At 43.5% G+C, this 71394-nt stretch overlaps 2 protein-coding genes across 9 annotated transcripts in view; one reads left to right on the top strand and one right to left on the bottom strand.

The window, feature by feature from the left end:
* TAF7L (TATA-box binding protein associated factor 7 like) overlaps nt 1–19172 on the top strand; it is a 24794-nt gene extending 5622 nt beyond the window's left edge. For 2 of the 6 annotated variants that reach the window (XM_055269413.1, XM_055269416.1), the window contains exons 3-13: nt 648–726; nt 3723–3856; nt 4858–4984; nt 5532–5587; nt 8278–8319; nt 9186–9258; nt 9473–9586; nt 10708–10941; nt 11138–11250; nt 11963–12022; nt 18192–19172. In XM_055269413.1, the coding sequence (XP_055125388.1) occupies nt 648–726; nt 3723–3856; nt 4858–4984; nt 5532–5587; nt 8278–8319; nt 9186–9258; nt 9473–9586; nt 10708–10941; nt 11138–11250; nt 11963–12022; nt 18192–18236 (1077 nt within the window). In that variant the 3' untranslated portion in view covers nt 18237–19172. Of the gene's footprint in view, nt 1–647; nt 727–3722; nt 3857–4857; nt 4985–5531; nt 5588–8277; nt 8320–9185; nt 9259–9472; nt 9587–10704; nt 10942–11137; nt 11251–11962; nt 12023–18191 lie in introns of all 6 variants that reach the window. The other 4 variants (XM_055269412.2, XM_055269415.1, XM_055269414.2 and 1 more) reach the window with 2 other exon arrangements.
* A 4059-nt stretch (nt 19173–23231) lies between these two features.
* Nucleotides 23232–68927, bottom strand: DRP2 (dystrophin related protein 2). 3 transcript variants are annotated; one of them, XM_063635077.1, is made up of 24 exons: nt 68567–68927; nt 64023–64126; nt 56968–57149; nt 52686–52849; nt 50932–51088; nt 49606–49726; nt 45557–45825; nt 45022–45168; nt 44511–44589; nt 42397–42457; nt 42030–42091; nt 40316–40390; nt 39285–39486; nt 38977–39062; nt 36988–37145; nt 36485–36651; nt 34857–34968; nt 33213–33349; nt 32850–32915; nt 32525–32590; nt 31528–31671; nt 29203–29440; nt 27572–27692; nt 23232–27245 (listed from the first exon to the last, which is right to left on the bottom strand). In XM_063635077.1, exons 3-24 carry the CDS (start codon nt 57082–57084, stop codon nt 27121–27123), a joined length of 2874 nt encoding a protein of 957 aa, XP_063491147.1. In that variant the 5' UTR covers nt 57085–57149; nt 64023–64126; nt 68567–68927; the 3' UTR covers nt 23232–27120. The 3 variants fall into 3 exon arrangements, with proteins under 3 accessions (XP_063491147.1, XP_055125375.1, XP_055125374.1); XM_055269400.2 differs by lacking the exon at nt 64023–64126 and having other exon boundaries at nt 68567–68922; XM_055269399.2 differs by lacking the exons at nt 23232–27245; nt 64023–64126 and having other exon boundaries at nt 27259–27692; nt 68567–68922.
* Nucleotides 68928–71394: the final 2467 nt, after the last annotated feature.

The following is a 71394-nucleotide window of genomic DNA, read 5'->3' as shown; positions in this document are numbered from 1 at the left end:
ATTTTTTCCTCCTGTACATACCACCTATCATGCAGGTTGATTTCCTGGCAAAACAGCTGTGACAATGATGGACCCATTCACTTACCACCAATACTAACAGCCTGTTCCCTGGACAGCCAAGATAAGACTCCTCTGAAATCCTTTCTGTCACCTCAAAAGGGGCAGTGAGAAGGGCCAGCATTATTCACCACCATGCAAGACTTTTAAAGCTCATATCAACAAGTATTTGGCTCTCTTCCCCCACACTGATACCTGTATTCAAGCAATTACTTAGTCTAGGCAGCTATATTAAGGATGGGGTTCAGAAACCTATTTCCCTAATTAGGGTTACTTAATATACCAAGCAAACTGCAACTAGGTAAGCCTTTCTTTAGCAACTACAACAGAAGGGTAGCAGTGAGAGGCAGGATTGTAGAGCTAGGAGAAAGCATTAACTGTAGCTACTAAGAGACAATTATGAGTTTAGAGTCAGCTTCATCCTAACTTGACTTATACAGTGCACAGTATCTCATGGTACATGGTCTTGTTAGTAACATTTAGGAGGTGTAAAGTTTTATTTAAGGGAGGGCTTTCTTTGATATATCTATTCTGTTAGCTGCCAAGTAGATGTTTAGTTCTTCTGATTTTTCAATTTACCTCCTCTTTAGGAACACGCTTGTACTGTCAGGAACCTAGCACGTTCTCAAAGTGTCAAGATGAAGGATAAACTAAAAATTGACTTATTGTGTAAGTAGTTAATATCCATTCACTATACGTTGAACAATAATTTATTAAGGGATTACTATGTGCCAGACACTATACTTGGTATTAAGGATGTGAAAAATGATAGAATATGGTCTCTGACTTGATGGACTCATGCTTTAGAGAGGCTTAAGTCCTCTTCTTTTAAGAGGAAAGGAAGTAGGAATATTGCACCTCGAGTTGAGTGATTATCATAGTGTGTTTAAGGAAACTTGGGGGTCAACTGTGGGGTTTTTATACTGCTGGTAGTCTCCCATATATAAACTTTATGATTTCTGAACATCCAAAGGAATGACAAATGGATATGCCATTCTTTGTTTATAAAGGTGACATATATTTCTTCCTTTTCTTTTTTTTTTTTTTTTTTTGAGACAGAGTCTCGCTCTGTCGCCCAGGCTGGAGTGCAGTGGCGCGATCTTGGCTCACTGCAACCTCCACCTCCCGGGTTCAAGTGACTCTTCTGCCTCAGCCTCCTGAGTAGCTGGGATTACAGGCACATGCCACCATGCCTGGCTAATTTTTGTATTTTTAGTAGAGACGTGGTTTCACCATGTTGGTCAGGCTGGTCTTAAACTCCTGACCTCGTGATCCGCCTGCCTTGGCCTCCCAAAATGCTGGGATTACAGGCGTGAGCCACCGCGCCTGGCCAGTGACATATATTTCTTTCTTTTAAATAATATTTGTTATATTTGCAAATCGTACATCCAATAAAGGGGTTAATATCCAAATATATAAGGAACTCAAACAACTCAATAGCAAGAAAACAAATAACCTGATTTTAAAATAGGCAAAGGATCTGAACAGATACTTCTCAAAAGAAGACATACAAGTAGCCAAAAGGTTCATGAAAAAATGCTCAGCATCACTAATCATTAGGGGAATGCAAATTAAAACAACAGCAAGATATCACCTCATACCTGTTAGAATGGCTTTTATTAAAAAAAAGAACAATAACAACTGTTAATGAGGATGAGGAGAAAAGGGAACCTTTGTACCCTATTGGTGGGAATGTAAATTAATACAGCCTTTTTTTTTAAATTTTTTTTTGAGATGGAGTCTTGTTGTGTCACCCAGGCTGGAGTGCAGTGGCGCGATCTTGGCTCACTGCAACCTCCGCCTCCTGGGTTCAAGCAATTCTCCTGCCTCAGCCTTCCGAGTAGCTGGGACTACAGGCATGCGCCACCACACCTGGCTAATTTTTTTGTATTTTTGGTAGAGATGGGGTTTCACCATGTTGACCAGGCTGGTCTTGAACTCCTGACCTCGAGTGATCCACCCATCTCAGCCTCCCAAAGTGCTGGGATTACAGGCGTGAGCCACCGTGCCTGGCCTACAGCCATTATTTTTTTAAAATGGTATGGAGGTTCCTTAGAAAACTAAAAATAGAACAACAATGTGATCCAGCAACCCCACTTCTGTGAATATATTCACAGAAGGAATTGATATCAACATGTTGAAGGCATATCTCTCTGCACTCCCATATTCATTGTAGCATTATTCACAATAGCCAAGATATGGAATCAACCTAAGTGTAAATGTGATACGTATACACAATGCCATACTACTCAGCCTTTTAAAAAGAACAAAATTCTGTCATTTGGGACACCATGGATGAATCTAGAGGCCGTTTGCACCAAGAGTAAATAAATAAGTAATAATAAGTAAATAAATAAATAAGTAAATAAATAAATAAATGTTTCAACACAAGCTTATCTGCCTAAAAAGCACACAACCAAAAATAGATAAATAAATTTTGCTAGTTTTTTTTAATACAGAGAAGTATATAAGGAGAAAACAAAAAGGGGCTCATAATCTCACCAGTTAGTTAACACTTACTGACATTTTTTAAAAAAGATAATATAAGTTCATAGTTAGAAAATTCAAATAAAACAGGCCGGGTGTGGTGGCTCATGCCTGTAATCCCAGTGCTTTGGGAGGCTGAGGCGGGCGGATCACTTGAGGTCAGGAGTTCCAGACCAGCCTGGCCAACATGGTGAAACCCCGTCTCTACTACAAATGCAAAAATTAGCTGGGCGTGGTGGTGCACACCTGTAATCCCAGCTATTTGGGAGGCTGAGGCACGAGAATTGCTTGAGCCCAGGGGGCGGAGGTTGCAGTGAGCAGACATGGTGCCACTGCACTCCAGCCTGGGTGACAGAGTGAGACTCCTTCTCAAAGAAAAAAAAAAAATCAAATGAAAAAGAAAAGTTCAAAAGGAGAAATAAAACTCTTCTTCCTTATGGTGCCCCAACCTCAATACCACAGATAACTGATATTAACTGTCTCTTGTTACTTCCTTATTGACAAAACTTTTATGCATAATACTAGAATTGAAACAATCTCTCTCTGTATTTTTAGAGTTAATTCACACAAAATGATAAACATTGTTTTGTATCTTTCTTTTTTCACATAATACTAGAAGATTATACCTGAATCCTCTTGTGTCAAAAGACATTCATGTTTGGGACATCTGAGCAGCAATATTCAGAGTTTAGTATATGGCTGTTGTATGGAATTTTATCTTTATGAAGCTAATTAGAGATTTAACTTGAGATTTATTAGCACCATTCTAGGGTCAGTCAATCCTTCCCTCACGCAGCCCTTTGAAAACACACATGTACAATGACACTATTGAATGCTTCTAAAAAAAAAAAAAAAAGGAATTGGTTTTAATGAATGGAATTTGCTTTTCAGGATGAGAATGAAACATTTATTGCCTCACCCATATTTAGTTCACATCCATTAACAAGAAACTTAGCTACTTTTGCACAAGTGATGTAAACTAGGAAAAAAGAGCTCCATATACTTTCCTTTTTTTTCTTTAGGAAGCTATTAATTGTGTACACAATTCTAGCATTATGAGAGATAGTAGGTTTCTTGGAAAGACTAATCTGTCCCACATAAGTCTTCATTATTCAAACCTTAGGAAGTTTTAAGAGTTCACTGGGAAGATATCAACTTTAATCTTTACTTCTCTTCAGCTGATAGGCGCCATGGAGTTGTTGAAGTAGATGATGTCCCACTAGCTGCTAAGCTGGTTGACTTGCCTTGTGTTATTGAAAGCCTGAGAACGCTTGATAAAAAAACCTTTTATAAAACAGCAGACATTTCTCAGGTATGGACTAGTTTTCTTTACTGGCCTCACATCCTTCAAGGAATTCTTTTCTCTTCCTATTTTTCTTTCTTTCAGTACTCCTTTCCACTTGGTGAATGGCTGCTTGGCATTTCTCATTTCCAGATCGATTGCACAGGAATGAAATGTCATGCTCTGGTTTGGTGTTTGATCCTTAGCTTTCAGTATTTTATTTTAACCAAATAGCCTATAGAGAGTCCCATTTGCCACTTACAGTGACTTTTCATTAATTGAAACATATGAGCCGCTGGGATCTTCTGAACTTTGTATTAAAACAGTATGTTGTTAACTCTGGAGGTTTAAATTGGCTCTTATTCATCATCTCTGCTTTTGATTTCTTATTTCCTCTCTAAATGAAAATGCTGAGATAGGCCAGGCACAATGGCTCACGCCTATAATCCCTACACTTTGGGAGGCTGAGGCGGGAGGATCACCTGAGCCCAGGAGTTTGAGACCAACCTGGGCAACATAGTGAGGCCTCATCTCTACAAAAACAAGATTAGCCAGGTGTGGTGGCACACACCTGTAGTCCCAGCTATTCTAGAGATTGAGGTGGGAGGATCACTTGAGCCCAGGAGGTCAAGGCTGCAGTGAGCCATGATCACATAGCACTGCACTCCAGCCTGTATGACAGAGCAAGACTTTGTCTAAAAACGAAACAAAACGAAAAGCCTAAGCTAAGTTCCAAGATCTGTTTCCAATATATTCCCTCTGTAGTGGTAAACACTCTCGTGGAAAAAAAAAAAAAAAAAAAAACACCTTCAGAGTTCATATGTAGTGCTGCTGGTGGCTGGTGGAGGGGAGGAGAGGGAGAGAGAGAGACTGCAAAAATGAGAGAATATAAATGTACATTACAAAATACTTGGTTTTCTGGAAATGGCAAGTATCAGTCTCTTCTGTGCATTTCTAGTGGTAAGAATGATTATGATTGCTAACCCAAAATTTGTGGCCATAGTCAACTTCTTTGTCTTTGTTAAATGTAGATGCTTGTGTGCACTGCTGATGGTGATAGCCACCCTTCTCCAGAAGAACCAGCTGCCTCTACTGATCCTAATATAGTCAGGAAAAAAGAAAGGGGGAGAGAGAAAAAATATGTCTGGAAGCATGGCAGTAAGTCACCAGCTCCTTGCTCATTCCTGCTGACTAAAATTTATTTGCTGAATCCTAATTCCTTATGAAACAGGGACCTCTTACCATACTTAGGTGTTTGGTTCATTAGGTTCTCAGACACACTTAAGAGGAGTCATGTCAGCTGGGGGCGGTGGCTCACGCTTGTAATCCTAGCACTTTGGGAGGCTGAGGCGGGTGGATCACCTGAGGTCAGGAGTTCGGGACCAGCTTGGCCAACATGGTGAAACTCTGTCTCTACTAAAAATACAAAAATTAGCTGGGTGTGGTGGTGGGCACCTGTAATCCCAGCTACTCGGGAGGCTGAGGCAGGAGAATCACTTGAACCTAGGAGGAGGTAGTTGCAGTGAGCTGAGATCGCACCACTGCACTCCAGCCTGGGCAACAGAGTGACTCGATCTCAAAAAAAAAAAAAAAAAGGAAGCATGTCATGAGCCTTTGGTTTATAGCATGGTCTTTGTCTTTATCAAATTCAGCTATGTGACTACCATCAGTCATATAACGTTTCACTGTGTTGTATTTATTTTAGTTACTCCACCACTTAAGAATGCCAGAAAGAAAAGGTTCCGGAAAACACAAAAAAAGGTTAGTTACATGGTATTTGTGTGTCTGCCGGGCCGATTAGAAGAGGCTCATGGGCCAGAAGGAAAGAGAAAAAGTCAGTTGGGAGTTAAGTTGTTAATTCATTTATATGTTCAATAAACGTTTATTGAATGTGAACTAAATGCCAAGCACTGTATGCTAGCAGTTGAGAATATAGCAGTGAATAAAAAGACCTGATCCTTGAGGTTATAGGCTAATCATTTGGGGTCTGGAAGAATCATACATTTGAAACTTCTGTTAATGCTTTCAGTTTTCTATTGCAAGATCTAGTTTTAAAGTGAACCCATCCAGAACCTGAAAATTGGGAATTGTGGTTATATTCCTAATGTTATTTCAGGCTTGTAGAATCTTGGGCAAACTACAAGAGTGTTGTGGCTTGGCTTCTTTTGTTTAAAATTAAACATGTTATTTTGAAATAATTGTAAATTCATATACAGTTGTAAGAAATAAAAGAGAGATATCGTGTACCCTTTTGCCATTTTCCCCATTTTGCAAAACTATAGTACAATATCACAAACAGGTAATTGACATGATTAGAATTCTGCAATCTTATTCCAATTTCTCCAGTTTTACTTGTACTTGTGTATTTTTGTGCATGTGTTTAGTTCTATGCAGTTTTATCCCATGTGTAAGTTCATATATCTGCCTACACAGTCAAAATACAAAACAGTTTCATCACCACAAGGATCCCTCATTTTGCTTTTATATAACCATGCCCACTTCCCTTCCACCTCACACCCGAGTCTCTGACACTTGGTAATCACTAATCTGATCTCTATCTCTGTAATTTTGTCATTTCAAAAATTTAATATTAATGGAATTATATAGTATGTAACATCAGAGACTAGCTTATTTTTTCATTCAGCATAATTCACTTAAGATCCATGTAAGTTTTTGTAGCATCAATAGTTTATTTTTTATTGCTGAGTAGTATTCCATGGTATGAATGTACCACATTACATAACTGTTCTCCCTTTGAAGGACATCTGGGTTGTTCACAGGTTTTGACTATTATAAATAAAGCTGTGAACAGGTTTTTGTGTGAATATAAGTATTCATTTCTTTGGCATAAATGTCCAGGAGTATAATTGCTGGGTCATATGGTAGTCGCATGTTTAGTTTTATAAGAAATGACCTGTTTTCCAGAGTGACTGTACCATTTTATATTCCTGACAGTAATGTATGAATGATCCAGTTTCTCCACCTCCTCACCAGCATTAGGTGTTGTCACTATTTTTCATTTTAGCCATTCTCACAGGTGTGTAGTGATCTCATTGTAGTATTAATTTACATTTCCCTGATGGCTAATGGGGTTGAACATCTCATGTGCCATCTATTCCACTTCAGTGAAATGTCTGCTCATGCCTTTTGCCTATTTTCTAAATTGATTTTTTATTATTGAATTTTGAGAGTTCTTTTTATATTCTAAATACTACTAGTGTTTTATCAGATATGTAGTTTGCAAATATATTCTCCCAGTCTGTAGCTTGTCTTTCCATCCTCTTCGTAGGGTCTTTCAGAGAGCTAAAGTTTTTAGTTTTGATGAAGTACAATATATTGATTTTTTTGAAAACGATCTTGCTTTTTATAGTAAATCTAGTAAATCTAAGAACTCTTTGCCTAGCCCAGATCCTGAAGATTTTCTCCTGCTTTTTTTTTTAACATCTTTTTAAGGCTGATGCCCATTTTCGACTTAATTTTTGTAAAAGCTATGAGGTTTAGTTCAAGGTTTTTTTGTTTGTTTGTTTTTGTTTTTTTTTTTTTTTTTTTTTTTTGGCTTTTCTTGCCAAAGGATGTCTAATTGCTCTAGCATTATTTGTTGAAAAGGCTGTCCTTCCTCTGTTGTATTGCTTTTGCACCTTTGCCAAATATCAGTTGGGCTTGGTTTTATGGGTCTGTTTCTAGGTTCTCCATTCTCTTCCACTGATCCATCTGTCAATCCCTCTGCCAATATCACAGTGTCGCTATATAATTGGTCCTGAAATTAGAAGGCTGATTGCTCTGACTTTACTTTTCTTTGTCAATATTGTTTAGCCATTCTAGAGTCCATATCTTTATTTATTTATTTATTTGTTTATTTATTTTTTGAGATGGAGTCTCACTCTGTTGCCCAGGCTGGAGTGCAATGGCACGATCTCTGCTCACTGCAGCCCCCGCCTCCCGGGTTCAAGCGACTCTCGTGCCTCAGCCTCCCAAGTAGCCAGGATTACAGGCATGGGCCACCATGCCCGGCTAATTTTTGTATTTTTAGTAGAGACGGGTTTCACCATGTTGGCCAGGCTGGTCTCGAACTCCTGACCTCAGGTGATCCACCCGCCTTGGCCTCCCAAAGTGCTGACATTACAGGCATGAGCCACCACGCCTGGCCAAAAGCCTATATCTTTTAATATAAATTTTAGAATAAGCTTGTCTATAGCTACAGAAAACCTTGCTAGAATTTTGGCAGGAATTACATTAAACTTATAGATCAATTTGGGGAGAATTGACATTTTTACTATGTTGAGTCTTCCAATCCATGAACACAGTTGCCTTGGCTTTTATACTCTGTAAATCAACATTTATTGAGTGCCTACTAAATGTAAAACTAAGTTAAGAATAGTTGTAGAGCTCTTTAAGCTTTACTGAAATATAGGTATCATAATATAACTTGTTTATTGTGTTTTATTTCATAGGTCCCTGATGTCAAAGAAATGGAAAAAAGCAGCTTTACCGAGGTAGAGCAATCATAACTTCATTTTTACCCTTAATGTGTTTTATTTAATAGCTTGTTAGTTTCAAATGAATCAAATAAACCACAGAAGCTACTTTTGAGCCTTCCTTCTCACCTCTAACCCTCATCCTAAACACATACACTGGGTTTGATTCACTGAAAAATGAATTCATTGTTTGATGTTTGATAACTGCTAGAGGAAAAGATACAATTTGGCCAGTGACCCCGTGTATTCTAATCTGCTCTTTTTATTCTGATATTTATTTCAAAAGCCATTCCTTGGGAGCCAGAGTTCACTTTTAACAGCAGTTGTTTGCAATTGCTTATTCCCCATCAAAATCCTAATTTCTATTTGTGGCACGACAAATTGGTTGCTGTGGAGATAATTACGTAAAACTGGATTCAAGGGAGAACATGCAGCTAAGATCCAGTTTTTGTAGGAGCGTCTCTAATAATAAAGATGTGGGGAAGTGAAATCTGGGAATTTGGATCTTTAAACCAAATTATTTCCAAATAACTAATAAGGAATTATAGTTCTTTGCCAATATAAATCAGGACAAATAATTTATAACTGAGACCTAAGGGTTGCACCTCTGACAGAGGTCTTTACCGTAGAGCTGCAGATTGAAAAGATTAAATGTCTCAAGTAATTTGTTTAATTAGGAAAAAATAAGTTTACTGTACAAAATTCTAGACCCTGGCTAAAGATTCCTTCATAAGTAGCACTACTTAAAGTAGAAATTTGGTTGGATCAGAATTTAAAGAGGCCTGCCATTTGAATTCATTGGTACGTAGGAGGGCACTCCTGCAAAACAGAGGGTGTTAAATGACAGTATTGGTATCCCCCTCTAATCCCCAACTTTGCTTCAGTACACTGAATCTGCAGATGTGGAAAATGAAGTAAAGAGACTGCTGCATTCAGATGCTAAAGCCATAAGTACCTGTATCCTTTATACAAATATTTTCTGCATAGTCTGTTCTGCCCCATTATTTATTGTGTAATTCAATATAAGGCACTTCTCCAAACTAGGAATTCCGATACAAATGGCCTAAAGTTGGACTAAATTAAATAGCACTGTTAGCCAAAGAGCCCCTTCCCTTTCAGCTGTGCCTTTTTGTTTCCTTCTGTGTTTTCCTTGACTGTACACTCCTTTCAGGTTGGGAAGTCATTGCTGAAGATGGAACCAAGGAAATAGAAAGTCAAGGCTCCATCCCAGGATTTGTGATATCCTCGGGAATGAGCAGCCATAAGCAGGGTCATACCTCATCAGGTACTTTAGTAAAAGCAAAGCAGGAGTTTCAGATAGGGCAGGTATTGACTGGGTATCAGATCATTTTCTATAAATTCATAGGCCAATCCAAAAAAAAAAAAAAAACAGAAAAAAAGGATGGTTTCGTCCTTCTCTCTTTTTTTTTTTTTTTTTTTTTTGAAACGGAGTCTTGCTCTGTCACCCAGGCTGGAGTGCGGTGGCGCAATCTCGGCTCACTACAACCTTTGCCTCCTGAATTCAAGTGATTCTCCTGCCTCGGCCTCCCAAGTAGCTGAGATTACAGGTGTTCACCACCATGCCCAGCTAATTTTTGTATTTTTAGTAGCGTGAGGGTTTCACCATGTTGGCCAGGCTGGTCTTGAATTCCAGACCTCAAGTGATCTGCCTGCCTCCGCCTCCCAAAGTGCTGGAATTACAGGCATGAGCCACTGTGCCCGGCCTTCTTTTTTTTTTTTTTTTTTTTTTTTTGAGACAGAGTCTTGCTCTGTCACCCAGGCTGGAGTGTAGTGGTGCGATCTCGGCTCACTGCAACCTCTGCCTCCCAGGTTCAAGTAATTCTTGTGCCTCAGCCTCCTAGGTTCAAGTAATTCTTGTGCCTCAGCCTCCCAAGTAGCTGGGATTACAGGCATGTACCACCACACCCAGCTAATTTTTCTTTTTTTCTTTTATTTTTTTTTAAGTAGAGATGGGGTTTTGCCATGTTGGCCAGGCTGGTCTCCAACTCCTGGCTTCTAGTGTTCTGCCCGCATTGGCCTCCCAAAGTGCTGGGATTATAGGTGTGAGCCACAACACCCAGCCCTTTTTCCCTCTTATTGGCCTCTTGGCAGTTTAGGGGTTTTAGATTAGTGTTCTAATCTCCCATCCACCCCTGGTATTTTAACTTCCTATGACCCTTAGAGTCTCTAAATGTCTTGATCATTCGCTACATGAATGAATGTTATGGTGTTTTGCATTTGCTGTCCTTGTTTTATAAAGGGAATAATCTTCCTGCATGAAAAAATGATTTATAAAATTCACTGGTTTCCTGGGGAATGTGAAAGTAAGGAGTATCATTGTATCTGGAGTATGAGTCATTTGCAGAGTTTTAGATAGTTCACCTTCTTCTTGCTTAAAACTAGTAGAATATGATATGCTTCGGGAGATGTTCAGTGATTCTAGAAGTAACAATGATGATGATGAGGATGAGGATGAAGATGAGGATGAGGATGAAGATGAGGATGAGGATGAGGATGAGGATGAAGATGAAGACGAAGAGGAGGAGGAAGATTTTTCTGAAGAGTGTCTGGAAAGGCAGCTGCAGGCCAAGTTTATTGAATCTGGCCAGTATAGGGCAAATGAAGGTACCAGTTCAATAGGTAAGTCAGAGAAAAAACAAAGGGATGGGACCAGGGTGGGTGGCAGTGCTAACAGTTGACTCTAAGCATACATTAGACTCAAAGCTAAGCTCAAGAAGTTATCGCTTCGATGGGTAGTGGATTTTTATTTGATTTGGATCTTGGTCCATTCATTTAGGCTATATTTAATATATAAAGTTCTATGTTTCTCTGTTAGTCATGGAAATTCAGAAGCACATTGAGAAAAAGGAGAAAAAGCTCCATGAGATTCAGAATAAAGCACAAAGACAGAAGGATCTCATCATGAAAGTGGAAAACCTGACACTCAAGGTAAATTCTTGGCTGGCATAAAGAAATCCTGATATCTTACTTTCAGTATCTTGCCTTTGTGTTTCCACTTATGTCATCTCTATGCAGGGTTCTTGTTCATTCATGAACCTAAACAGGCTCTTAGAAACTCCTAATAAAAGATAACCCTGTTTTCTTTTACCTGAGTAATTTTGATCATCTAATATAAGCATTTTGGGGAAGTGACTAGGTGATTTGAGATAAAAATTGCCAATATTGAGCATTTGCTATGTAAAAGGCACATAAAGGGCTAAGAATTGTGTACACATATTATCACATTTTTATCCTCACATCCTTGAAACATAAAATACTGTCACCACTCCCATTTTATAGATAAAGAATGGAAACTCAAAGAGGTTAAGTAACTTGCCAGGGATCACAGTAAATGATTCGTGAGTAAGGGATCTTTTAGTAGAGATGAAACCTCATCTCTACTAAAAATACAAAAATTAGCCAGGCGTGGTGGCATGCTTCTGTAATCCCAGCTACCTAGGAGGCTGAGACATGAGAATCACTTGAGCCTGGGAGGCAGAGGTTGCATGAGGCAAGATTGCGCCACTGCACTCCAGCCTGGGTGACAGAGGAAGATTCCGCCTCAAAAACAAAAACAATTATTTGCCAAACTCCTTGCCTCCCTTGTTTTTTTTCTTCCTTTGAGACTCAGTGTTCATCATTTATACAATTTATTTTTCAGAATCATTTTCGCTCTGTGCTGGAGCAGCTTGAGTTACAGGAAAAACAAAAAAAAGAGAAGGTAAGAAGTATGTTTTCAAGTTAACCAGAAAACATTTGATACAGAGAATCCCCCACCTCACTTCCAATATCATTGCTGGCTGTTCCTCTCATAGGAATAGTGGTAGCCAAATCTTCTAAATGAAGGTAGCAGGGTGGAACAAGGTCTTTGTGAAAATTCACTCATTAAACAGATATTGAATGCCTATGAAGTGAAAAGCACTGGATGTACGGTGTTGAATAAGACAAATGCAATACAGTAAATCCTCATTGTCATTGATAGGTTCTTGGAAACTGTAACTTTAAGCAAAATGATGTATATATAATGAAACCAATTTTACTATAGGCTAATTGATATAAAGAAGAATTAAGTTCCTATAGCATATTTCTGGTCACAAAAACATCACCAAACTTCTAAATAAAAACCAAAACTCTTCTAATATTAAACATTGAAATAAATGTGAGCTATACATACATTTGAGAAAGACTAATAAAAACAAGTAAGACAATTATGTACCCAGTGATTCCAGTTCAGGGTCTCAGATGGCCAGAGCCTATCCCAGCAGCTCAGGGCGCAAGGTGGGAACCAGCCTTGGATAGGATGGCACCCCATTGCAGGGCATACTCACACCCATACTCACACCCACACCCACACCCACACCCACACTCACTCAGACTGGGACAATTCAGACAAACCAATTCACCTAATGTGTACAGGGAAGCGATTTTATTTTTCTCATCAACATAACGAGGCCAGGCGTGGTGGCTCATGCCTGTAACCCCAGCATTTTGGGAGGCCGAGGCAAGCGGATTGCTTGAGCTCAGGAGTTTGAGACCAATCTGAGCAACATGGTGAAACGCTGACTGTACAGAAAATTAGCCGGTTGTGGTGGCATAAGCCTGTAGTCTCAGCTACTCGGGACGCTAAGGTGGGAGGATTGCCCAGGAGGTTGAGGCTGCAGTGAGCCATGATCACGCCCCTGCACTCCAGCTTGGGCAACAAAGTGAGACCCTGTCTCAAAAAAAACAAAAAAAACAAAAAAACATTATAATGAAATGACGTTGAACTAACGATGTTATTTGGAGACCTTTTGCATGTCATTTTGCTTAAAGTTGCAGTTTCTAAGAACCTATTGATGACATTAACTGAGGACTTACTGTAACAAAACGACACTGAACAAAACGATGTTATTCAAGGACCTGCTGTACTTGTCCTCATGGAGCTGTCTAGCAGGGAAGATTGACAATAAACAAATTATACAAATATAAAGGTACAAATTGTGAAGAAGTGCTGTGAAGGAAAAAAGTCAGTGGTGCTGTTAGAATAAAGAGAGTCTTGAATTAATTGGGGGATCATGATAGACCTCTCCTAGGAGGTGCTATTGAAGCTGAGACCAGAAAGATTAAGTCCAGGCGAAGAGTGGAATGAAGAGCCTCTTAGGTGGAGCGTATGCAAGGTCTCATGCTCAGAAAGAACTTGGCCTCTTTGAGGACCTTTGGAGTATTTAAAGCCAGGAAGAGAATGGCTTAAGATAAGGTTGGAGAAGTAGGCAGAGACCATAGTGTATGGTTCCTTGAAGGCCATGATAAAGAGGATGGGTTTGGCCTTAAGTGTAATGGGAAGCCCTTGAAGAATTTTAGATAGGAAAATCACATCTAATTTAAACTCTTTTTTTTAAAACGGAGTCTTGCTCTGTCGCCCAGGCTGGAGTGCAGTGGCACAATCTAGGCTCACTGCAACATCCGCCTCTCGGGTTCAAGCGATTCTCCTGCCTCAGCCTCCCAAGTAACTGGGACTACAGGCACATGCCACCATGCCTGGCTAATTTTTTGCATTTTTAGTACAGACGGGGTTTCACCGTGTTAGCCAGGATGGTCTCGATCTCCTGACCTCGTGATCCACCTGCCTCAGCCTCCCAAAGTGCTGGGATTACAGGCGTAAGCCACCACATCCAGCCTAATTTAAACTTTTAAAAGATCACTCTCATTATTATCTGGAGAATGGGTTGGAAGAAGGTGAGTAGAAGCAAAGAGGCTGCTTGGGAGGCTTTGTGGTACTCTAATAACAGAGGATGGTAACTTGGACTAAGGTAGTAGCAATGGAGATTGAAAGAATATAGATTTTTAAACTGCAATAAAAATGTTTTTATAACTGTTTGAGATGTAATTCATAAACCATACAATTCACCCATTTAGGCTGGGTGCAGTGGTGCATGCCTGTAATCCTAGCGCTTTGGGAGGCCAAAGTGGGCAGATGGCTTCAGCCCAGGAGTTCGAGACCAGCCAGGGCAACATGGTGAAACCCCGTCTCTCCAAAAATTAGCCAGGCATGGTGGTGTATGCCTGTAGTCCCAGTTACTCGGGAGGCTGAGGTGGGAGGATTGCTTGAGCCTGGGAGGCAGAGGTTGCAGTGAGCAGAGATCCCACCACTGCACTCCAGCCTGGGTGACAGAGTGAGACTGCCTCAAACCCCGTCCTCCTCGCCCCCCACAAGTCACCCATTTAAACTATACAGTTCAGTGGCTTTTAGCATATTCAGAGTTGTACAACCATCACTGCAGTCAATTTTAGAATAGTTTCACCACTCCAAAAAGAAACCCTATATCCATTAGTAGTCACTCCCCATTTCTCCAGAACCTCTCCCCTGCCCAGCACTAGGCAACCACTCATCTCATTTCTACTAATCTACTGCCTATTCTAGTTATTTCATACAAGTGAAATCATATAATACATGGTCTTTTGAGTCGGGCTTCTCTCATTTAGCATATTTTCAGGGTTCATCTATGTTATGGCATGTATCAGTACTTTTTTCCATTTAAGACTGACTAATACTCCATTGGATCAATATACCACATTTTGTTTATTCATTCATCTGCTGATGGACATTTGGGTTGCTTTCACTTTGGGCTATTATGAATAATGCTGCAATGAATATTGATATATTAGAGAATATACTTTAAAGGTAGAATTGATAGGAGTTGGGTCAATTACTGGGTGTTGAAGGAGAAGGAATCATTAAGGATGTATGCCAGATTTCTAACTTGAACGACAACTGTATTTTTTCAAAGCCACAAGAAAGTGTACAAGGTGAAGAGAGAAGGCAGTATAGGCTAAATGAGGGTCAAGTAGCTGTATAGAAAATGTGTGCTGACTCTAACCTTATACTGTTGAGGGTTACAATTTTAAAGAGACTGGAGTTGGTATTATGAGGATGGGCTTAGCATGGTGCTCTTAAAGTACAGGCACTACTCCCCACCCCCATCCCCATAAGGCCAGCGGAATTTTTATGTTCTATATAATCCCTTCCTCTCAGCAAATCACTTACCTGCTTAGTACTGCTTTAAAACAATCAGATGAACAGTTAATGCCAGGATTGTTTTAGTACCCACCAAACATCTTTGTTTTCATCAGTGTAAGTACAGTTGTATGCTGCATAACAACATTTTGGCCAATGACAGACTGCATATATGATGGTAGTCCCATAAGATTATAATGGAGCTAAGAAATTTCTGTCACCTGGTGGCATTGTAGCCATCATAACATAGCAGCACAATTACTTAATTTTTTAATTATTTTAGTATAGCCTAAGTGTATAGTGTTTTTTTTTTATTATTATACTTTAGGTTTTAGGGTACATGTGCACAATATGCAGGTTTGTTACATATGTATCCATGTGCCATGTTGATTTCCTGCACCCATTAACTCGTCATTTAGCATTAGATATATCTCCTAATGCTGTCCCTCCCCCCTCCCCCAACCCGTGTATAGTGTTTATATAGTCTTCAGTAGTGCACAGTAATGTCCTAGGCCTTTCCATTCACTCACCACTCACTCACTGACTCACCCAGAGCAACTTCTAGTCCTGTAAGCTCCATTCATAGTAAGTGCCCTATACAAGTGTACCATTTTTAATTTTTTATATTGTATTTTTAGTTTACCTTTTCTATGTTTAGATACACAAATACTTAACATTGTGCTACAATTGCATACAGTATTCAGTACAGTAATACGCTGTACAGGTTTGTAACCTAGGAACGATAGACTATACTGTGTAGCCTAGGTGTGTAGTAAGCTATACTATCTAGATTGGTGTAAGTATGCTCTATCATGTTCACATCATGCCAAAATTGCCTAAGGATGCATTTCTTAGAACATATCCCCATTGTTAAGTAACACATGAATATATTTAGTATTGAGGAGCAGCATAGAAATGTAGCTGTAAACTTTATTTACTCAGAGTCCCTTATGTTAGTTCATTTATCCAAATTAGATTTAGTAGGTGTCTACTTTAAGCTGGGCTCTGCAGGGAGCTATGATATGCTTATGATGTAGTCTCCGTCTTCATTTGGGGAGAAATTGGCAAGAGGGGTAGGGACTTAAAGGAATGACAGATTGTCCATGGATATTAAGGAAGACTTCATGGAGAAGATGGTGTTTGACTGGGGCCTTAAAATATAGGTAGGGTTTTAATAAGGAGATAGGGAAAGGAGTGCATTCCATGAGAAAGCAGCATGCACACTGGCTCAGAGTTGGTGATGCCAGGGGAACAGTTTAGATTTTCAGTGTAGGTCATAATGAGCCTTCAAAGCTTTTTTACCTGGGGAGTAACTCAGGAAGATTTTTCTGCCGGAAGTATATAGGAGAAATTGGAGTGGGGACAGCCTGGAGCTTCAAAGGTGCAAGTGGTAGAAGCAAACAGAGCTTAACAATTGATTGGATTTATAGGGCAAAAAGGGGAACAAAGATGAGTCCAAAGCCTGGGCAACTGGGAAATGATGTGCCATTAACTGAAAATAGGATAACAAAAAGTGGATTTGGAGGGGTATGTGGAGAAGTGCTTTTGAAAATGGGAAATTGGAGAGAGGCCCATACACAGAAATTATCATTGAAGCTGTGGGGCTAGTTGAGTTAGCCTGGTTGATTGTTCAGCAAGAAGTCTGAACCTAAGGAAAAACCTATCTTTAGGGGGTGGTGGGAAGAGAAAGAGCCTGTAAAGGAGAAAGAACTGGATCAGTCAGTGGTTGTAATCATGGTCAATCAGGGGTCACTCAGCAACCGAGTGAGAGGAGCCTCTAAGTTCCTGCGGATAGCAATTATTGTGGTTTGCTAGGTGATGTGCAGCATAGGATTGTTTTATAATGTTCCTTTCATTTCACAGACTAAAAATTCATTCTGTTATGGAGTGTCCTCAAATGAATAATATTCAAAAACAACCTTTGTTGTAAAGATGGCATACATCTCTAAATGTTATTGGTCACTTTACCATTTCAAGTTAAAAAAATTAAATCCTATACCACAAAATGTTCAGGGCTTCTAACTTAGAAAGCATAAGTAGAACATCATCAGGCTCCTGATTGGTCAGGACTCTGGCTCAGTTTCTAAGTATCTCCTAATGTGGTAAGAAGCAGCCGGTAAGACTCAGTCTAAGACCCATTGTGTTCATTGGGACAAGAGAGTGTCCCAATTGTTTTATCATCTGACTCTTAGAATATGGCTACAGAGATCCCAACTCCTTTGCCCCTACAGTGAGCTGTGACCTCTGTATATTCACAGAAGCACAAATTCTTAACAGCAAACATATTGTTTTTTTTTAAAGCCTATTCAATTTTAAAACTTGATATGGTTTGTCTGTGTCCCCACCCAAATCTCATCTTTAATTCCCATGTGTTGTGGGAGGTACCTGGTGGGAGGTAATTGAATCATGGGGGCAGGTCTTTCCCATGCTGTTCTCATGATAGTGAATAAGTCTCACGAGATCTGATGGTTTTAAAAAGGGGAGTTTCCCTGCATAAGCTCTCCTCTCTTTGCCTGCTGCCATCCATGTAAGATATGACTTGCTCCTCCTTGCCTTCCACCATGATTGTGAGGCCTCCAGCCATGTGGAACTGTAAGTCCATTAAACCTCTTTTTCTTCCCAAACTCAGGTATATCTTTATCAGCAGCGTGAAAACTGACTAATACAAAGCTTCCCTTCATAAATTGGGCATAATAAAGGACATCATCATGGCCACAGCAGTATGCATGCATTCTTGACTGTGGCCAGTATTCTCTGGAACATTGCAAGACTAAGATAACCTTATAAATGCCAAATAATAATAGTTCTTTTTGGTTCATTTAAGTAAATTCTAGATCAAGTAATGGCACTTCAAATTTCGAATGAATTTTTCATGTCTTTCTACCTCTCCCTACAGCTCATTTTCCTACAGAAACAATTGCAGCGTTTTCTGAAGAAGTGAGGAGAGCCATTGGCCTGGCCCACAGACCTTGGATTCACCATCCAGACTGCAGACTGGATGAAACTGTGCATGTTTTTGTCCCTTCAGTTGCCTTATGTTGAATCAGTTATATTTATCTGTACCTTCTTTGCTACTTATAATATGCTCAAAGTTTGTAGTCATGTAGAAAAGGCCAGTATAAAAATTTAGTAGACTTAGAGACCCCACTCGACCATGAGACTTTCTCTTTGTCAATTTGGGAATTATTATTATTAATTTAGAAATGGGGTCTTGTTATGTTGCCCAGGCTGAATTCAGACTCCTGGGCTTAAGGGATCCTCCCGCCTCAGCCTCCTGAGTAGCTGGGACTATAGTTGTGCACCACCACACCAAACAAGAATTGATTATATTGCTTCTGTGCTGTGGTACCAGCAGATGATTCAGCCATGCTTCCAAAGGCAGTCTAGCCTAGAGGACATACAGCTGTTTGGTTTGCATATGTTTTAGCTTTTCTTTTGGTTTTTAGTATTTCCTAAAACATAGGGGGAAAAACGAGGTCATTTCTACTAAGCACTAGGACCTGCCATAGTGAGTTTAAGTGCCTACCTTGCAGCAGTTAATACTAGATTGTGTTCTGTCTCTGTTCAGGTAACAGGGCTGCATTCCTGCTCAAGGATGATTTCTTGCTGCTGCTTATGTTCTGTTGTTTTTAGGATGGAGCTCGTTGTTATTCACCAACTAAGGGAACAGTTAGAGCAGAGATGAAGAAATTATGAACTGTTATCCTTATTCTGAGCCTTCTCCTCCTAACCCCCATCAGTTAAGGTTAGGAAGAACAAGATGCCATAATGCCTATGAAGACTTCTTGAACAATCTTGTTTGGGTTTTTTTCTAGGTGTATTATTAGTGTTTTATAGTATATGTTCTTTAAGCAATAAATAAATTGTTCATTTTAAATGGATTGTTGTCAGTTTATTAAACCATCCCCCATGATGAGTGTACTCATATCCAAAAGGAAACAAGAAGAAAAGCAATAAGCTCTATATCTTAGTTCATTTGGGCTGCTGTAACAAAAATACCATAGACTGGGTAAATTATAAACAACAGAAATTTATTGCTTATAGTTCTGGAGGCTTGGAAGTCTAAGATCATGGTGCCAGCAGCTTTGGCATCTGGTGAGGGGTTTGTCTGCTTCCTAGATAGCGTCTTCAGGGTGCATCCTCACATGGCGGCAGGGCAAACTCCCTCAGGCCTCTTTTAAAAGGGCGCTAATTGCATTCATAAGGGTGGAGCCCTCATACCTAATCACCTCCCAAAAGCCCTACCTCTTAATACTAACACATTACTGATTATATCTTAACATATGAATTTTGGGGGACACATTCGGACCATAGCACTCTGATTAGAAAATGGCAGAAGATGCTATCAGCCTTGGGGCATCCTTCCAGAGTTCTTAGGGTAACTCCTAATGAACTAAGCAAATCAAATCCCAATGCTATATTGTTAAGGTGAGAAGATTTGCTCCAAATCCCAATGCTATATGGTTAATATGAGATGGAGCGGGTGGGGGTGGGGGGTGGTTAAAGAAGTGATACAAATGGCAGCTCCAATATTTGGGTTGAATTACCATGCTGTAGTGGAACTCACACAAGGATGGAACTTGCCTTGGGCAAGCCCCTATGGTTCTTTTTTTTTTTTTTTTTTTTTGAGATGCAGTCTCGCTCTGTCGCCCAGGCTGGAGTGCAGTGGTGCGATTTTGGCTCACTGCAACCTCTGCCTACCGAGTTCAAGAGATTCTCCTGCCTCAGCCTCCTGAGCAGCAAGGATTACAGGCACCTGCCACCATGCCTGGCTAATTTTTGTATTTTTAGTAGAGACAGGGTTTCACTATGTGGGCCAGTCTGGTCTCGAACTCCTGACCTCAGGTGATCCACCTGCCTTGGCCTCCCAAAGTGCTGGGATTACAGGCATGAGCCATCACGCCTGCCTGCCCCTACGCTTCTTCGAGCCTGTATTTTCTCATTGTAAATCATGGGTGATAATGCTTACCCCCAAGAGGCATCTGGGGGTTTTCTGGAAGTAGCCCGGCTAGCGCCAGGTCTGATCCCAATTGACAAAGTCAGTGCTGCTTTAGGAAATATACTCCTAAGTTCTCCGTGCCACTTTTAGTGCTCCTACTCCAAGTCAAAGTTAAGCCATGGGCAAAGGAGAGGTCATGTATGAGCAGGGCCTGTGAAGTTGGGATGGAGACAGCAGGAATGCTGGGGGAAATGCAAGGGAAAAAGTAGGACTAAGGGAGATAGGCATGTTAAAGGCAAACAAAATGGAGCCCAGATTAGGACAGAAGTTCGAGGATTGCTTGAAAACCAAGAAGATATTTTAAAAAGATTGTTTTTTTCAGAAACTCGTAACTTAAAAGATGAGAATGAGAAAGAACGAGGGAAAGAAGTTGAATGTCAGAGGCAGAAGGTGGGGGAAGAAGCAGAGTTTGAAAAGAAGATAGGCCTTTCCAGATAAAGGCAGGCAGGGGACTGATAGAAAGTACCCTGGGGTCATGCTGGAGAGACAGGCCAGTGAGTGTGGCACATGTGCCGCAGCGGGCATCCAGGAGTGGAAGAGGTAGAAGAGCCCTCATACAGCCTCTGTCTGACACTGCAGCCTGAGAACAGTCAGAGCTCTGCTGAGAGGCGGGGTGGTAGGGAAGACAACACAACAAGAAGGGGCAAGGGCAAGCTAGTGTGTTTGCAATGCCCCTCCATCTCCTCTGCTACCACTTCTCAATGTAACCCGGGGGGCTGCTTCACCACTGTCCTCCAGTCACCCAAGGCTATTGCCATTCTGACTTTCCACCCCACCCTAACATACGCATGCACACATTCACTCTGACACCTCAGAAAGTTTTCCTTTGCTATAGCTCAGTGATTTTGACTTCTGTATGCTACAGACTTGTGCTGTCCAATATGGTATACACTAGGCACATGTGGTTTTTGAGCACCACATGACTAGCCTGAGTGGAGATGCGCAGTAAGTGTAAAATAAACACTGGATTTCTATAAAGGAACTGCTCTGTGCCCGCATCCTGATGACCTTACACTATCCACGTAGGCCGCGCAGGCCAGGCTCAACTGCAGGTTGACTCAGGTCCTGGCATAACACCCTGTGATCCTCCCGGAACATGGGAAGACAGGCAGTCTTGTGAGAATTTGCTACAAGAGCGTTTCTCAGTCATCTCCTTATCTTGAGGGAGGTTGCCATGAGGCAGCTTGTCACCTGCCTCCCTCATTCAAGTATAGGGCTTTCTGCCTGCTTCCCACTCCAGAGGTTACAGTTGCAGGCCATAAAACTGCTTAGCTGCAGTGTGGCATTGGCTACACAGTACCAGGGGGTCCTACCATTCATGTTGCCTGTCATCTAGCCCCTTTTGTTGTCCTGTTATATTGTTCTGTGGGACGAGGGATGCAGGGAGCTGATACCATTGCTGATCTTGCTTTTCTGTCTCTATAAGGAATAAACTGTCTGGATCTATCTGGATCTCGTGTGTGTGTGTGTGTGTGTGTGTGTGTGTGTGTGTGTGTGTTTCCCCCAGCTGAATGTGTCATCTTACTTGACATTTCCAAAGACTTAGTTAAAAATATATTTTAAAATCTCATTAATAATTGTTTTATACTATTACATGTTGAAAGGGTAATACTGTGGATATATTAGGTTAATTATTAAAATTAATTCCATCTATTTTTATTTTTGTAATATGGCTGCTATAAAATTTAAAATTGCATATGTGGCTTGCATTATTTTATACTGGACAGTGGTGCTATAGTTTGGTGAGAGGCTGAGGCAGGAGAATCGCTTGAATCCAGGAGGCAGAGGTCGCAGTAAGCTGAGATTGCACAACTGCACTCTAGCCTGGGTGACACAGTGAGACTCCATCTCAAAAAAAACAAAAAGAAAAAGAGAAGAAAAGAGGGACTGACAGGGTTTTATTTATTGACAGGATATATATATACACACAGGATATATATATATAAATAGATGGATATATATATATACACATACACATACTATATATATTACGTATATATATATATATATACATATTATATATCCGTAACATATTACGGGTATATATATATATATCCATAATAGAAAAAGATATATATATATATATATAACGGATATATACATATATTACAGATACATATATATAACAGATATATATATTGCAGATATATATATAACAGATATATATATATTACAGATATATATATAACGGATATATATATTACAGATATATATATATAACGGATATATATATTACAGATATATATATATAAAACGGATATATATATATATATATATCCGTAGTGTAAAAAGGAAAGAAAAGAAAAAGAAAAAAGAAAAGAGGGACTGACAGGGTTTTACTTATTGATAGGATATATATATATATATATACACACAGGATATATATATATAGATGGATATATATACACATAAATATACTATATACATATTACGGATATATATATACACACACACACTATATATACGTATATACATATATATGTATATACATATATATACTTATATATAGTATGTGTGTGTGTGTGTGTGTGTATATCCGTAATCTCAGAATAAAAGGTAGACCTTTAAACTGAATAAATATAATTTTATGAAAACTCAATGCATTGTCCTGACTTTTCTTACAATGCTTCAGGCTGGTGAAAAACCCTCAGATTGAGGAGGATGAAATTTAGAAACCATTGCTACACACAGCTCATCTCATAAGGCGCTAACTAGCTAATTTGGGGAGGGTTGGGAGAAGGTCGAGAGGTGATTAATCCGGGTAACGGTGGCAGATGAGCTCAATGGGGAGGTCTTTTTGTGTCCCACAGGTGTTGGACTCATCTGGTGGCCTTATGTTTTACAGTACTTCTGTGTCTTCTTGGTCTACCCTCTCTTCCCACCCCCAAATAAGGGAAAGATATGAAATATCAGACTCAGAGAGTATAACCAAAGGAACCAAAGTAAACAAGTACAAATTTATTCTTTTCAAAGCAGAATTCAAGGGAAAGGGGGAAAGCACCACAGTGAGTGGCAATCAAAGTTAACCAATTTGTTCCCAACCCTGTCCCTTTGTCCCCTAGACTTCCATGCCACCCTTGTCACCTCCCCCAAATCCTTTCCCCAATTTTCATCCTGTGACCAGTTCTTCCAGCCAGCAATCAGCATACCAGACTTCGGTCAGGCCTCAATACTGCCATAGGGGACAGCAAGGGCATTCAGCAGGCTCCCTCTCAAATGTGGCAGCCGTGGGAGAAGATGGACTCTGCGAGCTGAGCCCTGGCCTTGGGCCTTTCCTTCTCCCACAGCCGTTGGTGTTAAAAGAGTAAGAAGTAGCTAAAGTGTTCCTTGTTCCTACGGGAGCCACCCAGCTGAAGAATTAAGTCTCCACAGCCCCAGGACAAGGCCTCCAGTTTTTTTCCAGAACTGTTCGAGTTAAGGCAGCTACTTTTTCTTGCTTATCTGTCATCTATGTGAAGGGAAATTGGATGGGATTTTTGGCCTTGAAATGGTGCCACAGGCCATGACTCTGCCATTGAGAATGTGAGTTCAAATGCTGGATATGGAGCCCAAATCTCAAGCACACACATCAGGAAGCACAGATATTCCTTAAAATGAATCTGGAGGAAAAACATCTCCTAGGATTGGCCTCTTCCTGGCCTCAGGGTTTCTCATTTCTGTGTCCTGCCAACCCATTTCCTGGAGCACCAGAAACTCAAACAGATTTCTCTGTAGGGAAATATTTCCCAACCTTAGACCTTGAAGAAAATGGGCACTTGAGAGTCTTGATTCTAGCCTTTCTAATCTGGAGGAAAGGGTACATGTCCTCCCTAGGGAAGCATAGCACAGCCTGATGTCCTCCAGCTAGTTAGCCTTCCATGACAATGCCCAATCAATGTGAATCCACTCTGCTGTCACTGGAAGCAGAGGTATCCTCGTAATGGCTTTTTGGCCTCTATCAAATTCTGTCAAGAAGAAATCACCTCTCAGTCCTAACTGTTCTCTGATACTATTTGACAACAACACCAGCAAATGCTCACATTCCTTATCATTGATGCTAATCCCACAGTCAGAAGGTTTTCTTTAGGCTATCAACCTAGCAACTCCCTTCACCATCCTTCCAGTGTAGGGCTATAAACTACACAGTGCCATGCACAATACCCTTAGGAGACTAATACTCAACAAGATGTCTAACAACATACAACACATTTTGGTAAATCCAACCCCAAGTTGGATTCATAGTACCCAAGGATCCATTTACCTTACTGTGGGAAAATTCCCCACACATACTGCAGTGACTGTCCCTGGACCCTTGAACAATATACTCACCTTAGGCATTAAGGTAAACACAGGACCACAAAGTGTCAGTGGCCACTTAGTGAGAATTCAACTCTTGACCTGCTGCTTCAGTCCACCTACAACGCAAATCCTACATAACAAGATCTACATCTTTTCTACCATGCCTGACCCACTGCAGTTGCCACAGGCCCTCAGCAGCCCAAGAGCTCTCAGGTGGGGTGGGGATAACAGAAAAGATTTTCCAGGACTTTCCTGGTAAAAAATTGCTCCATAACATGTACCCGCCTAAGGCTTAGGCAGGCATATGCCTCCAAGTCCTTGAGCCCTCCGTCCCACATTCCTGCCCACAATCTAGGCTCCTACAAATATGCTCCCACTCTGACTGATGCCCAGGTTCTATGATTGATGCCTGCCTACCACCTGCTCACCATCTATCGAGATACCCAGTTCTCCTGCCCAGAGACCTCATGAACACTAAGGCAGATGTTATGCTGTGAAGTCTGACACCCTGGACCTGTGGCTTAGTGGTGGAGGAGGCAACCCTAAGCTTCTGGACCCAAGCCACTGCCCTGCCTCCCCTGCGGCAGATCAAACTAGGTTCCCAGCAGTTCTACCCACTGGCCCACTGCTGGATTATAATACAACACCCCAACCATCACTCCCTCCTTATTGTGGTGGCAACTGTTGCTTTCTTTAGCCCTGAGTGAGACCATAAGAGCTGGAAGGGGCCAGAGAATGTTCTCTGCGTCTTAGCTGGCAAAGGCTAATAAAGGCCTGTTTGTCCTTTTCTGCATGGGGTGGGCAGAGCTTGGATTTGCTCTATTTTGGCACCTAAACCACTTAGGGGAGCCCAGGAAAATTCACCCAAGGCCCAGGTCTCAAGCGAACAAGATTTGGAATAAGTGAAGAGAACAGTGACTCTTCCTGTTAGATTCTCTGTGACCACGGGTTTCTGTTGCTTTGGTCTTGAGGACAGCCCACCCCAAACATCAATGGAGAGAGATATCCTAGGGGAGCAGCCAGGATACATTTATCTTTCCAACCAGAGGCTGGGGCTAACAAAGAGCAAGGCAGAACATTAATATTTCAAGAGGTATTAGAATTTAATGTGTGAGTGAGGCCAGGAGAGCACTGATGTACAGTAGATATGTAGAATAGATATGTATGTATATAAACTTAGGCAAATGAAGTCAACTACAGGGCTCTAGGTTATAAAGCTCCTCTTGGTAGAAAGCTGCCTAAGTGGGCTCTGAATCTATTCAACATTCCCAAGCCCACTCCCCCACCCCTACTATCTATTCTGAACAGTTTCTGGATAAAGAGATCATGGTATATGTTGCCTAGGAAGAGCTAGTTCAGTCTGAGGATTGGATTTACCTTCCAGAGTTAGAAAGAACAATTTTAGGCACAGGAAGGCGTTGTTGTTGTCTGGGTGGAAAGTGGCCAGCTTCCTGATTTGTGGCCTGTGGCTCCTATGGAGGGGCCACTACACACAGTGGCCAGTTGCAAATGCCTGATGATTAGCTGGGGACAATCAGCCACCTCACCTGATTCAGCCTGAGGGCTAGAAGGGTCACAGCCTGGAAGGGCGTTGGATGGCAGTCATACTACTCCAGACTTGAGGTGGGCTTCCTCTTCCTCACCCAAAGAAAGCAACACTCCCTTGCTCAGCAAGCTGCCACTGTGTCCTCAGGTCTGTGAGGACAGACTCAGAGGAGCAAAGGGTGGCTTCAGCCAGGTTTCCAGAGCAACTCGCAACTCAGTGGGTCTCTCAAAATGCTGAGGCCTTTAAGAAATAGGAAGATGTGGGGCAAAAAAAAAAAAAAAAAAAAAAAAAATCTAAACCTGTAAGTATAGATTTAATGCTTCCAAATATAACGTAGAAGAACCAGAATGAACTGTTCTTCCCTTAAGGAAGGTCTGTCAGGGACTGAGGCTAAAGAAAATGAAGATATTTGAGGAGAAACCAATACCTAGGTAGCATTAGGATGGCTAGCGATCTGTCCTGGAGCTGAAGTAATAGAACACACACTGCCCAGACTTTTTCAGGGGCACTTGGGGTGGGGAAGGTGTCTCAGGGATACCCTTTTGCCTCCCTGAGTTGTGCCAGAGAGTAGGGGTAAACCCTGTGGATTCATAATGCTGGAACCTTGGGGTAATTAGGCTTCTCTCTCTCCGTAATTCTACGGAGAAGGAAGAGGGGCCAACAGGTACTGCTTAGCTCTGCAAGGCAGCTTCTCTGCTCCCCGTCTGAATGGTCAAGTGATATTTGCCTGGGCTGCAACAGAAAGGTACTTAAAGGGCTGACCTCGAACTTGAAGATTAAAGGGAACATTTCTAGAGTCAGAGGAATCATGCCTCCCCTTCCCCCACACTGCCCGCACCCACCTCACATACCACCAGATCCCTGCTGCTGCCCAGATCCCAAATAATACTAGCTGAGGAATGTGGGGCCAGTGGAAACTGGAAAGGTTGGGTGAAGGCTGAGGAAAGGCTTTGACCGGAACCAGGAGAGGACTATGAACTATAGGATGGGGATCTGGCTCCATCAAGAGGCCAGCAGGGTGTTGGCAGTCACATCAGAACTTCGCACACTAGGGAAGGCATGACGGAGTTTCTCCATGATGTCCTCCAAGCACAGGCTGACATCCTGGCTCTTTGACCCCACATCATCTGGGTTAAAAAACAGACATTTGAGAAGAGAACTAGAGACTCCTTTATGAGGCCAAGGGACCAGATAGAATTCTGCCAGCTGAAGGGCAGACCTGCCCACAGCATTTGCATCTTCCCAGCACAATGCCTAATACATAGGTTGTGCTCAATGTACATTTATTTGTAGAATAAGCATATGAATTAATCAATCAGTAAACCAATCATCCCTGACCCTAAGCACAAACGAAGAGGAGAAACCAGTCCCAGCCCCGCAAAGCCTTGGGCAGGAAATCGAGGGCAGGACAAAGCCATGGAGAAAGGGGCTGGGAAGGGCCAGGGGAACTCACCTGCAGCCTCGGTGTCTGGAGTAGTCTGTCCCTTCTCCCGGGGGTGACTGCCTTCTGACTGCTGTGGAGAGGAAGCTAGGGACGAGCCTGCAGAGCCACTGCCATCCGATTCGGTGGGTGGCTAGCAAGAGGTAAGGCATGACTTAAGTGGCTTTGCCTTCCTGACAGACTTACTTTGCCTTACTTTGACAGACTCCTGAGCTTAGAAGGGACCTGAGAGACTTCATACCATCCCTCTACCCTTAGACTTTAAGAAGCTTTTGGTATTACCTAAAACAGTGGCTTCCACTTTTAGGAAACTTCTTAGAATATTGAATTACCCATTACCTTCTTCCTTTAGCAACATGTGCCAAAGACTCCCAGTTCTTATAAGAATGGCACTGTAGGCTGGGCACGGTGGCTCACGCCTCTAATCCCAGCACTTTGGGAGGCTGACGCGGATGGATCACCTGAGGTCAGGAGTTCAAGACCAGCCTAACCAACATGGAGAAACCCCGTCTCTACTAAAAATACAAAATTAGCTGGGCATGGTGGCCCATGCCTGTAATCCCAGCTACTTGGGAGGCTGAGGCAGGAGAATCGCTTGAACCCGGGAGGCGGAGGTTGCAGTGAGCCGAGATCAAGCCATTACACTCCAGCCTGAGCAACAAGAGCCAAACTCTGTCTCAAAAATTAATTAATTAATTAATTAATTAAAGAATGGCATTGTACCTAAAGCTCTCTTGCTGTCATTTCAGCTATAATTAAGCTATTTAGAACACAATTCTCTCTGGAAATGTAGAGTTTCACACCTGATCCTTGGTTCATGACATAGCATATGTTAGAAACCTCCAGGAATCCATAGAGGCCATTCCTTGGAGGATCTGGGGAAGAGGCAGAAGAGTGGTATTTTCCATTACATATGATGACAATAATAGGTAACATTTGTGAAGTGTGTACTAGATTCCTGGCATCATGCTAAATTCCATAAATGCATTATCTCCTTTTATGTTCACCACGATTCTATGAAGTTGGTACTGTTACCATCTCTGTTGTACAGATGAGGAAACTGGGGCTTAGAGAGGTTAACTAACTGTCCAAACACCCCACAGTCAATTGGCAGAGCCACATGCAAATCGAGAGCTGCCTGACTCCAGAGCTTTACCACAGCATACACATTGCCTCTCAGAGATGAAAGGTGCAAAAAGTAACAAGAAACACCTTTAGATAGCACAAATCTTTCTCTTGCCAAACTTGTCCAAACCCACTTCTTTCTAGCAAATACCATGATAGCAAAATCAATGTTTTAGATGATTTTTGAAGTTTGTTCTTTTAGTATGGGATTCCAATGGGTTGTGAAGAAATAAGCCCTCAGAAGTCTTCTCTCTGCCCCAGGCCCCACAGTGGCTGGAGGGTGACACAGCGGGTGGCATGGAAGGTAGGTGGAAGAGAGTTGGCTGAAGATGTGACCATACCAGTCTCTTCTTTCCCCCGCCCCCTACCAACTGCAGGCCCAGTTCTCTTCAGGAAGCTACCTGACAGCCACTGCCAAGGAGCTCTCTCTTGTGTCTTCTTTGCCACAGCCCTCAGCTCCCCAGCCCTTCCCCTGGGCTCAGAGGCCGCCCTGGCTCTTTTCCTGTCTCCAGCCTCACCTGCAGGAGAAGCTCTCTCAGACGCTGCAGCTGGGACTCTAGCTGCTTGTTGTGATCTTCAAGGATCTGCATGCGCGTCTCCAGGCGGCTCTTATGTTGTCGAAGGATACGGGCCTCGGCCAGAAGCTCCTCATTGCGGTTGTCTGGTGCTGCCTCAGTGGAGCCGTCAGCCAGACTGGGTGCTTCGGCTGCCTCCTCATGCTGCCACTTCAGGCGCCTCAGCTCTCCCTGGAGAATCCTGCCATGGAGAGAGACACCAAGACCTATGGCTCTAACAGGGCTCTGACTGTCCAGGTTGCAGATGTCCCCTCAGGCCTAGGTGTGAACAATCCCTGTGCTCTTCCACCCCACCTCACCCCCACCCCCACCCCCACCCCCATCCCCACCCCCAGCTGTGTCTTGCTTGAATGGCCACATCCGCTTTCTCTCCAGCACGTATGTCATTTACTCTGCCATCCTGAGACCTCAGAGCAGAGAAAGTTGACATTTTGCGTAAGAAATGTCTCAGTGCTTTGATGTGCTGCTTTAGGGATTAGTTCTGACCTTAAAATCAGGCAGAAACACAGTCTGCAAATAAAGGAGGCATTAGGGCCACTGACTCACCTACTCCATTTTTAGATGTTTAGATTCCAAGGGAAAACATAACATAAACAAGAGACCACCTGTCTTGCCTCTTCTCTCCACAACCCTCCTCTTTGGCCCACTTTGAACACCCATGCTGGGTCATCAAAAAAACAAATTCCAAACAGGTGGCCTACTTTTGGGGATATCACTTTTGGCTTTGTTTGTTTTTTCTTTATTTGCAACAGAACAGTCACTCTCAGCCCAGTGTTTCCCAGGGCCTGCGGACTGCTGCTCAAAGGCAGTTTCTCAAATGATTCATGGTAAAAATCCAGGGTTTTTTTGTTTTTTCACTCTGTTGGGGACCAGTATGTGGTCCCAATGCACATGACTAGTACATAGCTCACACCACGTGCAATTCATCACACAAGTTCAACAACACTCAAACTGGTCTCTACCCTATTCAATGAGATGAGCCTACTAATTCGGTGCTTGAATATCATAGCAATGTCAAATTACTGTAAAAGTTTCTAAAAGCTTACTCTCTGTTTTTTTTTTTTTTTTTTTTTTTTTTTTTTTTTTTTTTTTTTTTTTTTATCTTGCCTTGGACTGGTCACAAACTGGCCCTGGTCCGCTCTCCAAAATCTGAGTAGCACTGTTCTAAAGACTTGCTACTCCAAGTGTGGTCTGTGGAACAGCAGCATGGGCATCCACTGGGAGCTAGTGAGAAATGCAGAAACTGAGGCCCCACCCAGACCTGTGACTTAGAATTTGTATTTTACCAAGCTTCCCAAGTGACTATCTTACACACTACTGTTTGCAAAGCACTGCTCTAAGGGGTACTATGAATTCTACTTCATGCCTCATAAGTGGCTTGGACCCTCCTTAGGTCCCTGCTGCCACCTTTACTTTATGGAAAGTCATGCCTTCCCTGTATTCTTCTTCACCATCCCTATTCCAGACCTCAGACGCTCTATGTAGTGTCATCGTCTTCTGGAATACTTTTACTAGGGTGATACATATTTCTTTCCACTTCCAACATTGAAAGGTCTCTGAGGGCAGGAACATGTCATACCCTCTTCTGTTTTCTCTATGCATTCTCTCTGCTTGCATCTCATGTGTTCTTGGAAAAATTTGGGTTACATTGAAAGGATTCAGGCCGGGCACAGTGGCTCATGCCTGTAATCCCAGCACTTTGGGAAGCCGGGGTGAGCAGATCACTTGAGGTCAGGAGTTCAAGACCAGCCTGGCCAACATGGTGAAATCCCGTCTCTACTAAAAATACCAAAAAAAAAAAAAAAAAAAAAAAAATTAGCCAGGCATGGTGGTGCATGCCTGTAGTCCCAGCTACTCGGGAGGCTGAGGCATGAGAATCGTTTGAACTTAGGAGCCAGAGGTTGCAGTGAGCCGAGATCACGACACTGCACTCCAGCCTGGGCAACACAGTGAGACTCTGTCTCAAAAAAAAAAAAAATTTAAAGGATTCAAATAATTAATATAATAGCTAGCATTTATTGAACCCTTACTATAAGCCAGGCACTGAGCCAAACACATTATATGCCTGATCTCATTTGGTCTTCACAAGTGACCCTAGGAGGCAGGTTTGATGATCATCATCCCCATTTTACAGATAAGGAAATAGAGGATTACAGAATATAAGTAACTTCCTCAAGGTCAGACAGCTAGGATGTAGAAGTGCCTGGACTTAAATTCAATCCGTCTGCCTCAAGAACCCACACAGATTTCTGCTATCATCACACCCACCGGTTCTCATCTTCCAAATGGGCCAGGATCTTCTGTAGCTCCCCCTTGCTTTCTGTGGCCACACTGCATGGAGCCTGCTGTCCAAAGGCTGACTCCCGGTCTGTGATGGGGCTGGAGTGCCGCAGCAGGTACTGGTCCTCGTCTCTGCATGGGTGTGGGGAAAGCAGAGTAGGTGGCCAGTTGTTGCACAGAGAAAAGCTCTCAGCTCAGGCCCCAGGAAATGCATGCTGGAGGATTCACTTCTAAGTCACATCGAGAGGGAAAGGACATATACTGAGGCTTGAGAGGGATGAAAGTGTTCAAAGGAGGCAGAGGCTGTGGTTGGGGGTATTGAGAGAGTGTTTTCAGGATGCGCGTATCTGGGTTCTACTTACAGCCCACCGGGAAACAATGAGCAAATCATTTCCCTTTCTGTGCTGTTCCCCCACTCTACCCTCCTTTGTTTCCTCTTCCTCTAGGGGAATCTGAGTCCCAGTCAGGGCAGATTGATCCATGTAGCCAGCAGCTCCTAGGACCTCTGAGCAGGGTGAGGACCTCCCTAGAGACACAAGACCCCTTCTCTGGGCTGTCATACCAGGGAGTTCCCTTGGCTACACTTCAGCCAAGTCCCTGATGTCTCCCAGGGTTAGTGTAGCACTAGATAGGGCTTTGGCATCTTGAGCGCAAGATAATGGCGCCTTTCTGCAACTTCAGATGAGGGACGGCATATTCTTCGTTCCTCAAAGTTGTGTATAGAAGGATGGGATCTTGTAACAGTAAGGGACTTGGAAAGATGGCAGAGAGCTAGTACATCACTCATTTCCTAGGTTGATTGATAGAGGGAAGACTGCCTTTCTTACTGAACACCGTGCCCAGAAAGCAGCCTTCCTTCCTCAGGGAGCTAAGGATCCTAACCACCACACACCCCCATTCCCTGGAGGATATACCCTTCCCAAACAGTGGCACAAAGATCTCAAGGAGAACTATTTCTGGCAAATAAGCAGCTGTGGAAACTCACATGCTGTCATCTGGGGACAGGCTGTCATTAAAGAAGGAGCAATTTTGACTTTCCATCTCAGCAAGCCTAGGAATAAAGAGCAGAGGCAGGAGAGAAAACAGGATGTGGGGCCTGCTTCCATCTCAAGGACTCTAATCTCACAACAGGATCACTGGCTTTGAGAGCTGCCCCAACTACTCCTAAGTATTGGACCTTGCTGGCTGCTGCACACCCCACTATGCACATCCCCTGGCCCTGACGCCATTCTCCTTGTCCCAACTGAAGATCCTTTCCCCTCGGACTTCCTACAACAGCTCCCACCCACCTCCCGCAAACCTGGTGGTACCTGCTGGCAAAATGCTCAATTCGGGAGTGTGTGTCAGCGTGTGGCAACATCGGGGAAGAAGCCGGCCTAGAAGAAAGCAGCAAAGACTCGGAGGACCAAAGACTGGGCAGCCTGTTTCCTCCTCCCTCTCCTGCTCCCTACATTATGGACATGGGCAAGAGCTGATGGGAACAAAATACAAAGACTGGATTCCAGTCTACTTCTCAGGCCAGAGGGCAGGTCAGGCCCAAGCTGAACTGCCCTATTGCTAGTGGGATTTACCTTGGAACATTCTCCTAGCCCACCCGGGACTCGGCCCCTTCACAGCATATGATCGGGCTCAGTGAGGCTGCCCACAGCCCCTGCTCAGCCACCAGTACTCACGTCTCACTGTAGTCAGCCTCCAGCACTGATTGCACAGGCAGATAACCTCGCTGAGGGTGTTTGCTGAAATAATGCTTGGAGCGGAATTTATTCTTTAAGGTTGTGGCAAAGTCCCTCATGTTCTCACTGGATGTGGTCTGAGGAGGAGACAGGGCAGAGGAACTTACCCTAATGGCTTCCAGATACACTGGGCAGGTGTGGCTGCTCTGCTAGAGCAGACAGCCTGCTGGGTAATCCACTCTTGCTCATGCCCACCATACCCTGCTCCTAGAAGAAGGTCTGGGAGGATATATGCCAAACTCAACACTGGTTGCCTCTGGGAAGTTGAACTGGATGGGTGGGGGCCAGGGTGAGGAGAGAGAAGGACTTTCATTTTATACTTTAAAAAAATTAATTGTCTCAGTTCCTCTAAAAGCAAAAATAATAATAATAATTAATTTTGTAGAAACAGGGGTCTCACTGTGTTACCAAGGCCGGTCTTGAACTCCTGGGCTCAAGAAATCCTTCTACCTCGGCCTCTTAAAGTGTTGGGATTACAGGTGTGAGCCACGGCACCCAGCCTTTGTTTTATACTTTAAACGCTTTTATATGATTCGAATATTTTATAATGAGCATATGTTTGTTAATTTTAAAAATAGCTTTTCTATGAATTCTAATGATGTAGAGGATGAGCAGGTGGTAGAGGATTATCAGTCTACCAGATCCAGCCAGTTTTCCATGTATGACTTTTCTAATGTTTTCTTTAAAATGATAATAAACGAAAAGTAAAGGGCATGGTTCCTGTTCCCACCAGGCCACTCGTTTCTGTGCCAACAGGATTTGAAGAGATGAAAGCTTGGACAGATGGATTGTGGGGAAACAGGTTGAAAAATAGGAGAGAGAATAGGGGAGAGAGAGCAGTGGTGGGAGCTGGGGATATGATCAGGGCTTTGGGAGCATCTGCAGGGACAGAAAAGGGTAAAGATGAGTAGGGAGCAGAGTCAGTGCTGGAAGCTAAGCATGGAGCTGTGGGTTTTAAACACAGCACAGGAGCAACTCTGTGGCTGGAGTTCAGGGATGCTGACTGAACTGGGCTAAGGCAGGTGTGGAGGACACAGTTACCAGGGAAAACCAAGTGGAGTTTGGGGGTCTAGGTAAAGGACATATCTTTCTTTTTTCCCTCCAAGGGATGAGCAATTAATTTGTGCATAAGCTTTGGTACTGACTAGAAGGGGTAGAAATAATGACAAAGCATCAGGGAAAGACTGAGTGACCCAGTACAGAAGCAATATAGGAAGCTAGCCAGGAAAAACTTAAGTGAGCAATGGAAGGCGAATCACCTGGAACTGCCTTGCTCTCTCTGTTTTGGTTTGTTTGTTTTGCTTTGTTTTGTTTTTCCTGAGACTTTTCTCTGCAGTAAAACAGTGAGTGCCCTTTAAATGGCTGAGAGTGTCCTGGGCCAGCTGTGGTCAGGCCTGGTGAGGAAGAAGCTCTGCTGGAAGAACAGAGAGGCCTGAATTTCCCAAACCAGTGAATCACCAGAGCTCCTTGGAGAATGCTCCCCATGGGAAAGCAGAAAACAATGAGCCAATGCTGGACAAAGTGGATCAAGGCCTACTACCTAAGAGCTGCCAAACCCTCCCACTCAGCCTGGAGGCTTCATACCGGTGTGTAATACTCCATGATGGGGTAGTGCAGCTTATTGCCTTTGCTGGCCCTGCCTGTCAAGAAGCAGGTCTGGCAGATGTCGACGTTGAATTGCTTCAGACTCCGGTACCTTGGGGGAGAGGAGATGTAGTAGGAAAGAGAGTCCAACGTGCCACAGTGACCTCCCTGCTGTTCCCCTAACATTAAAATATACATACACAGTAGAAGGGGATGAATGAGGCATGGAGCCATAACATGCCCAACCTCGTATACATAGCAGTGGCTGAGTTCTCAACAGATGAACAACTTTATTCTAGAGACTATAAATCTCTATGAAATCACAAGGCCAGGTTCCCAAGAAGTGTGGGAAATAGCATTGTCTCACCACCTTTGTTTAAGGGAGACGGGAGGGAAGCGGGGGGTAAATATCTCATTATATCAAATGGCTTTCTAAACAAGGACGGCCCAAACAGGTCCAGGCTCCCAGGGACCACCACCTATCCTGGAGAAATTACACTTCCAATATGAAGGCAGTTCTTTCTACCAGCCTTGGCTAAGTTGTCTAAAAGTTATTTCCAAAGGTTGTTCATAATAATATACCTATTATTGCAGAATAAAGAATAGCCCTTCAGATCTACTTCCAAAGCCTGGCTGAACTGCCCAACCTTGTAGCATAGGACAGTGAAATGCCTAGACTTAGAGGAGTCATACGATCCAATATCTAGTCTAGATCTACCACTAACTAGCTGTGTGCCTCATTTGCTCATCTTACGAAAAGCAGAGTGATGATAGGGAGAGTTGTGGGTTAGTGTTTTACAAAGGTAAAAAGTTGAGTGTTTTATGATGAAAGTCCAATCCAGGATAGTGGTTACCTTTGCTGGGGAAGGAGGGGAATATAATCAAGGAGACCTCAAATGTATTGCAATAATGTTTTATTCCTTAAGTTGGTCACGGGTATATACTGTGGTATGCTGAGGCCAGCTCATACCAGCTCACGACAGTTGGCTGTTAAAATTTCAGGGGTTTTCTAAGCTAGTTGTTAAATCTAGCCATTATTAAATTATATAAACTCACAATTAAATAAATTATATTACAAACAAAGGTAATAAATACTCAAAACTCATTACTTCCTAATTACTTTGCTACTCTCTATACTCTTGAGGTTACTTAACATCTATTGTATCTGCATGGTGGACATACTATATAAGTGGTGTGCAACTGGGTATCTGTTTCTGACTCTGCTCAGAGACCTCCTGTAAATAGCCTGATGTCATTCACAGTGGCAGTATATACATCACAGAAATTAGCAAATGCTACAGATCAGGTTTCCTTTTTTCTTTCTAGAGAGTAGGTTGTGAAACATTTGCTGCATACCATTTAGTATATAGGTGCTCTTACACCTATGTTCTTCTATACATTTTTGTAGGTCTGTAATACTTTATAATACAACTAAAACAAAATATTTCCTCACTTCCCACTTAAAAACAATTAAACATTCTGCAATAGAAAGGATTATAACAGTATATAATAATGTACAATAGACTAGCTGTAATTATATAATAATTAGGTAACACTTTATTTTATAATATCTCAGTTATATGTCACATATTTATTATTATCATCCCAGCAGGTATTGTTTTCCCTACCTGAACCCCTTGATGGGGCACTGCCTACAGATAGAGCACTTGGTCTGATGCTTCACTTGCTCAGCAATGGTGACCCGATGCAGAACAGCCAGCCACACCATGGACTGGGGCTCCAGGTTGACCCACTCCAGGAACTGGGACGCTTCAATGACTGGCTTCCCGGTGCTCTACGGAAACAAGAAGACCAATGGGAATGACTGAGGCCCAAAGTGTCTTATCCCTAGAATGGCAGCCCTCAGAAGGGCAGGAGAACCAGCAGGGGCTGGGTTGGCCTGTTCTCCAGAGATGTTCACGTTCTGCCCTGTGCTAGTTGAGCTGACACCGTCCCTAAGAAGACTATGATTCTAGAGCCCAGAGAACCCTCTGCCCTGTTGTTCCATCCCAATAAACTCCCTTGCATCTGCATACTTCAGATCAAAAGCCTAGCTCATAGTCCTCCTTCCCTTCTTCCCACCCTTCCGGCAACCTCCCTTCCCTCCTCCACTCCCCAGTTCCATACTCACAAAACGGAAGCAACTACGGACACTGGGCTCCACGTTGCTGCCCCCAAAGGCTGCCACTTCGCCCAGCTGACGGGGCACCTGAATGGCCTCATGAAGCAGGACACCAAGGTGGCGCTGGTCACACTGGCTGCCTGAGTTGGCCACTTGGCTGAAGAGGTCTGCTGGCCCCACCGTCAAGAATGGCCAAGCCCGACACAGGAATGGCCGGAGAATGGTGAGGAGAAAGGGCAGGAAAGGAAAATAGGGAAAGAGCACAGACTGAGCTAATGACTCTTCAAACTGGACTACAGAGGTCTATCCCTGACCTTCTAGTAGCCGAGTTCTAAAAAGAGCATTCTCTGAGTTCAGAGAGAAAAATCAGGCCAACACAAAGAGAGAATATCAGGGGGAGAGGGAGACAGAGAAAGAGTGAGAGAGAGCGAAAGCAAGAGAGAGAAAGAGAGAGATCGAGTGCACTGTGTGTAAGAGCAGTGCCAGACACAGATATGATACTGTTGGGAAAACAGATTCTTCCAGAAACAGGATGATGGGGTATGGGCTCAGGGGCACCTGAACATGAGTCACAGTCAGGCTGCCATACCATCTCTCCTGTTTATGTAGTCTGACACTGCAGTAATCTCTCAATTGTCCACACAAATGGAAGGAAACACTGGCATGCATAATCCAAAAAGAGAAGCTAATTCAAAACATCTGATCATCTAAAAATTATCTCTAAGTCGTTGTGGAATCTACTATGATACTTATCTTTGTATATGGGTTATTTAAGCCCTTCTAGGACTGTTCCCATCCACATCCCAATCCAGCCTTAGCAAACCTCTTCCAGAGGTTATTCTCTGTCTGCTTCATACCTCGCTTAAGGCTTAGAAAATACACAGAAATAGAAGGCAGAGAGCCTAGGTTCGAGTTCTGGGTCCATTACTGCCTAGTTGTAGAATCATGGGTAAGTCATGAACCTCTCTATGCTGCAGTTTCCTTACTTTTTAAAATTAGAGATGGAGTCTCACTATGTTGTCTAGGCTGGACTTGAATTTCTGGGCTCAAGTGATCCTCCCACCTGGGCCTCCCAAAGTGCTGGGATTACAGGCATGAGCCACCATGCCCAGCCCAGTTTCCTTACTTTTAAATTGATGATAAATAATCACTGTTCATCCCACCGCAAGGAAATGTTGAGAGAAATACATAATATCATAGCCATGAACATGTTTGGAAACATTCTCTTCCCTGTAAAGTTTTTCCAGACTGCTGTCATCTGTCTCTTTTCTGTCATATGATATAGGATATGTTCTTGGCCATTTGGATTATTCTCATCAGTACTTTCTAAAAAATGCTTTCTGTGTACTTCCATCTCCTCCTCTGGACTGTAAATCATTGGAAGCAGGGACCATGTCTAATTTAACTTAGCACTCACCCCATTTAGCAGAGTGGTCAACACACATTAGGACTCAACAACTAATCATGCTGCTACTGAAAAGTTCAAAATGCTGAACACAAGATGGAAGACAGAGGGGAAGGCAAAGGTACTATAAGCCAAAGATGTGAAAAACTACAGAACAACATAGTGTCCACCTCCCAGATATTGGGGATTACTGTGCCCTGCCTGTGTACATAAGAAGTCTCTAGTGACATGGCTTGAGCTTCAGACTAGAAGAGGGCTAAGCCTAATAGGCCACAGGGGAATGCAACTAGAACATCAGGGCCCTGGGTACCTCAAAATGCCAACATAGACCCTGACTAACTACTTCCATCAGTTCAGAAGGAATGAAGCCCGTTGGAGTGACACTGGGAATAGTAATACACCTTAGGCCCATCTTGTCCTTTGGCTGTCGTGTGTTCTTTGCAATAGTGTGAACCAAGAAGCATCATAAGGTAGCCCAAGTAGCCCTCTGCTGAGTCACAAGATGTGCCTTCTGCTTATCTTACACCCTTCCTCCTCCCTGCAACACCTCTCCCTCTACCCAACACCACTCCACACTTTGGAGTTATACTCACACTGAAGTTTTTCCTTCACTTCCGTGCCACACAAGCATGCAATGCCAGTCTTAAAAGACAGTGCCCGCATCTTTCCGCTGCGACCACTAGGTTTAAAAGAAGAGACTGAGAACACGAATGTATGTAAAGGGTTAACATCTTGGCAATCATTTCCCTCACAAAGTTGATCCCAGCAGGGCCCTGTTCCAACCATGCCCCAAGCTGAGCTGGGTCCAAGTCTACTATGGGAGCAATACCTTTCCACCAGGCCCACTTGAGACATCCCATTGAATTTTATCCTGGAGGCTTCCAGAGCTGAAAACCCTTACCTATCAAAAACATTGAGGAGCCAATTGAGGCTCATGTCCACACAGAGTGGCACGTTGACCAGGATGCCTCTTTCCTCCTCCAAACGTTCATATAAGGCAGTCAGGCAGTGAATGACCTCCACCACATCCATCACGTGCTCACTGGCCTGCAGATCATGCTCATTGAAGATTTCCAGGGCTGTGGTTAAAGTCACCAGGTCCACTGGTAAGGAAAGAAGAGAAGGGAAAAAAATATAGCCAAAAATAGAACCCCAGGGATTAAATAAGGAGACAAAGCCACCAGCATCACCAAATTTGACTCAATCTCCAGATCAACCATATGCAAATATGATACAAGCTTGTCCTTTACCAAGACCCTCATCCAAGGAGGCAGAAGGCAGCAAAATGTTCCTCAAATTAACCCAACATGTTTTTATATCCAATGTTCTTTGACATCAGTTTCAAAAAGATGATGGGACATGAGTAAACTCAACTCCTATGTTGTACTAACTCCCAAGGGATCAAATCCCATTTTAAGTTTCTCTGTCTTTGCATGAGTTTCAACTGCAAATAGGTTTGTCTGTAAGTTTTATTCTGAGAACCTAGACACCAGCAATGAAGGCTCAGGTATGGTTGGGGAAATGTGACATACATCAAGAGGACATCTTAATTACCCTCAAATGCTGGCTCAGCCCAGCCAGACATGCCTGAGCCAGGAAGTCTGAATGAACAGTGTCTCCAAGAAAGGCCAGAAGGCATATTATAACTTCCTGTCACAAAGCAGTTGCTTGATTATACATACTGAGCATGGGAAAAGGGTCAAGGAGGAGCATAACAGTGGGGTTAATTTGGAAACACATCTGGGGCCTAGCGAGAGTGGAAGGGAACTGGGAAGAGCAGAATTTGACAGCTAGCATATTACAGGCTTTGGAGAGTTTCCACCAAGCCAATCAACAACCTTTGCCAAGGTGGGAGGAAAATGAGAAACAGTAGACAGATGAGGAACAGGAGAGGAGTGGTGAACGTCATAGGGAAGTACAAAGGAGACGTACGGCGCAGGGCTTTCTGGACTCTGCGGAGCTTCATGGCAGTGCGATAAGCTGAGAACTTAATGTTGTTCAGATCAGCTGCAAAGAATGGAGAGAGACCCACTCAGATCAGAAAAATTCAAGTTAAAGCCACAACAAGATACCACTTTACACCCACCAGACTGGCAAGGAATAGATGTCTGACAATAAGCAAGTGTCAACAAGAATGGGGATGAATGATAACTGCCAGTGAAAATGTGAACTGACACAATCATCTTTGAAAACAACCTGCTATTACCTAGTAAAATGGAACAGTCACATATCCCACCACCCAGCCAGCTATATATCCCAGAGCAGTGACTTGCAAACGCTTTTTGATAAAGACTTGCAGTATGAAATTCATTTTATAGCATACATGTGTATATGTAAAAATAACTAAATCAAACATTTCAGGAAGCAATTCCTTACTAGATTGGATAGAGTGAAAACAACAAAATTAATATCAACTATGACTCTTGCTAAGGATCTGTTGCATATTAATATTTCCTGCTCTATTTCAAATTTTTAAATGTTTGTCACAACACACTGAAATGATGTTATGACCTGCAGACTGAAAAACATGCCCCAGAGAAATCTTTGCACACATGTACTGGAAGACACATACAAGAAACTCCTCAGCAGCACTGTCCTCATTAGCTCAAAACAAGAAATGACCCACATGTCTGTCAACAGCAGAAACTGTGCTACATACAATGGAACATTCTATAGTGGTAAAAAGGAATGAACTGTAGTCACATGCATCAGCATGGATAAAATGTGCAACAAACATAATGATGAGTCTCTCTTAGTAGGCAAAGACAAGGCACGCAAGAGTCACACTCGTCACAGCCTGGACAGTCTTTTAAAGCAAATCAGACTTCACATCTGTAAGAATAATGCACTAATCCGGTGATAAAATGGTCCAGAGGGGAATTTAGAGCCTCCAGTTGAGAAAGGTGCGAGGGTAAAGGCAGGCAGCCTGTTGGAGAAACGATGAGGCACTCATTCCCTCTCCCACCTGCTTATTGACTGCGATTCTCTTCTATTCTTTTTAAAACCACTTTATTGAGTCATAGTTGACATACAAAAAGCTGTACAGATTCAATGTCTACAAGTTGATGAGTTTGGAGACCAGTATGCATCTGTGAATCCATCACCCCAATCTATGCCATTAGTACATCCATCACTTCCAAAAAGTTCCAACTACCCTCTTTATTGTTTTTTTCTGTAAGAACACTTAACATAAGATCTACCTTCTTAGCAAATTTTTAACGATACAATCCAGTATTGTTCACTATAGGTACTATGCTGCACTGTAGATCTCTAGGAGTTATCCATCTTGCATAATTGAAAATTCTTTGTACTCTTGACCAGTATCTCCCCATTTTCCCCTCCCCTCAGCCACTGGCAGCCACCATTCCACTCTCTGCTTCTATGAGTCTGTCTATTTTAGATTCCTTACATACATGAGATCATGTAGTATTTGCCTTTTGTTTCTGGCTTATTATTTCACTTAGCACAATGTCCTCCAGGTTCATCCACATTGTTTCAAATGGCAGTATTTCCTTCTTTCTAAAGGCTGAATATTCCATTACATGGATATACCACATTTTCTTTATCCATTCATCTGTAGATGGACATTATAGGACAAAGGCAGCTGTGTATATGCCCACCCTATACAGGAAGCCCACATTCTTACCTAGGGTTTGGTATAACTCTGTCATCTTGGGATGGTCCCAGCATGTGGTCTGAGCCTGGTGGCTACAAACAATAGCATCAATAGCACCAGCATCTATACCACCCACCCACCCCCACACACAGGTGTGCACACCACTCAGTGACAGGTTGGATGCAAGAAGCTGCAGGATTCGAGGGTAAACCCAAGATGTCAAAGCCCAAGGGTTCACCTTTACCCAAGTAGAATCTTGAGATCTTGAGATGAGTAGGAGAAAAACCAAACTGGATGGAGGAATCCCAACAGGGTGACAAGGACAGGTAGCAAAAAGGCAGGAGAGGGAGGGGGTGGGCAGGTGACTGACCCGCTTCTGATTCAGATGGTCACTCACTTGATGTAGTAGGGAACTTTATTGGGTGAAATTGCTCTTTCCCAGGGAACCTGGACAGAGGCTGGTAAAGGAGAAGAGAAAGAGAAAAAAAGCTGGCCACTAATGCTCTTAAGGCCCCCAGCTACTCCCTTGCTCTAACCTCCCAAAGAGGTGGTCAAGCCCAAAAGGGGATGTCTGAATTTCAATGCCAGCTCTTAACAGCCCCTGAGGGTGGGGCAAAGAGTTCTAATGAACACGCTTCTCTCCCTGATGTTAGGGCAAGGCAAGGAGAAGAGGTTGTCACCGATATCCTAACATACCAGAGATGTGGCAAGGGCATGAACAGGAATACTTGGCCTTGGCCACCCTGACAATCTTCTCCCTGAGCAGACTGCCATTTCTACCCATCAGCTGCAGGCAGCTGGATTACTCTTGCGGATATGAAGTAGACTCCACTTTCCTCTTAGGGCTCAAAGATCTTCCCCTAGAAGGTCAAGCTTCTCAGTCCTGTGGGACTGTGGGTAATGGTACTGCCCATTTCTCTCTCTCTCATGAGGAACTCTGGAAACTCATGCCTCTCTCTGCCTGTGTCTATCTTTTGGACCTTCCAGGAATGGCTCAGTTTACATGGTCAGCTTGCTCACTGCAGTTTTCCTCGGTACAAGAGTCCTCCGCCTGCTGGTATAGCTGTATGCCAATGATTATAATAGCAGCAATTTTAACCACAGTTAACATTTACTGAGCTCCTACTATGTGCCAGATATTATGCTCATTGCTTTGTGTGCATATCTCGTTTTTCTGTCTGTATATTCTCACCATCTCCACTACTACCAGCCCCCCAGTCTGGGCCACCACCAGCCCCCAGTCTGGGCCACCATAATCCCTCACCTGGATTATTGCAATGTACCTCCAATAGGCCTCCCTGTTCCCACTTTGCTCCCCAGTAGTCTCTTCTCAACACCCTGACTCTGTTGAAACATAAGGCAGATCATGCCATCCCTTGGCTCAAACCCTGCCAATGGTTCTCCATTGTACTGAGAATAAAATCTGAAGTTCCTCCCATTGCCTACAAGGCCTGACATGCTCCAGCCTCCCCTACTCCCGCACACTTTGCTCTCCTTACTGTTTCTCGGACACATCCTTACCTTAAGGGTGTGGAATATGCTATTCCCTCTGCCTGGTATGCTCTTCCCTCAGCTATCATCCACACGGTTCATCCCTTCACCTACTTTAGACCTCTGCTCAATTGCCACCTTTTCAGTGAGGCCTCTGCTAACCACCCTGTTCAAAACTGCAACACCTCCATGCTTAAGTCCAGCACTCCCTATCCACGCCTTCCCTGCTTTAATTTTTTCCATAGCCCTTGTCACCAAGTAACCTTATATATATTTCACTTATTTGTTTGTGGTCTGGTTTCCCCAGCTAGAATATAAGCTGTCTAAGGATTTCTGTGTGTTTTGTTTACTGATGCAGCCCCAGTGCCTAGAGCAGTATCTGGCCCACAGAAGGCCCTCAATAAATATTGTTGAAAAAATAAAGTCATTTAATTCCCATAACCTGATGAGCTAGGTAATATTTTTCCTTCTTTTTACAGATAGGAAAATTGAGGTTCAGAAAGAGTAAGCTATTTTTTTTTTTTGAGCCTGCACAGCTATTAGGTTGAGGTGCTGTGCCTCAGATCCAGATCTCTCCGATTTGAGAGATTGTTCTTTTTTTTTTTGAGATGGAGTTTCATTCTTGTCACCCAGGCTGCAACCTCCACCTCCTGGGTTCAAGCAATTCTCCTGCCTCAGCCTCCCAAGTAGCTAGGATTACAGGCGCCCACCACCATGCCCAGCTAATTTTTGTGTTTTTAGTAGAGACGGAGTTTTGCATGTTGGCCAGGCTGGTCTCGAACTCCTGACCTCAGGTGATCCGCCCACCTCAGCATCCCAAAGTGCTGGGATTACAGGCGTGAGCCACCACGCCCAGCCGAGAGACTGTTCTTTTAACCACTATACCACACTGTTTTATCCTTACTGCTTCTCGGATGTCAAGGTATACTGGGCTCCCACCAGGGCCCCAGGGGATAACAATAGACTCTCCAGGAAGATGGCTGAGGTTCTGCTAAGTGGAATCCAGTTTGGTTCACGTACAGGAGAGAAAGTGCTGTGACCCAGGCCCAAAGTCCCGGTGGGCATCCTGGAGCTGCTTAAGCCTCTCACTAACTGACGCCTATGGAAAGAACAGGGTGAGGTCAGTAGATTCATTCCAGCTATTTAGAGTGGGATCCCCAGGTGCCTCCGGGAATCTTTATGAGCTTCCTCAGGGACTGGCTTTTCTCTGGTTCCAGCCTCTCCCACCATCACCCAACTCCTAGCCATCCCCCAGAAATCCCAAAGGTCACAGCAAAGCATCCCTAATTCCAGGCCACAGTCACTCTTCCCTTGCCCCTGTCTACCCTGAGTGCCCAAATCCAGAAAGACCCCTCTTATTCGTTTCAATCATTCCCTGCAGCTTAGAGGTTGAAAAGCCCATTCCCTAGCCCCACATTCTCCACTCCTCTTTTCCCATGAAGATCCTATTTCCATACCCCTGAAGAAGTTTCCCCCAAGCCTAGTTATATGGAGGCACCTCCCCATGGTTCACTCCAGGCTGCTCTCCTACCTGTAGTTGTTTCCATCGGACATTGATCTGTTCCAGGGCCTGGGAATTCTCCATTGACAAGTGAACATCAGAAATGGCAAGTTGGTGGGCCAGATCATTCACCAACTTTACTCCATCTTTCATGGGGGAGAATTCTTCTTTGAACAGCTGGAGAACCAGGACCCAAGTGCCACAGCAGACAGAGTGGGAAAGAAGAAACATTAGTCATTCACCTCTACTCTTCCCTCTTCACCCAGAGGTTTTATTTCAATAACACAGCCTAGTGCTTGCCTATTAGGGCAACCAGACTAAGGTGTGGGTGGCCACTGTCCTTATCCTCTTCCTCTCATCCTCAGAAAACACCAGGAAAAGAGAAGAAAGTAGAAAAACAGAAGAGACTCCAGCCAAACCAGCCCCAAATCTAGCACATAAACTGACAGCAACTCAGTTGTAGTCCAGGCCAACAATGGAGTCTCAGCAGCAGAAACATTGTCAGGGTCTGGGGAGAGTGTCAGGTCTCAGGGTAGACTGTAGTCAGGTGAGGGGGCTTGCATACCTTAATAGCCTGGATGTGCTCTGGGAGTGAATCAATGAAGAGATCCCCAATGGGCTCCCAAGTGGCTCGGACTCCCTCAGCTTGGCTCAGAGTAGTGCTTAGTTCCTCCATTGCCCCTTGAATCTCCAAGAGCTGCTCCAGAGTCCGTTCAATGTGACGGTGCTGGTCCACACAGCGGGCTGTCAGCTTCTCCCACAGTTCACTGGCCACGGTCGCCTGCTTCCATACAAAGCGGCTGAGATTCTGGATCCGCTGTTTCGGGGAGGTATCTGCAAGAGGAGGCAGGAAGCCAGGTTAGGCCAACCAGGCAGGGTCAGCTCAGAGAAAGAGACAGAAACAGCCCTTTATAAAATGTGTGTGTATGTGTGTGTGCACATGTGGGCATGTTTGTGTATATATTCATACACACACAAATACATATTTTTCCATGGTTGAGCCCTTTAATACAGTCACATTTTTTTAAAAAACTATTTTTTTTGTTTTTTTTTTGTTTTTTTTTTTGTTTTCAATCATTTTTCTTTTTTATTTTATTTTATTTTATTTATTATACTTTAGGTTTTAGGGTACATGTGCACAATGTGCAGGTTTGTTACATATGTATCCATGTGCCATGTTGATTTCCTGCACCCATTAACTCGTCATTTAGCATTAGGTATATCTCCTAATGCTGTCCCTCCCCCCTCCCCCCACCCCACAACAGTCCCCGGAATGTGATGTTCCCCTTCCTGTGTCCATGAGTTCTCATTGTTCAATTCCCACCAATGAGTGAGAACATGCGGTGTTTGGTTTTTTGTCCTTGCGATAGTTTACTGAGAATGATGTTTTCCAGTTTCATCCATGTCCCTACAAAGGACACGAACTCATCATTTTTTATGGCTGCATAGTATTCCATGGTGTGTATGTGCCACATTTTCTTAATCCAGTCTATCGTTGTTGGACATTTGGGTTGGTTCCAACTCTTTGCTATTGTGAATAGTGCCTCAATAAACATACGTGTGCATGTGTCTTTATAGCAGCATGATTTATAGACCTTTGGGTATATACCCAGTAATGGGATGGCTGGGTCAAATGGTATTTCTAGTTCGAGATCCCTGAGGAATCGCCACACTGACTTCCACAATGGTTGAACTAGTTTACAGTCCCACCAACAGTGTAAAAGTGTTCCTATTTCTCCACATCCTCTCCAGCACCTGTTGTTTCCTGCTTTTTTAATGATGGCCATTCTAACTGGTGTGAGATGGTATCTCACTGTGGTTTTGATTTGCATTTCTCTGATGGCCAGTGATGATGAGCATTTCTTCATGTGTTTTTTGGCTGCATAAATGTCTTCTTTTGAGAAGTGTCTGTTCATGTCCTTTGCCCACTTTTTGATGGGGTTGTTTGTTTTAAAAAAACTATTTTTAAATCATTGTAGAGTCATAGGCAGTTATAAGCAATAACACAGAGATTTCATGTACCCTTTACCCAGTTTCCCCAAATGACAACATCTTGCAAAACAACAGTATAATATCACAATCAGGATATTGACATTGACATAATCTGCCAATTCTGTCCAAGGTTCCCCATTTTGGTTTTTTTTTTTTGAGACAGAGTCTCGCTCTGTCACCCAGGCTGGAGTGCAGTGGCGCGATCTCGGCTCACTGCAAGCTCCGCCTCCCGGGTTCACGCCATTCTCCTGCCTCAACCTCTCCAAGTAGCTGGGACTACAGGCGCCCGCCACCACGCCCAGCTAATTTTTTTGTATTTTTAGTAGAGACGGAGTTTCACCGTGGTCTCGATCTCCTGACCTCGTGATCCGCCCGCCTCGGCCTCCCAAAGTGCTGGGATTACAAGCGTGAGCCACCGCGCCCAGCTAGTTCCCCAGTTTTACTTGTATTCGTGTGTGTGTGTGTGTGTGTACACGTGGGTTTAGTTCTATGTGATTTTATCACATGCGTTGGTTTACATATCCGCCACCACAGTCAAGAGACCATATTGTTTTTTTCCACTTACTATATCATGAGGATTTCCTCATATTTTAAAACAGTAGGAAATGAAAAAGTAAGACATTATAAGAGGTATAGTGAGGCAAACCATCTAGAGCCCTATTCATACGACCCTGGAATGTGATTTTGCATTAGTTTCTGTTGCCCACTTCCAGCAAAAGGGAGGCATTTTATGAAGGCTCAGCCCAGGAGAAGTTGTTGTAATGTGTCTGGCTTTTCCACCTGGGCTCCTAATCTGTAGATTTCTTCTTCCTCCCTCATATCTCTCCTCAGAAGATCCAGAGCCCCATAGCCCCAGGCTAACTAGAATTGTGCTGCTCTTTCTAGAGCTTGTCCTATCTGAGGCCCATTGGGCATCAAATTAAGTACTAGCCCTCCCATTGAAGGGCCAGAAATAAACTGAGAGGGCATATGGCATTGACAAAGGGCTCAATTCATGAAGGGTCCTTTCAGGCTATTCACAATCCATCCGAGAGGGTTGAGGATTCTTTTTGGAGAAGACGGCTTGCTGGACCACCACTCAGATCTAGTCACCATGAGTCCCATCCCACTGCCTTATTTGAATTTAGACCAGAGTGGCCCTCTCTATCAAGGGAAGGGGCTAGAAGTCACTGGAGTCATTATCAAAGAGTCACAGTCGGCTGGGTGCAGTGGCTTACACCTGTAATCCCAACACTTCAGGAGGCCAAGGCAGGCCGATCACTTGAGCCCAAGAGTTCAAGACCAGCCTGGCCAACATGGCGAAACCTCATCTCTTCAAAAAACACAAAAATTAGCTGGGTGTGGTAGCATGCACCTGTAATCCCAGCTGCTCAGGATGCTGAGGCTGAGGCTGGAGGATAGCTTGGGCCTGGGAGGTCAAGGCTGCAATAAGCTGTGATCACGCCACTGCACTCCAGCCTCGGTTACAGAGCAAGAGGCTGTCTCAAAAACAAAGACTAAACACAAAAAAATCCCAAAGAGTCATAGTCAATTCACCTTTCAAAGGCAATCATCACCTAACTTTTTAGATTTTATAAAGGTTTATTATTTGCTGGTTTGCATGTCCCTCGATGTTGGAATAAAGCAGTATTTTTAAATTATGATTATTTTACTTTGTTATTTTATTGTATATTATTTATTTTTGGAGTCAGGGTCTTGCTGTGTTGCCCAGGCTGGAATGCAGTGGAGCAATCATAGCTCATTGCAGCCTCGAACTTCTGGGCTCCAGCGATCCTCGCATTTCAGCCTTTCAAGTAGCTGGGACTACAGGCACACACCACAAAACCTAGCTAATTAAAAAAAAAATTTTGGGCCAGGCGCGGTGGCTCACACCTGTAATCCCAGCACTTTGGGAGGCTGAGGTGGGTGGATCACGAGGTCAGGAGATTGAGACCATCCTGGCTAACACAGTGAAACCCCGTCTCTACTAAAAATACAAAAAATTAGCCAGGCGTGGTGGCAGGTGCCTATAGTCCCAGCTACTCGGGAGGCTGAGGCAGGAGAATGGCATGAACCCAGGAGGCGGAGCTTGCAGTGAGCCAAGATCGCACCACTGCACTTCAGCCTGGGAGACAGAGTGAGACTCCGTCTCCAAAAAAAAAAAAAAAAAAAATTGTAGAGATGGGAGTCTCACTATGTTGCCCAGCCTAGTCTTGAATTTCTGGGCACAAGTGATCTTCTTGCCTCAGCCTCCCAAAGTGCTGGCATTACAGACATGAGCCACTGTGCCCAGCCAGCACTATGTTTTTAAAGGACATACTGGTACTTTTATTCATTGAGTCAGTTCAATTCGAGTGGTTTTTTGTTTTTCTTTTCCACATCTCATTAAATGGCCACACATGCTGCTCTAAAGAGCCACATACAGCTTTGGGTCACACAACTGTTGACCCCTGCTCCAGGCTATATTCTCTTTGCTTTTTTTCCTGCAGTAGGAATCTTGCTTCCCCCCAACTTTGGATGGACTCCTGGGGGAAACGATCCTCCTAGATAACAGATAAGAAAATGAGTCTGGGGAAGGCAGGAGGGTGTTTATTCAGCAGTACATGGCTCAAGAAGAAGTGGGAAAAACAGAAGACCACCTACCTTTGCTCTCAGAATGAGGCTCCTCTAATTCTTCAAATGGGTGCTGGGACAGGAAGGCCTGAGCTGACTCCAGCACAGAATAGATGTAGGGGCCCCGAGACTTGACTTCTTCCATAAAGGCCTATAAAGTTTAGCAATAGGGTCAACAGGAAAGGAAAGTTTTTCAATCACTTTACATTCCATCCTGCAATTGACAACCTTTCTTCTTGTCAGTGCGACTTGATTCTTTGGCATTATCAGGTATCTTTGAACTACCTAGACAAAAAGACGTGCAATCCTCCTGATAGACAGAAAAATAACTCTGACACTGGAAGGTCTGTTTAGTATGAAATTTGTCTGTCTATGCCACAGGATAGAGAAAAATGTGGGGATCTTGGTTCTCCAGAAGACTCAGAAAGCTTCCTGTAAGGGTCTTATGGAAATCAAAACCAAGATAGGCAGGATTTATATTAAAATTATAATTAAATTTTTGGTTGAAATATATACAGGGTACACAAACTAAAAGTGTACATCTTGATGTAATCAGTACTGAGATCAAGAAACAGAACTCTATCAGCATCCCAGGTGGGCCCTCCTAGTCACTATCTCATCTTCATGCCCCACCCCTCCCTCCCCTCCCACAAAGGTGACCACAATTCTTACTTGTAAAACCACTGATTAGTTTTGCCTATTTTTAAACTTTGTATAAGTGGAATCATACAGTATGTTCTCTTTTTGTATCCGGCTTTTTTTCACTCAATATATTGTCTGTCTGTAAGATTCACCCATGCTGTGGCACGTGGTTATAGTTTATTTTATTGCTGTATTATATTTCATTCTGTAGTCATTTTAAGAAGTATTTTAACTACAGTAGTAACATATATCACAGAAATATTAGAAATTTCAGAAAGATATGAAGAAAATTAAGAACTCCAATTTTATTACCTAGAGTTAACCATTGTTAACATTTTGATATAGTTCCTTCCTATGCTGTTATATGTATGTAAACATCACACTCATCTATATACATTTTTATACAATTGAGATCCATTTGCACTTAGTTTTGCATCCTGTGTTTTTTCACTTAGCATTATATTATGTTCATTTCCCCATGTTTCCATTAAAAATCACGGCAGTATTTTAAGGGAGGCCAGAATTTGATGGGAGGCTTAGAAAGAAAATATTTGACTTAGGCTGTGGCATGCTAGCCACAGACTAATAGGACTGCATACAGCCTCCTATTCATTTAGGTGTCTCAGCAGAGCTGGGTGTCTGTCAGGGTACTGCAGAAGGGATTCCTCCCCAGCTGAGAGGCTACACACCACGGCTTCGCTGATTCTAACCTACCGCATGTGTCTCCTTCTCCTGTTGCACCAGGGCCACATCCCCTTGTAGGGGCAGCTGAGCTGACAACTCCTCATCCTTTTGGCTGAGCCAGTCAATAATCTCTTGAAGAGGGAGCTGAAGCTTTCCACTGTGGTCTGAGAAGGCCTCTAGGCGAGCGCTGCACACAATGGGTAAAACCAGTGATGTTCAGTCTTCTTTTTAAGTGGCAAAACATTTTTTTTTCCAAACTAAGTTATATGGAACTTTAATATAGAAAACAAATTCAGGAGGAGCTTTTCTGGTTCAAGTGGGAGGAGGCCTGGAGTCCTCCCTCTTACCCACCCAAAGAGGGTCCCAAGGCACCTCCACATGGAGCACAGTACTAAAACCAGTAGGTAGAACCATGGGTGTGGAGGCATCCCAAACTTGAATGGCTTAAAATGTCACTTTGTGGATCTCAGTTACTTCAGTTGCATGCCAAACATCAGGCTGGGAAGGGTAGGAAACTGAGCAAGGGCATTAGAGGTGACAGCTGTCTGGTTCCCCTCCTGCCCTGGTAGAATTCAAGTTATGCCAAACTGCTCAACCACAGAGGCTGCTCCGAACTGCCCTCTGAGCAGGAGAGGATTCAGTAAGTGGAAAGGGCAAGTTGGGTGGTTGAGTATAGGCATGCACATGTGCAAGGATGCATACGAATATAACAGCCCTTGGGACCCAAAGGAACATTGGCTAGAGGTCTGAGATATGGAAACAGAAAAATCTGTACTGTATAATTATCTCTGTCTGCCCTCCCACCCCCGCTGCCCTCCAAATGAGCCATGGTGGGAAGCTGGAGGCTAGCCAAGGATATGGGCAGCCATCAAGCCATTCCCCTTGGCTGACAATAATAACTACCTTTATTCATTGCCCCCCCTCCCACCACCACCTAGGCCAAGATCTTTACCTAAATTATTGCTTCAACTAATTCTTACAACAACCTTATCAAGTAGGCATTTCTGTTGCCCAGAAAGGGTAAGTAGGTTCCCAAAGGTCACACAGTTAAGTCATTGATAGAGCGATGATTTGAACTCAGGTTTACCTGACTCCAAAGCCTGCATTCTATCAACTTATCTACAATGCCTCACCCCTAACAAAGCCCACCAGAAGCCAGAGGCTTGGACTTTGATGATAGAGGGTGGAGAAAAAAAGTGGCAGGCATGCACAGACAGCTAGGGAAAATCGATCAACTGAGAAAAAAATTGACTTCAGGCTCTTACAGAGCTACCCTTAGTCTGGGGAGAAATAGGTGGGCTGAAAACTTATGGATAGAACGTAAAAGGATGGGGAAGCGAACAGATGAGACCTACCAAGATATAGGACAGCTATGAGAGGAAGAGGAGAAGGGAGCAATCATCCCCTTCATTTATACATCGGCATTTTTAAGTTTAGAAAGCATTTCCACATCTGATTTGAATTTCCGTGACCACACTGTGAGGTAGTTAGAACAGGTATTATTCCTCCACTCATTTTTTGTCCTTATAAAAAACAAATGGAAGCTAACATTTCGAGAATTCAAACAAGTTATTCAGGGTGACACAACTACTTAAAACTGAGGCTCAGATCCAAGTCTCCCGACTTCTAAAGCAAGGCTCTTTCCCCAGTGCCAGCATAGGAAAGGGAGAAGTGGGTGGGCTAAGGAAAGGGGGATGCACAGGCTGAGAGGAGAAGGACAGGGTGCAGCAGCAAAAGAAGCCCAACACCATCTAAGCCAATTCCCTAAGGCACCTGTTTCTTACCGGAGGTTGTGAGACTTCTTTTTTATTTCATTCCAACACAGATTCATGGCTAGTGGTTCCAGGGGTCCAGAGGCACCAACAGACCCGTTCAACAGCTTTAGGCTTAGGCAGGGAACCCCAGCACCATCTTGAGGAGGTGCAGGGCTGGTGACAGCAGCTCTAACCTGGACAGAAACACAAACATCCTGTGATCCTTGGATTGTGCCACACCCTGGTCTGCACCAAGCCAAGGGTGAGACAAGGGTGAACAAGGGGAGAGAAGGGCTGCTGCCAGGGTTCAGAAACGCATTCTCTGTGTGTTCAGGGGCTGAGATGAAGAAAGACCCTGTGGTCCTGTTCATTGCCAGGTCTTCTCTTGGTACAGGTCAGTTACATAGAACTGCTGCCTACTATTATTGTTACTCATGATTATAAATTTTGGACCTAGGGAAAGGTTAACATTCCCAAGCTGGGCCCCCAGCCCTCAGGACCACTGCCCAGATGGGGTCTTGGAAGTACCTGCATTAGGTAAGAAGCTGCACAGAATTGCCCAAATTCTGGGCAACCATATCATTGCAGGTAAGCTGTTGGCTCATACTTCAGGGTCCTACAGTTTACCCAACCTTCTAGAAAAGCAAGCTGAGGAGTTTCTCCATAAAGATTTATAGAGGGAGTAGACTGGCAAGAGAGAACTATCAGTGGTCCATGTCTTACTTCCCATATGAACCTTGGCTTTGATGTGTCCACCACCCTTCCCCACCCGTACTTCCCACCACAGTCAGGAAGCCTGGACACAGTCTTCAAGAGAACTGCTCATAAAGATGAGCAGAGGACTCTGACCAGAGTTGGTGGCCAAGAGGACAAGCCATGGAGCCTGCCAAAGTCTAGTCTTGCGCCCTCAGGCATATAGTCTATTGCTTGCTCTCCTGGGCACTGGTAAGGCCCTATGGGGGTAATTGTGGGGTTTGAGGGAATGGTGGTTATCCCGGATAGCCCTAAGGAAGGTAGCTACCTATAGCACAGTGTCAGAACTGCCCAGCCAGGGGGCAGGAGCAGGCGGAGGGAAGGGGAATTGGAGGAGGAAATCGGCCTGGGCTGCTCTACCCCAGACTAGGGAGACCACACCTGCCTACCTGCTTGTCTACATGCTTGCCTCCATTTGGAAAGAAAATGGCCCTGCTAGTCAGTGGCTAAGACTCTTGTGGTCTCCCCTTGCCCCCAAACCGTACTTCTTCCCCACACAACACTCTCCAGGCAATTTAGGAAACCAATCATCCCATTAAAACCATAGCTCACAGCCACACCGAGAAAGGGAAGTGAGGAAGCAGTCAAGCTATGGGAAAAGCTCAGCACTCAGCCAGCCTGCAGCCCCAGGAGCTGACCCTACCTGTGCTGCCTGGGGAGTCCATAGCAGGATCCGGCAGCTCCATGATCATCCCTCACCAGGAATCCAGACCTAGTGCCTGGTGAGCCACAGACAGGCAGAATCCTGACAGGCTCTGAGCAAGCCCTCTCAGGGAGGCAGGAGGGGCTGAGCCAGGCCAGGAGGCAGGGGTCACCCTGTTTCTTTACTGACCCCCCAGGAATCTGGAGGGGGCGGCTATGTCAGGGCCTGGCTGGTGAATCAGAGCTTTGTCTCTGGGGAATTCCGGTTCACTCCCAACTGGGCCTGCCACACCAAGGCCAGGATGGCCCTCTCAGGCTGGCAAGGATGGCGGGAGTGGGACTGGGCATTCCATGGTGCTGAGGAGGGGCATGCAGAGGGTAGCTTCTGTTGATTTATTTTCCCTTTCCATGGAAGACACAAAGGGCTCACTCTGCCTCTAGGCCCACCCCTCCCCTGAGGTGGAGGTTAAGATCAGACCACTTTGGTGACAAGCTTCTGGTAAGCAATTTCCCCAAGACATAAGAGGATGGGCTTGGAAAATAAGCCTTGTCTTCGACTAAGTAAGCCTCCTCAGAGACAGGAAGGTTTGTGGCACATCTGGGGACACAGCCATGGGATGGCAGCATCGGGAAGCAGGCGCAGCAGAATCCCTCTAAATGTGATTATCCTTGGGTGAGTGCAGAGGCCAGGAGATTTGTCAGAGTCTACTGTGAAAATGGAGGGGTGCTCTGCCCTGCCTTTGAGAGGCAGAGAGGAGTGGAGGGAGAGCCATAGCCCTCACATCTCTCGCTGTACCCTGAGGCCAAAGGGAATTGGACAGTTAGTGGGCATCCCGTTGAACTTTCACAGGGGAGGGAAAGGGGTCATTGGGACCCAGCAGTTCCATGTAGGCAGCCATTGCCAGGGAGGCTCCTGTGTCCTGCCTGTGCTACCCTGGGTGGGGGCAGGGGAAGGCCCTTTCCTGTAAGCCACTGGCCTGAGGGGTAGGGCCCCTCCTGGAAGTGGCCACTCTTCTCCTTTTCCAGCAGACTTGTCTGGGGAAAGGTTAACATTCCCAAGCTGGGCCCCCATCCCTCAGCACTGAGGGAAAACACATCGTTTTTACCAAAAAGGGTTCTGTTCCCATCCTTATTTATCTCCCACAGAGTCTTCTGGGCTTTCCAACAGTTCCACATTGTTTCCATGCTGAGGCCCACCTACAGGAATAGTTGGAACAGCTGCCTGACTCTTTCTGGGGTTCTGGGGTGGAGCCACCCAGGGTGGCTGGGGGATGGCAGGGGATGGCAGGGCAAGAGCAGGGAGTCGTTCTAGCTCTGGGCCATAGCTTCACTCGTGCTGGGTCCTCTGCACTTGGAATGCCCAGAGTTAGAAAAAGCCCCTTGTGACCCAGCCACAACCAAGCTGTCCTGGCTCTGAGGGGAGCACCCACGATGAGCTGGGCTCCACCCATGTTAGCTTTGCATTCCCTGCAGACTTCTTGGTTTCCTAAACCCCCACCCAGCTGCCATACTATTCTCCATCACCCTGCTCTCCCTCTCCTACTTCCCAGTATACTCGCAAGTCACACCTAGCAGAGCCAGGCACACAATAGACACATTTCTTTCTCCTTCCCTATCAATTACCTTCTACTTCTGGCTTTTGTAGCCAGGATATTTGCTTCTTGCACCCCACTCCTCTCGAGGCTCTCTACCCATCCCCTGAATCTTTGAGAAAAAGGCTGCAGGAAAGGAAGAGAAACTGGATCGTGGCAGAAGAGAGAAGTTGGCCATGCTATTGGCAATTACAAAATGAAGCCTTCAGGTTTCCCTGCCTACATGGTGGTGCTTGGAGGGGGTAGACAATGAACAGGGTAAGCCTTTTGGAAGGGCTCAGTTTTCTCAATCTCTCGACCCTGTGAAAGTCCCATTCTGGGGAAGGGGTAGGTTAATGGGGGAGTCTATGTTGACCCTCGCTTTGAGAATATGTTCGAGGCAGTAATTTCTTTCTAGCTGGATGTGGGAAAATAGCTCGGGGGACCTGACTCTAATGCCTCTCTGGACCTTGACTTTCCTTCATTACTGCCCCCAAAACAGGCTCCCCAGCATCCACATTCTCCATCCCCACTTCCTTTCTTCCTCTCTTCCTCCTTCCTGTATATTCAGCCGCTGCCTGCCTCCTAGCAGTGACTCAGCACTGCAGCCCATCTGTGAGGCTCCAGGAGACATAGCACTTTCTCACACCCCCATAGTCTCTGGACCCCAAAGCATTGTAGGGCAACCAAAGTATGCTTATGTGTCTCCCTTCTCCAGTCAACTTTCCCTAGACCTCCCTCATTGTTGGGAAACGGGGCTGCCCTCTCTACTGTCTCATACACATCCACTACCTGCCTACCAACATACACAGGCGGACACATACACCACCACCATCGCACTACTACAGGAGCAGAGAGGACAGGCAGATATGGAGCTCATGGAATTCTAAGTAGGGATGAGCCAGGAGCTATGAAAAAGGCTAGGAACTTGAGAGCAAAAGCCGATGGCAGGACAGAGACACCTGTAGAAAATGGAAGGCATGCCACAGAGAAGCCAAGGCAAAGGAAGGACCTGCCTAGTCCTAGACCATGCCATGAAGGATCATACTCTTCTAGGACATTCCTGGACCTGTAACTCTTAGAAGGTTAACATGGAACCAGCCCCCCCTCAGCTGCAGTGGGCCCTCTGAGCTGCCCAGCCCAACACCCTTCCTTTCCTTATGCCCCGCAATAAAAGACATAATGAGTAATAAAGGATGGGCCCAGTATATTCCCCATGCTATCCAAGGGGTTGCATGTATACAGAGAGTGCCCCTGAGCCTTAGGAAGCGTGGGTACCCCAAGGACACACAGATCCTGTGTCCACTCTTTCTCCACAGGTCTTTCTTTTACTATCAGACTCTTACCTGAGGGTGGGGGCAGGTGCTTCGGAGGCTGCTGCTATGATGGAACTGGTCAGCTGCCTGCCAATCATGACATCGTGGGAGGGTGTAAGGGCATCCCTGCATGACCATAGGTTGCATAAAAACCAAGGCTCATGGGGAGGGGGTGAGGATAGGCAGTGCACCAACTATTGATCATTAAGCACCTGGAAAAGCAATACAGAGAGATTTCAAGTCAAGACCTAGAAAAGCCTATGAATCAAGCATCTACCCAGAGGTGCCTTGATCAGATATACAAATAAGTATTCAAAGATTACTGACCTACCCAGGCCACCATGTACTATAAAATACTTTATTTAATTATTGACCAAAGAAGCATTTATTGTTTACCTATAGTGCTTTGTGCTAGAGACATAAAGATAACTGATGAGATCTCAAAGCCTAAGGGTGGAGGTGGGCGAGATGGGTAGGGGAGGCAGTCATGTATGCTGATAATTATAATAAAATGCTTACATAGCAAATGCTAAAATCAAGAGTTTACCAAAAGGCTAAGGGAGCACAGAGTGGGGAAGAGCTAACTCTGAGAATATGCACATATTTCAGAAAGAGCACACTTGAGATGGGTCTCGAAAGATGAGTAGATATTTGCTTGTGCAGAGGAGAAAGGGAGAATGGCATTCCCAGCAGACAGATCCACCGGTGCGAAGGTGGATGTCATAAAAAGGCCTAGCATGTTCAGAGGACAATGTGATCAGTACGGTTAGAGTTTAAGAGGCATAGAGATGAAAAAGACATGGGGGCTTCCCCTGAGGAGTATCACATACAGAGAGAATAAATGTGGAGAAAATAATGGCCATAAAGTGTTATTTGAGGTCATAATGGAAGTGTTTATGGGATGAAGTGAAGAGACAGATGAGGGAATCGTGAGTTCTATCTGGTCATGTCAAGAAAATCTCCCTAGAGGAAATGTGCTTGAGGTGAGTCATGAAAGAGAAACAGACTTGTCGTTAGGCAGTGAAGGTTAAAAAAAATACAAACATGAAAATCAAATATATGGTGTGTTCCATGTGACCAGAGTACAAGTAGGTGCCTTGTTGTGTGTAGCAGGAGATGAGGCTGTGGTCAGATTGGGTCATGCCTTGAATGACAAGCAAAGGATTGTAGGCTTTATCTTGTAGACAATGGGGAGGCACTGAAGATTTTAAGCAGGGAGTGACATAATGAGATTTGCATTTTATTTTATTTATTTATTTTAGACGGAGTTTTGCTCTTGTTGCCCAGGCTGGAGTGCAGTGGCGCGATCTCGGCTCACTGCAACTTCTGCCTCCCAGGTTCAAGCGATTCTCCTGCCTCAGCCTCCTGAGTAGCTGGGATTACAGGTGCCTGCCACCATGCCCCACTAATTTTTTGTATTTTTAGTAGAGATGGGGTTTCATGTTGGCCAGGCTGGTCTTGAACTCCTGGCCTCGGGTGATCCACCCGCCTCGGCCTCCCAAAGTGCTGGGATTACAGGCATGAGCCACCGGGCCCGGCCGAGATTTGCATTTTAGAAAGAGCCCTCTGCCTTCCTTGTAGAGAGATTCTCCAAAAGGAAGAACCTGTTGAGAAGCTGTTAGAATAGGCAGGCAGTTGCAGTGAGGATGAAGCAGACAGCATGACTCTGAGGTACACTGGAGAGGTAAAATACATTGGGCTTGATGATCAATTGGATGTGAACAGCAAGGGAGGAGAAGGAGTCAAAGGTTTCTAATTTGGGAGCTGAGTGGATAATGTTGCCAACAGCAAGAGAAGGAAGACAGGAGAAAGAGTAAATTTGCTGTGGTAGGGAATAGGGGCAGTGTTGCATAATAATCTATGCTTGAGACATATTCGGCTTTACATGTAAAGAGCTAAGCTTAGTAAAGGAGAAATATGGGGACAAAGTTTAGATGTACAAACCAATTGATGGTTTAGAGAATGTACACAAATGTGATGAGAATGGGTGGCAAAGATGATGCTTGCAAATAATAAGGTGATCTCTTTTAGTGTGGGGCAAAGACACACAAACCCTGATTCAAAGGGCCGGAACTGAGCATCTTTTATTCATGATGCTGATAATTAAATAACCACCATTTTTAGACTCTATTCCAGTGGTTCACAACGTTTTAGATATAAGGGGCCCTTCTTAAGACTAAAAAAAAAATCTCACTTCACCCACTCTCACCCACAATAGTAGCTGTGCTTTTAGAACTTACCGAGTGAGAAAAACATTTATGCATTTAAAGATATGTGGACTCCTTGCATTAAGTACCCACCCCTCCTCCTCCTCAGGAGACCATAGTCCAAAGAATGGAGATTACAAATCACAAGGGCACAAGAGGTTGTGGTCTAAAGAGTACTTTGTTGTAGTCAAAGTCCCTAGAGATTATACAGCTATGTAGCTACTCATCCCCAAAGAATGACTGAAAATATGGCTCCTCTGTGATCAGACACCACAAAAGCATTAGTCACTTAGATTAAAAAAATGAAGTACTGCTATGGATGTGTTATAAGCATAAAGGCTACAAGAGGCTTGCTTTCAGACCTCTTTTTATGTTAACATTTTTATTTTTGCTGATTATAGAAGTAATACATGTTCTTTATAGAAAAACTGGGAAATACAAAAAATAATAAGGATGAAAATAAAAATAATCTGTAATATTACCACCCAGAGATAATCATTACTAACAGCTATGAACTTTAGTTTTTCTCTGAAAAATATATACATACATTTTTAAAATAAAATAAAATCGCCATCACATGCTATCATTTCGTATCCTGCTTTTTTCACTTGCCATTAAATCACGGTCATTTTAGAATGTCATTAACTATTCCCTTAAAACATGATTTTTTTTTTTTTTGAGACAGGGTCTCTCACTTTGTCACTCAGGCTGGAGTGCACTGGCGTGATCTTGGCTCACTGCAACCTCCCAGGCTCAAGTGATCTTCCCGCCTCAGCACCCCCAAGTAGCTGGGACTACAGGTGTGCACCACAATGCCTGGATAATTTTTTGTATTTTCGGTAGAGACGGGGTTTTGCCATGTTGCCAGGCTGGTCTCAAACTCCTGAACTCAAGAGATCAGTCTGCCTCAGCCTCCCAAAGTGCTTATATTACAGGTGTGAGCCACCATGCCCAGCCTAAAACATGATTTTTAACAGCTGCATAGGAAGTACAGCACTGTGATTGAGGCCATGGGCACTGGCATCAGACAGACCTAGAGTCAAATCCACACTATTCAACCTATTAGCAGTGTGGTCCAGGACAAGTTAACCTCTCTGAGCCTCAGTGTCCTCATCTGCAAAATGGGGATAAATAATGATAGCATCCTCACAGAATTATTCTAATGATTAAAGTTAATAATTTAAATAACTTAGCACAGTGTCTGGCAACAATACACAACTCAGTAAGTGTTAGCTATCGTCATTGTATAGTATTCCACTGAATGGATACACCATAGTTTAACAATTAGACATATGTTTATAATTCCTCTTTTTTATAAATCAACGTGCAGTGAACAACCTTGTGCATATTTGTGATTCTTTCCATAGGATAATTGCCTATAAGGGGGAATTCCTGGATCAAAGCGTTTATGATACATATGTCTAAATTGCCCTAGAAAAAGTTGTATCATTTTACACTACTACTAGCAATGTATGAGAGTGCCAGTTTCCCAGCACACTTGCCAACAGTATGTATTCTTACTTTATTTGCCAACTTTGTGAGTGAAAATGGCATTTTGAGGATTACTTTGCATTTCCTTAATTGCTAAAGATATTTAGCTTTTCCTCCACACTTTTAGTGGTCGTTTGTATCTCTTCTTTCATCAACTATCCCTTTTCTTCTCTTTTGAGATTCATTTCTCTCCAGATTATAAGATTCTTTCTTATTCCTCTACTGACCTGATGCTAGGTTAAGGCTTCACAAAACAAAACTAAAATAAACCCAGGAGTCAGAGAATTCAGACCTTCTAATCCCAATACAGGCAGAAAAGGAATAGATTTCTTCTGGTCCTGAAATGACTATCCTCTGCTCTTTTTAGACTTTGCCCCTGACTGTGACCTCAAGTCATATTGCCTCTCTAGGCCTTAGTTTGCTAATGTATCAAATGTTAATGTTTAAGCGTTGCTAAGCACCAAACACTACATTCCCTGTATTCATATAGCGTGCCTTTGTAGTCTGCTGTGCTGTCTTTCATGATCCTCAGTACAACCTAGTAAAGTTGTCCCAGCCAGAATTAAGATCCCACTTTATAGATGAAGATGCTGAGACACAAGTGAACCAGGGCCTCCTGATTCCTGGGCGAGTACTCTTTGTTATACACAAAGATTCTTCTGCGTCTATCTACCTCCATCCTATCTCAAATCACCATCTGCACATACTGATTGTTTTCCTATTCCTCTTTTTAATTTGCAAAGGCTATGAGAGATTGAAGATGAATCAGACTTGGTCCCCAACTGGTCAAATGTAGGAAACAGGACATATAAACAAACAAACAAAAAGGATAATTTTAGTGGGGAAAATTATTCATACCCTACGTGGGTGCTGTGGTTTGAATATCTGTCCCCATTGTGACAGTATTGAGAGCTGGGGCCTTTAAGAGGTGATGAGGGCTTTGCCCTCATGAATGGATTAATCCACTCATGGATTAATGAATTAATAAGTTATCATGGGAGGAGAATTCATGGCTTTATAAAAAGAGGAAGAGAGATCTGAGCTAGCCCACTAAGCCCTCTAGCCATGTGATACTCCGTGCCATCTTGGGATGCTTCAGAGAGTTCCTACCAGCAAGAAGACTCTCACAGATGCAGCCCCTCAAACTTGGACTTCTCAGCTTCCATAACCGTAATAAATAAACTCCTTTTCTTATAAATTACTCAGTTTCAGGTATTCTAAGCAACAGAAAATGGACTGAGACAGCAGGACACAGAAATCATGCTATAAGAGGTCACAGAGGAGGAAGTGTTCACTTCTAATTGGAGGGATTTGGGATGTATTTATGGAAAAGAAGCTTTTGAGCTAAGGTGAAAGAGAAGATTTTGACATATGCAGGTGTGGAGGATGCTTTTTGGGTGGCAATAAGCCTTCCCTGCCCTCCCCTAGGGATCCTGCTGGATACCAAACTGTGGCTTTTTGCTACTACAAATACTCTTCCTGGTTCTAAAAGCCATACATAGGCTGTTTGAGGAGGATTCAGCGGGAAGGCATTGTTTCTCTTGAGCAGAGATAAAAAGCTTTAAAAACACAGGGGAAATATTAGAATTTCAGCATGAAAGCAAGATTGCTGGCTCATGGAGGACAAAACCCACACCTGATGTTTATTTATATCCCACATATTTTTAACACAGTGCTAGGTACCTCAAAACTGGAGATGTCTAGGAACATATGCTACTTAAATTTGTGTGGAATAATGTACAATGTTAGCATTTGAAACAAGTACAATAATAAGTACAATGTCAGCATTTGAAACAAGGCTTGAAATGGCAAAAAACAAAATTGCAAAAACTTAAACGTCTATCACTAGGGGACTAATTAAGTAATGGTGTATCCATACAATGGAATTATATACAGCTACTTAAAAAATAATTAAGAACTCTTTATATGCCAATACAAAATGATCTCTTATGATATACCTTAAGTAAAAAGAAAACAAGAGAAAAATCAAGGTGGTGGTTAGTCTACATTTGTATACTAAAAATATGTGCTTATAGATGCAAAAAAAAATCTTTGGAAGTATACAAAAGAGCCTGTTACCATTGGAGAAGGGAACTGAGCAGTAAAAATTCTCCCCATGTCTTTGGGATTTCTACTATTTCTGCCCTTTTCAAAATGAGAAATATACCTATAAAAGTACATAAAGCATATATGTAAAGTATATTAAATTATTATAAAGTAAATTCATATAATCACTTCTCAGGTTGAGAAACAGAATTATTCCCCACACCACATAAGCCCCATGTTGCCAATAGGAGATAAAATTTTTTACTAAATATCATTTTGTACTTTTTGAATTTTGACCCATGTGAACACATTACCTATTTAATAACAGCTAATTCTTCACCCCCTCTCCGCTCCCCACCAAAATGCAAGGAGGTCACCAACTATTTTATGGAAAGATTGGTGTGTCAGCTTTTCCATAGCCAAATAAATAATAACTGTATTCTGTGTTTTATATATATTAACTAAGCAGTCTACATACATTAACTCATTTAATCCTTATGACAACCCTATAAAGTAGTTACTATTGCTATCCTCATTGTGTGGATGAGAAAACGGAGGCACAGAGATGGTAAGTAACTTGTTCAGAGTCATATTGTGAATACATCGTGAAGAGCTGGGATTTGTACCCAGGCAGTTGTGTCTCAGAATACAAGTTATTTATCATTATGCTATTCTGCCTCTGTAAATTCTAGAACCTAGGCTCTGAGGCATTGTAATCACTGATACCTGGCAAGTGTATCCATACAGTGGATACAATGGAGACAATTTTTGGCTATGGACCACCAGGTGGGAGCCCAAGCATTGACTCAGTTATGCCACTACCCAGGCAAAGACACAAGCAATTAAAAACAGACAAGATGCAGTGAGTCTAAGGTCTGGGGCAGCACCAGGCTGGCAAACCGTGAAAAGCACTTAAGTGACCTTTACAGGACATCTGAGAAGTGAAATTCTGGTCAAGTCTCCTGTTTTAAGCTCAGAGCCTCCCCAATGCCTAGAGCTCAATAAATTTTTTTTTCAATAAATAAGCTCTTTCCACCTAGAAACCGGAGAAATCTAAGAGCCTATGTTACAAAAAGACCTCCAGAAGTGAACAAAGATGTCTGCTGCAGTATTGTTTGCAATAGCAAAAATCTGCATTCACTCAAATGTCCACCAACAGGGGACTGGTGAGTAGACTATGTCTGAGACATATCACAGCATTATTGTCTGGGGCATAGGCTCTGAACTAGGATGCTCTGGTTTGCACCTTGGCCACTTATCAGCACAGATATGGACAAGCTCCCCAACCTCACTGTGCTCCAGTCCCCACATCTGTGAAACAGGGATAACAAAAAGACCTACCTCTTAGCTTTGTTGCAAGGAGTTAATTCATAGTTTCTGGCATTTAGTAAATATTCAAATGTTATCTATTACGATAGCCACTCACAAGGCGGAATATTATGTAGCTGTTAAAAAGAAAGAGGTAGATCTATATGTCCTGATTTGGACAGATTTCAAAGTTATATATTTTAGGCCAAAGAAAACAAATGTCAGAATAGCATGTTTAGTGGAACTCCAATTTTGTAAAAACATTTTTAAAAAATCTACTGTGTATGTGCAGAAAGGAAGCCTGGACATCCGGTTTTTTTTTTTTGGTTTTTGTTTTTTTTTTTTTTTTGAGACGGAGTCTTGCTCTGTCGCCCAGGCTGGAGTGCAGCTGGAGTGCAGTGGCATGATCTCGGCTCACTGCAACCTCCGCCTCCCAGGTTCAAGTGATTATCTTGCCTCAGCCTCCCAGCCGAGATTGTGCCACTGCACTCTAGCCTGGGCGACATAGCGAGACTCCATCTCAAAAAAAAAAAAAAAAATAGCAAACATTTATTATTCTTGGGAGAAAAAATTCAAGAGATAGGGAAGACTTCTAAGATGAAGAGGTTCCGTAAAGAACAGGGCAATGGGAAGGAGACCCCCTTCCCATGGGCTACAGAATCCTCTCCCCAATCCAAGGTAACACTGTGTAACTGCCTTTCCTCTCATACCACTGGCTTTCTACCTGACAGCATGGCAGTAAGAGAGAAGATACACATTTCATTGGTAACAAACTTTGTTATAGTTCCTAAAATAATTCCTGCAATGCATCCAAAAAACCAAGGTTCTGCTTCAGATGTACCTCATTTAATGAATAAATCATAGAAACTCAGATTTTCAAGCTAGAAAGGACCTTTGAGATCATCTAGGCCAATCCCCTCATTTACAAATGAAAACAAGGAAACGTATTCCTGAGAAGTTTAGCTGTCAAGCAATTTTGAGAAATAAAATTTATTATCCAATTAAAAAATCAGAGATGCATCCCCATGGCAGAAAACTCTAAGAGCCAATTAATGCAATAAACCTGAAACCTTTATACACTGATGGTGGGTGTGTAAGTTAGTAAACTATTTGCACAGTGATTTGACAATATCTCCCAAAGGTGACAATGCACATACCCTGTAAGGGGACAATTCCACCCAGATATTTACCCAGTAGAAATTGTCACCTAAGAATAGCTACACAAGAATGATCACAGTACCTCTGTGATTGCTCAAAACTAGAAATAGCCTAAATGTCTATCAACAGCAGAATAGATAAAGTGTGGTATAGTCATTACAGGAGTATACAATAGTGAAAAAAATGAGTAAACTAGAGACCCGTGTTACAACATGGATGCTTTTCACAAATATAACATTGAATAGAAAAAATAAGTTTCAAGCCAGGTGCAGTGGCTCATGGCTGTAATTCCAACACTTTGGGAGGCTGAGGCAGGAGGACTACATGGGGCCAGGAGTTTGAGATCAGCCTGGACAACATAGCAGGACCCTGTCTCTATGAAGGAAAAAAAAAATTAGCTGGGCATGGTGGTGCCACCTGGGGGGTGGTGAGGCTGGAGTATTGCTCCAGCCTAGGAGCTCGAGACTGCAGTGAGCTATGATCACAGCACTTCACTCCAGCCTGGATAACAGTGCAAGATCTTGTCTCTGGGGAAGGGGGGTGGGGAAGAAAAGGAAAATCATGTTGCGGAAGAATACATATGATAGACCACTGATATAAACTTTTAAAACATATAAAACAGTAGTATATGTTGTTTAAAAATATATACATGTGTAGTAAAAGTATATAAATCAATGCATGGGAATAATAAACACCAAATCCAGGATAGTGGTTACTTTGGAAGGAAGAGAGAACTTTAATCATGGATAATAGACAGAAGGTTTCAACTCTACTGGTAATGTTTCTTTATTAAGCTGGGCAGTGAATAACCTGATTTTCACCATATTATTTTTATACCTTTTTGAATGAACAAAGATATTTCATAACACATTGTTTAAGAGAATGCAACAAAGCCCGTGCTGAAAAGAAAGTTGACAATTTTTGCATATAGCAAAATACTAGAAGAAATGTATTAAATGTAAATGTTGCACTCAAAATTTAAGGATTATTCCTTAAATCTGCTTCATTTTCCTGGGACTAGTTTCACAGGAGGGGACCTGCTAGAGAAGCAGCAGTTGGGTACAGTGGGCTGGGGAATCAGGAGATAATCCCAGATTCTTATCAGCTATGGGAAGGAAAACAATATGATTAACCTCTTGGGTTTTTCATGTTTAGAAATGCATTGTTGGACTAGATTATTTTACAAGTGTTATCCATGTGACGATTTCTTCCAGTTTTTTATTTTTTTATTTTTTATTTTATTATTTTTTTTTTAGCAGCAGTTCCCCAAACTGTATCTGCAAGAGGCAAAAAGTGTTTTCCATACAGAAAAGTGTTCCCTGGTCAAACCAGTCTGGGATGTACTGGGTTAAACAAAATTAAACAGATTCATTTACAGCAGTAGTTCTCAGAGTCTTTAATATGCGTTACATACACTGTGACTCTCCAAAATGAGAATTCGGTTAAGAAGCATTTCCAAAAAAGTATTGAACTGCAGAATACACACACATGCATGCACGCACACACCCAACACTTATTTTAAAACATAATCTATTAACATTCTCTCAGGATGGGGCTCTATAGAACATTGGTTTGGTAAATGCTATCCTAGAAGGATTTATCTCACTTGCTATTTTTGTTGCTGATGTATGTTTAGAATCCTTCGTAAGGGAGGAATGTCATTTCATAGTATAATTCCCACTGAATGGGTTTCCTCTGAGTGTGTATCCCTGAGAAGTTTAGAAGGCTATCTTCTTGGCCTTCATTAGTGAGACCCCATCCTAGCTGGCATGGTGGCAGATCCAACATCAGAAACTTCTGAGTATCTACAGTTAGAAGGACTGAATCCCAGATGTGCTCTCCGCATCCGGCTCGGGGCCTTTGATAAATTCATTGCTTCAAGCTATTATGCTCCCCTCCTTTATGGTGGACTTGAAGGGTAATCTGACCTGGAGCACAGAGCTACTTAGCTGAGGCTGAATGCCTAGAAGTACAAATCTCACAGGAAGAGGAGCTCTTTCCATGTGCCTTCATCCCCCAGCAATGGTTTACAGAAAGCAAGACTACAGGACAGATGCCTGCCAATCCAGAGACAGAGGGGCTTGGTCTTCTTTCAGAAACAGGACACAACACTGCCACTTCCAACACTGCCTTTTCACGGAGGTTTCCTTAGAAGGCCCTGAGATTCTCTGGGATCATCTCCCCACGCAAACCTTAGAAGGAAAATATTCTGAGGCTTGTGGTTCCCATAGGCCTTTTAAAAGGTGATTTACCTGAGGCCTTTCATCTAGAAACAAGGATTCTTTGGAAAAGTCGGGAATTAAGATGAACTAGACATAGAGCTTTTTAAAGGCTTTTGTTCTTTCGACAATCAAAAAGAAAACATTTTTTAAAAGTATGTTCTTTTCCAGACAGCATGCACCACGCTTTCAACGGAAGCAGGCGGCAGCTGCTGCTGACGTTCTCCTCTACCCCACTCCACCCCACTCCATCCCACTCCATCCCAGCCTTGCCACCTGCTTAGACCCAACACCTGTGAGGCCTGGCTCGACCTGCCTACCAAAGGAAGGATAAACATTAACTACCCATATAGTCTCAGGCCCACTTACTAGGCTGGGGCACTTGGTCTGATGCTGGGAAAGGTGGTGAGAGCAGAAGGTGATAGGGTGTTGGACTCCAAGAGAAGCAAGCCCTATTTGAAACCACTCCAAGCTATGCTTTCAAGAGTGGAAAGATGCCTCCTGATTACAGGGTGTAGAAAGGAAACCAGGGGAGAAGATAAGGGGGAAAAATGTCACAGGAAAAACAACAGAGCCAGGAAGTAAATACAGAGATGGGATGAACCCTTCGGCTCCAGGCTCTTAGGTCAGAGCCTGGTTTACTTCAGCAAAGAACTCCTGTGTCCTGTCTGCTGGCCAGAACACTCATTTGTTCAGGGAACCTGCCCCAAGGTCCCATGTTTCCTCTCTCCTCCCTTGTTAGCCAATGCTTTCCACACACCTTTCCTTCCCTCCTGCCAAGAAATATACCCTTGGACAAGAAGCATGCTATTGAGAACCTAAAATAAATAAATGCCCCTCTCTTCTCAAAGAAGCAAACTGTGTACCTCCTTCTTATTCATTTTTAGACCTTAGTTGCTCAAATCGGCTTGAGTTTCTATTCTTGGGCATCTTTTTTTTTTTTTCTTTATGAATCTAAATGGTGACTACTTTATTGTGGGCATTTTTAAATGCAAGTTTTCCCCTAAAGGCACAGGCAAGCAGACCGCAGGCAGGCACACGTACACACACACACACACACACACACACACTCATTTTCTCTCTCTCTCCTCCCACCCCTCGCCCGCCACACAGTACCTCTGGAGCTTCCCCTCCCTCAGTCATTTCCCCTCAGCCAGCTGAACAAGGGCAAGGCTTGGAAATAATTTTTCTGTGGCCTACCTTCTGATTCCGTCCGGTCTGAGAAGCAGGCGGCAGCTGTAAGCTGGAAGGCCGGGGCTGGGCTGCCTCTGTGAATCAGCAAAGAAGTCCCTGAGACAGGGATGCCGACAGCTGCTGTATGCACACTCTCCCTCTGTCTCTCCCACTTCCCTGTCTTCCTTCTTCTCCTCCTCCTCCCCTCTCAGAGCTGCTCTGTGTTGCTATGCAATCATATCACCAGGACTAACAGCATCATTCCGAACTCAGGCAAAAATACCCTTGACTGGGCAAACGCAGGAAGAGCAAGGACAGTTTTGTAAAACTACCAGAGATGTGGCAGCTCTTGGAGATTTCAATTCATTAGAAGCAGAGGAGGAAAGCGGAAGAGCCTGAGATGCAGAGGGGGAGAGAAGGAGACAGGGAGAGGGGGAAGAGGGGGAAGAGGGGGAGAGGGGGAGAGGCTTCCACTGGGGAGGAGGAGACAAAAGAGCCCTGGAGATCAATCAGGCTGTTGAGCGAGCAGCCTGGACCCCAATTTACACCGATCTAGCCCACAGACAAAACCAACTTCGGAGGCAGCAGCTGGCAGGGGCCCCTAGGTAGCCAGTCCAGGATTCTGTTTCTGTGCTGAGGGTTGAAACACTGTGATCCAGAATCATCACTGGTACTCAAGGTACAGTTTTGGGCTCAGGACAGTCTGCCAGTCACCCCTAAGTCTCATCTTCACACCCTCTTAGATCTCACATGTAGAAAAAGCCTCAACAAATTGGGGAAACAAAATGGATCTTGAATAATTCGGGAAAATACAGCTCCTCCATGACTCCCCTCAATGACTATTACCCCAGGCACCTTCCTGCTTTTGTCCATACCAGCCCTTACTCTTTTAACTGTCACGATTGTTAAAGAGAAGAGGGTATGAGCTCCAAACATCCTCAGAGACCTGGGAAAAGCCACTGGCAGGATAGATAAGATTATATCCCTTTACCAAGTGCCCAGCACACAGTAGGTTACTTAATAAATATATGTTGAATGAGTAAATTGAATGAGTAGGTGGATGAATAGCAGTCAGAAAGTCCCCATCCTCATCCTCCTACACAAACATACAAAGATTTAAAGCCCCAGCAGTCCCAGGCCACGGCAAAGGATAAAAGCAGCTTTCTTCTTTCCTCCCTCCATCTCTGGGAACAGGGTGTATATGGAGAGAGACAAAGACTGGTTGGGAGTGGGTTGCTTAAGTTCACTGATTAGCCTCTAAAAATTTTATAAGCTCTGATGGCACTGGAACTTAGAAAATACTTCCTAGGGCCGGGCGTGGTGGCTCACGCCTGTAATGCCACACTTTGGGAGGCCGAGGCAGGCGGATCACAAGGTCAGGAGTTCGAGACCAGCCTGATCAACATGGTGAAACCCCATCTCTACTAAAAATATACAAAAATTAGCTGGGCATGGTGGTGTGTGCCTGTAATCCCAGCTACTCGGGAGGCTGAGGCAGGAGAATCGCTTGAACCTGGGAGGTGGAGGTTGCAGTGAGCCAAGATCGCACCACTGCACTCCAGCCTGGGTGACAGAGCAAGACTCTGTCTCAAAAAAAAAAAAAAAATACTTCCTAGGACTAGTATTTACATAGGATCTAGGACTAGTATTTACATAGGATCTAGGACTAGTGTTTACAAAGTGTCTAAAGGACCCAGAATTATTGTTTTTTTAGTTCCATTTTAAAATTATTATGTGATTTTTTATGAAGTATTTTCATTTATTTTTAATTGACAAATAATAATTGTATATATTTATGGGCTCCAGTGTGATGTTTTGATCTATGTATACTATGCAGAAAAATTCAGCCCAGCTAATTAACATATTCATCATCCCACCAACATCATTTTTTTTGTAGCAAGAACATTACAAATCTATTCTTTTAGCAATTTTGATACATATAATACATCATTAATAACTGTGGGCATCATGATGATCATTACTATTATTGAAAACCTTCAGCTAGAAAATAGTGTGTATATATGTGTATGTTTTGAGGTGAAATTTTAAAAACTTAAGTTTCTAGCTTCAGTAAAAGGCTAGAAATATGGCCTGATCTCCTCTTCAGAATAAGCAACATAGGAATCAATTGCCCCTGTCATCAAGCTTTCAGAGCTGTGTAAGCAGCCCTTCCTATCTGGTCCAAATAGCAAAAGGCAGGCCCCCATGCAGGTGCAGAAAAGGCCTTTGATTTCTGAAGGGACTTTTGAAAACACATCCAGCTTCTCAACCTACACATCCACAACAGAACATTTCTCAGCTACCTAGCCTAGCCCAGGCCTGACCCTGTCTTGCCCTCCATCCTAGCCCTGGAGGCTTACAGGGTTTGTCAATACCATCCAGAACCGGGGACCTCAGAGTCCTTTACAACTGACTTGGAATGAGTTGGAGTGGGGAGCTGGTTAGAAAAAAGACCAGAGGGAACATTGTGAGAAATAGTTTGGGAAGGCACACACTGAACAACTGTGACGGACATATACAAAACACATGGGAACCTCACTCACTACTCACCCTCGGCACCAGGTTACCACATGCCCAACAAGCACATAGGCTGGGCTCAACTATTTTCAGAGGAGGGCAAAGGAAGATAAAAGTAGGTCGGGCCACAAGCTTTGACTTTAGTTTCACCTTGGTAACTGGCAGAAGGATGTTCAAGGTTCACCCTGGTATCACTGCACAGGACTTTGCTAGGGTATTTCAGATAGGGAGAAAGCATGTATAAAAGCACAAAGGTTAGAGCACACAGCCTGCTGAGGAACTGCACGTCCTAGTTAAGTATGGTTAACTTAAGATAGGGATATGGGTGGGAGAGAGGA

Source organism: Symphalangus syndactylus, chromosome X (assembly GCF_028878055.3).
Source record: "Symphalangus syndactylus isolate Jambi chromosome X, NHGRI_mSymSyn1-v2.1_pri, whole genome shotgun sequence".
In the NCBI taxonomy this organism is placed as follows: domain Eukaryota; kingdom Metazoa; phylum Chordata; class Mammalia; order Primates; family Hylobatidae; genus Symphalangus; species Symphalangus syndactylus.
The sequence above is the reverse complement of the archived record's forward strand: the minus strand, read 5'-3'. Positions and strand labels throughout refer to the sequence as shown.

What these genes read in the sequence shown, in the direction of transcription:
- DRP2 (XM_055269399.2), bottom strand. Translation starts at nt 57,084, where the DNA reads ATGCAACCTATGGTCATGCAGGGATGCCCTTACACCCTCCCACGATGT. An exon ending in AGAGTTATACCAAACCCTAG is followed by an intron (nt 40,391 to 42,029) that starts GTAAGAATGTGG and finishes CATTCTTTGCAG; the next exon opens with CTGATCTGAACAACATTAAG. An exon ending in TCCGTAGTTGCTTCCGTTTT is followed by an intron (nt 36,652 to 36,987) that starts GTGAGTATGGAA and finishes TTGTTTCCGTAG; the next exon opens with AGCACCGGGAAGCCAGTCAT.